Below are 72089 nucleotides of genomic sequence, written 5' to 3' on the forward strand. Positions count from 1 at the left end.
GTGGCTTATCATCTTGCTGGTTACTTGAGTGTTTCGTATTCGTCTCCTCCGTGGGTTATTAGTACACTTTAGACCTTACGTGGTACGAGTGCTTCAAAGAAGTTAGTAGCATGCACACCAAATGGCGAATGGAGCCTGAGCATTAATGATAATAGCCAGTCACTGTCCGAAATAATTTATTTGGGATACATGTTTTGGGTCTGTGATTTCTGGCTGTTAAAGATAATGACACCTATTACTATTACTTGGCCCATTCCGAGCTATGGCCATAACATATATAATGGAAAAATGCTACCAAGTAGGGAAGGTCGTAAGTTGGAATGCTGGAAGCAGAAATATCACGAGATAGGATTATCCCTACATACGTTTTGCCATTTCTGCTCATCAAAACCTTTATTCCATCAGATCCTAATCAGAACCGTGAGATACACTTAATTTTTTTTTATTCCAAGTTTCTTATCAATTTTCGTATATTTTTGATTCTTCAAAATCCTTTTCATTATGCGACAAATCGGAATGTGCTTACCAACTATTCGTTGTTTATTGGATGCATACGAATTACGAATGAATGTTTGTCTTTATAATTTAGAGTTTATTATTTGTGCCTGCTGTTCTTGTGGATAATTTACTGATCATTAATGAGCAGAATGTACTGGAATTGCATGAAAGTTTTTTTTTTTTTAAAAAAAAACAAATATGTTGTAACTGATGGGCAAATATTTACTTTATACGTACAACTAATTGAATTTACAATCACACTATTTTATTTTCCCTTGCTTTATACGTCGGCGGGGCTAACAACGACAAAGGAAGCCTTATGTACAGTCATTTTGACCATTTTCTTGAGCACTCAAATGTTCAAGAAACAAATCACATTATTAGTGTTTCAAACAACCGCTCTAGATTAGAGTGCTTCCCAAACTTCTGGATGTGAAGGCCCCCTTTGGAAAAATTAAAATATTTCACGGCCCCCCTCGAAAAAAAATTGTAATATAGATATATATTATTATAATATTTATTGTATTTATATTCAATACAAAACATACAGCGAATATTGCAAATATCAAATACAAATATTATATTTTTAGCATCTTACATGCACATTTAACATGGCACATTATCTCATATTTTTATATAAATAGATATATTGTTATTGTACATTTCATCCAACACATTGTCCATGTGTTGGATGTGTTGAAACACATCCAACACATTAAATTGCTACACAAAAAGTCAATATCAGGTGAAATATTTGAAACTGCAAATCTTAGATTTCTGCTTTGAAATGAAACTTATATGAATAAGCATATATTTACTAATATTCATTAAGCGCCGAAATACGCAGGAAGCAAAATTTGTGAACCAATGTGGGATTTTGTCATTAAAATATAAAAATAACAAAATAATAAAAATTAAATACGTTTCTTTTAAGATAAAAAAAATCTACTTAGTCTTAAAACATTTTAAATTTGTTTTCATTATTTCACGGCACCCCTAACAAAGCCTGCGCACCACAGTTTGGGAAGCGCTGCTCTAGAAGATACTTCGACAATTCATTCTAAAGCAAGCAAATGGACCACGCTTATATTTAGTGCATACACAAAGCAAACAGACAGACAAACAAACAGTAAGCCACAGAAGAGGAAGAGACTATTACAATACCTAAGAAACATGCATGAACGTTATAAAAATACATTCCTCGTTTGATTTTGTTTCCCTGTAAATATTAGCCAGGTAATCTTTGTGTCGCGTAACAGTGTAAAGGCGATTAAATATAAATAAAGAGCCAACAGGCTTCATTTCGGCGATATAAACATTAATTACATTAAGGGGATAGTAGATCCCACATTGTTTTAAAACCGAATAAGAAACTCTTATAGTAGTTTTTTTATACTATATTCGGCATGAAACTCTCTGATTCCAATCTTTGAGTTTCTTATTCGGTTTCAAAACAATGTGGGATCTAATATCCCCTTGATTTAATTAATGTAAAGTCGTCTTTGTAGCCAAACCGGTATTCCACTGTGTGCGCGAGTCAGTCGCTGGCAGATTCGGATGTCCATTGAGTCATTCCTTCATTTGTGGCCTTGTACACCATATTTACGGTTCCATAACGTTTAAAAATTATTTCCTATGATATTTGGTACGCTTCCAATGACTTCAATTCCACAACAATATGGTTTCCTCTCGTGTGTAAGTTAGAATGAAATAGGGAGAAATTGGAATGTTACTTTCAGAGCACTTCAAACAGCACATCGAGAATGGCATTCATTCTTGCAATATCGAGTGCTACTCTCGTATACGAGTTTTAAGTCAGCCAAATTCTTTTATTGACAATTTAAATAATGTTCAGATACGAGGGTTCACAAGCGAAACATTGAATTATGAAATGTTGAATTTGAAAACTGGCCACGCATAGCAGAAAGTAAAATTTATAAGATAAAAGAATTAGCTTCATAATTTTTTTCAAAAAAGTAACTGTGAAAATGAGGAGGCTCCGATGCTTTCGTTTGTGAGAATGTCGTTATGATCAATAAGGCAGAAAAAATTTCACGTATCCTTCCTTTCTTCAACAGATATGAAAATAAGAAATATATTTGCTTACTTTCAAAATTTTGCAATTAATGAACATATAAATGTGAATGAATATAATTAAGAAGTATCATTTGTTCCTCTTAACAGTAATTCAAGAAGTACGATGTGATATAAATGAAATAAAATAAGCATTTTCTTGTATATTGATAATAATAGCCTGTAAGCCATATCGTGTATAAGCATCTCTCTTCTTAAAAATGAATGGAGTTGTGTGCCTCTATTCTCACAATATTTATTTATTTATATAGCGAATGCAATTTCAAGACAGCTGCGACATTCCCTAACCACAAGAAACGTTCATGTAACCATCTGCATTTCTATGGCATAATCTTCAGGACGCACAATTATTTATTTTTTTATTTCTATATAGCCTACAATTTCATCACGCGTGCGCATTCATATATTATCTAATCAGTCAGCACTCACCAGCTCGTTATGCAATGTCATGACCAAAGATAGCTTTTATAATTTAAGAGATGGTCGGGTGGGGATGCGCAGCTGTATATAAACGACAGGCTTGCATTAATCAATCTACTTTCATTTTTTTAAGATTAAAAAAATGAGAGGAGTGGCAATGACTACGACTTAGCAGTCTCTGGTCGTCACAAACGTTTTACTCTCCGGGACAGAAAATGCTGTTCCTCAGACTTGAACTCTCTCAGTGAACGTGACTGACTGTGTACAGCTACAGGAGAGTAAGAATTATCGCTCGAGCTAGCAAAACCAGTCGCAATGAAATTAAGTTGAGTAAGATATAATGTAAGGGAGAAATTGAAAATATTCTATTCCGTATTGGATTTCATTGGAAATGCAAAAAAAAAAAAACTTTACAAAGAGTACTTCCAGGTCTTCGTCATTTCTTGAGTTATAAGGAAATGCAAACCATTAACATTCAACTCGGAATGAATTTATCAAATTAAAACTCGCATGTGTGAATATACTCTTATGAATGACATGTGCACGTAAACACAAGAAAGATATTTAATTAACCAAATATTTCACTCTGGAAATAGCAGACCATCTTCAGTGGTATTACAAGAACAGTTTTAAAAAATACAAGCTAGAATACTAATAATAGATCGTTAAAAATAGAACACGCCGCGTGATGTTATATCACTAAGTATGAAACGGAATATTTTGAAGTAGAGACACATCTATATCAAAAATCTGGGAAAGTCTAACCAAGATTACTGATTAATTTTTTTTTTCCCAATCATGTCTCTACTTCAAAATATTCCCTTTTAAAATTAGTGATATAACATCGCGCGAAGTTCTATTTTTAACGATCTACTGTTAGTATTCTAGCTTGTATTTTTTTTTTAAACTGTTCTTGTAATACCACTGAGGATGGTCTGCTATTTCCAGACTGAAATATTTGGTTAATTAAATATCTTTCTTGTGCTTACGTGCATATATCGTTCAATCTTATGTCACAAATATCCTTAAAACAGCGTATACTCTTATTTCTACCTCCATGTTAAAAATGAAGCAAACATCATCAGATCTATTGTGTCGAAAGACTCACTGTGACAAGTTCTAATGTTAAACATGCATTGCTCATCAAACCATGACTTTAAAGTAAGTGCAGTTGCCATACTCAAACAAGCAGGCAATGCACTCTCTCCACACACACACACACACACACACACACACACACACACACACACACACACACACACACACACACACACACACACACACACACACACACACACACACACACACACACACACACACACACACACACACACACACACACACACACACACACACACACAACCTCTTGCTCGCTCATTTGCCACATCCTCATTATGTAGCATCCACGGACGGCTGTTTCTGTACTGTTAAATCCCTTTCTCTTGCAACTGAAAACAAACATTTACTACTTTATGCATCATTCATATTCATTACCTATTTATCAGAATCGAAAAGTAGATTCTACTCAAACTTGCTTCATACAAAATACTTCAAAAACCACCTTAGTAATTCGTCTCTGAATCTCCAAGATAACCTCGTCTCTTCGATAGCCAGATGACCAACTCAATATTCAATAATCATATGCAACCTTATCAAGGCCTTATAGAATTGAACAATCTCTTAAACATCTGCCTTATTATTGCAATGCTGTTTGTGACGTCTTCATAATTTTAGCAATCTCTCCAAGAAAATTTAAGACATCTGTCATCATTCGCACAGATACAAGTGCATATCTGTGAATGTGCAGATACTGCAATTGCAGTGCATCAAGGCGTTGCTAAAAGAAATAAATTAAACTAGCTTCGCAAAGGGACTGACATATTTCCGAATAATATAAATATCTGGCTAGGTACTATATTATATAACGTGACTCTCCTTGTTAGATTCGTCGAATGATCCATATACTGCATTTCATTTTTAATAAAAAAATATTTAAATCATCCAAAAACTAGAAAAATTACTTATTAGCAGCATATTCAAACAATAACGTTTAATATATTTCATATAGGAGTATATATAGACAACTACCTAACATACGAGATCCTCCTACACAATTGCTTCATCTATATAGAAAAATGAAAAGAAATAAAGTGCAATTTTTGCCTGCCCAAATGGCGAGGATTGTTCTAAAATCTTGTCGGGGAATCCCAAGAAATGTTAATGACACCGATTGGCTCTAATAATGTAACAGAAAAGGTCAGCTTCATATTTAAACCTTCAACACGAGTGTCCGCATTTACCTATTAACCATGGAAATTGCATCAAGCACACTCGCAGGAAGAGTAATCCGAGCCTGTCAATTATTCTTTGACTGAAATTTTTTTAGAAATTGTAAATCTCGAATGGCTGCTTGAAATTGATGGAATGAAAACAAGTGTTCAAAGCATTTGTTTTCAATTTGAACTATTTCGCTCAACCAGGGTTGCCAGATTGGCCATTTCATGGCCAAATTTCAAAAATCTGGCTCTTTTTTGGACTCTGGGGCCATGAAATATCTGTTTAGCCATTTATGCAAATATGGCCACTAATTTGGCCATTTTTACAAATATTTCAAATCATATGCATTATTTACTTGGTTTAATATTGTCGTCGCATTGTAAGGCTAGCTGTTGGTATCCCTTTACGCGGCATTTGGTTGGTGGTGACCATAGACTTTGTGTTGCAAGTGTTGTTCTGTTACGTGATATCAGACATTTGGTGCTCTTTGGTGATAGTTCTATCTTATACGCTTTCATACTGGAATATTTTGCATAAACTTTAACCGCATTGTAACAATATGCAAGTAATATGTTCAATTTCGTAAGAATGGTAATTAAGTGATTTTAGTATAATTAATGAATAATTTTTTACTATCGTTTATAAACTTGATCTTTATCTTGCTTATATTTTTGTTATTTTCCCTTTACCAGATTGGTGTTTGCTGTGCCAGATTAGTATTTGTACTACAAATTTTGTCGTACTATTATCTATAATTGGTTTTTTTTTCTTCATTTTCTGAATTGAGATATCTTTTTTTTTTCGAGCCCTTTAAAATGCCTAAGTACAGAAGTGATAATAGAGGTGGAAGAAAATATAAAAAAGAGTGGGAAGTAAAATATTTGTGGCTGAAATCTTCTGATGATGGATAACATGCATATTGGACGTATTGCAAAATTTAATGTGCTGCCAAAACTTTATAACATATGTGTTCACGAAAAATCAAAGAAACACCAATATAAATCTCCCAGTGCATCACAAACAACTCTAGATAAAGTTATCAAATCAGGAAAAACAAGCAGAAATAGAACTTAGCCTTGCAATAGCATGTCATTCCTCAATTCGTGCTGTAGATTATATAGGTGAAGTAGTTAAGAAACATTGCCAAAATAATGTTCTTGGTGGCATTAAACTGCACAGAACCAAATGTATTGCAATTATAGAAAATGTAATTGCTGCTTCATTGAAAGAGCAACTGAAGCATGATTTATAAGGTAGAAAGTATGTATTACTAGTAAATGAATCTACAGATATTGCAATACAAAAGCATTTGTGCATAGTTCTTAGATTTTTTTGGAATGAAACAAATAAAATTCACGCAGCATTCTTGGGTCTTATACCTGTTGTAGGGACAACAGCGGAGGTTTCATATACTCTTAAGAACTGTATTGGGTTTGCTAGTGATGGTATTGCTGCTATGGTTGGAAGTAACAATTCCCTATGGACTAGGATTAGAAATGAAAATCCGAACTGTATTCAAATGAAGTGCATTTGCCACTCTGGCCATTTGTATAAAGCATGCATTTTCAAAGCTGCCATCCAATATTGGATTCGTTTTGATATTCCTTCGTGGTTTTCAAATAGCAATATGAGAAGAGAAGATTTTAAGACTCTTTTTAAAGTGATGAATTCAGCAGTTGCAGATGACCAGGAACGAGATGCGCCCCTTCCATTTATGAAATTGTCCAAGACAAGGTGGTTAGCGAAAGGTAAAGTCGTCAATAATATACTGCTAAATTGGGAAGAATTAATTGCCTACTTCACCTGCTGTGAACAATCTGAAGGTAAGGATACAAGGTATAAGGCATGGTTGATAAAACAGATGTTACAAGATAGGATGAATTATTTTTACTTTGTATTTGCTACTCCCATTGTTAAAGAGTTCGAAAGGCTTAATATTTTGTTCCAGCAAACCTATGCTAATCCTTACGATCTTGCCAAAGAAATGCGCACACACAGAGATAGTCTTTATCAAAGGCTGTACAACGAAAATGGAACATGCAAAATAGTGAAAATGTAGACTTTGGAATTAAATTTGATCAAGAAATTAGGACGTACTTGATCAGCTTTAGCACTTCTCCTAATATGGAACAAGAAAATAATAAAATAAGGTCTGTGAAATTTAGATGCATATATGTGGCCTAATACTTTTCCAAAGTGGCCATTTTTGGCCAAATTTTCTTTAAATTTTGTCCATAAGCTGTTGTGTTCATCTGGCAACCCTGCGCTCAACACTAATTAACTCTATTTTCTGTTGAATCAAGTGAACAAGCGGCTGAGTCAGCTGATATTTTAAAGGTCTGTCATTTTTTAATCCTACTGTTTATTCTAAGCCAAACAGAAAAGGGAAAATTTTGTGATCTGCAATTTTTTTCCACCGAATAAACGATGTTAATGTAGTCGAAGACCAACACAGAAAAAAAAAAAGCCTTGTTCCGTGGAATGAAGAAGAAAACTTCAAACAAGATGGAATCCCTAAGAAAGCTTTAGAATTTTGGCAAGCAGTATCCAAACACAATAATTTTAAAGAACTGTCGAATTATGCCTTATCGTGCCAGCAAGTAACGCAATAGTTGAACGAATTTTTTATGATGTAACATCTATCAAAACTAAACCCAGAAACAGGATGCAAATTAAACTGCTGGATTCAATTGTAAGAATCCGTTCATTCTTATGTGATAAGAACGAACGGTTTATTCTTATCACTCAAATAACGATGTTTATTCTTATCACTTAAATGTACTCCCGAAATGCTACAAATGCACAACCAAAACCCTTTACGTCTCGACTGCAGAAAACGAAGAACAAGGTATTCAATATCTTGAGGAAGTGCTGTCAAATTAACAGCTGAGATTCAATGTAAGTATTTTAAGTTTAATTAAAAGTATTTTTAATGATACATAATCGAATATATAGGCATAATTTATGCACACTCAATTTTTGGTATGTTAATTCACACAATTCAATCATTTTATATCTTTGGCCATATATGTGGCCTAATACTTTTCCAAAGTGGCCATTTTTGGCCAAATTTTCTTTAAATTTTGTCCATAAGCTGTTGTGTTCATCTGGCAACCCTGCGTTCAACACTAATTAACTCTATTTTCTGTATTAAAGCCTGAATTCATCAATAAAAGTGGAGTTAGTGCAGACTTGTTGTTCAAATAAAACGCTTTTCTCCACCAGTAAACACTTTAACGGGTGCCAGTGTTTGCTTCCTTTATGAACAAAGTTGGTTAATAATGAGTCATTGGAGAAGAGTTCTGAGGCTGCGTGTATTTCGCTGCCATTCTCAAGTAACTGCACGTGGAACTGTAAAAGTTAAATTTCATTGGATAGCACTTTCTCTCGTATTTTGCGAACGATTTTGTTGCTACGTTATTTTAGAACATTGATGGGGTTTTTATGGTATGCTTAGACTCGAAATTTATTATTCAACGTACAAAGCAGTGTGCGGAAATGTCTTCGGCTATACATTTAATTCTTATGAGCGTGACTTACTGCCATCATGATATTGCAAAGCTAATTCCCACTAGACGACGGAAAGAGTTTTTCATAATCTCATATTTTCTGCATAGTATCTACGTAACCGTTTTGTTAACCCTGAAAATTTTGAACAGCGTAATTTCTTCTATTAGCAAGGAATCAAGGAAATGTCTGAATCTAGTCATTTATTCTAATCTTTAAATAGATTCTTGTTTGAAAATAAAAGTCAGTTGTTCTGGTTGTTGTTCTAATTCCATCGTGGACGGATATGAATGTTTAGATCTGTCTTGAGGTGGAAATAAATTTCAGCGTCCTGTATAAGACTACCGCTCCACTTAGTGGGAATCAGTAGAGGCTTGAAGAATTTTCTTGTGTTTGGTTTCTATAGAGCAGGGTTTCGGACCATGTAAAAATAAATAACACATATAAGAATATACAAAATAATTAAAAAACAAAACAAGCTTACCCAATGTACTAAAGTACTATATGTTTACAGAAAATCGTACGTGGATGAGAGTCACAAAAAAAATTCATCTAATTCTGTTTTTTTTTCTCCCTACGATGGTTCACTGTATCGTTTTTCCCTTATTTAAGACCTAAACCTACTGATAGCTTTGGAGGTATTTTCGAAGCGTGAACATCACAGAAAACGTCCAAGACCGCATCTCTCTAATTGGATTTCTTAGCAGACTCAAAGTTCCGACTTTGATAATGGTTCCTTGCGAAAACCCACTTACATAAAATGTAACTCGCCCTTCCTTTGGTTTTTTAGTTATTGAAGATTACTACAGAACTAAAGACTCTTTGAAGTTTCGTTATTAAATAAACTCCGACTTACTACCTTAGTAAAAGTATGATGTATGGCCCAGGGTAGCACTTTACTTTGTGAAGTGGTCAAAGTGATACAATCCATCATTCATTTTTAAAACTTTAAGAATCACCTGAAATATGGATGAGAACACAGACGAAGAAGAAGAAATAACAGGTTCATTTCAGTCTCCAGGCCATCGAACACGTTTGTATTCCTTTTACCTTAAACGATTTCACGTAATGCATCAGGATAGTCAAGAGTTATGGGCATGTTAAACTAATTATTTTAGTGCATGAACAACAGAAGAAAGAAATGTGTGAGAAACGCAGAAGTTTTAGAATGGTCAGTAGCTGCACGCTCAAAAATTATGGTGCTAGCTAGACTAAAAATAAATGCAATAAGGTGTAGTTTTTGTACTTTTCCTGTTGGGAATTAGGGCCTTCAAAGCGTTATTGGTATATTTTGTTCTTCAAGATGACTTTTAGAATGGGGGGTGAATGAATAAAATAATGGAAAAAGCGTTTACAAAAATAATAAACTGAGTCTTATCAGACTCATGGAGGAATGATCTCTCTCCCTCTCTCATGAACTTATTAGAAACGGTTCAGGAGCGCTCAGCAAATTCAATTTCATATTAGATATGTTAGAATTGAAATAAAGTCCAATTTTAATCAGCCAGATTCAAATTGGACTTTATTTCGGAGCTCACCTGTTTAAGGAGACTCCTATAGATCCAACGTGAAATATTAATTTTTCACCGCAGCCCAGCATACAGTCGTTAAGATACAATCAGCCTATTCTAATATGTGCCACATACAGACTATTTAAAACTATATGCATTCAACATTTTTTTCGGTTTTGATAATTCCATCGATGACATAAATAGCACAGGCCATCGTGCAGCTTAATTGTATAAAATCCGCTCAATGCATAATTGTCACTGCTTTGCAATTACCATCAAGACCAGTTTCAAACAACGTCAGTCACACTGGGGATCAAATAATTCTTCTGATTTACTAGTAAATGCCGTTTACTAGTGGCATAATCATTTGACATAACGTACGCTCATGAAGTTGCAAATAAAACATAAAAAAATCAAGGTCGTTCAGAGAAATATTGATGTCACAATGTAAATGTCACAAAATTACTTAATTGGACGTTAAGTCATTTCCAGGTTTACGATTAGAATGGTCTTTTGGTCTCTTATGGTTTCAATACAGAGGGTACAACGAGGTAAATTTACTTATTTTTCTACAATTTTTTTTTGTTCTTCTAGAATTCAGTTTTCTTTTGGTTGTACATCCACTTCCTTATCGGGCACTAAAATTCAATTCCAAATTTTAACTGCATGACGTGGTGACGTTTCCTTTATGAGGATTTTTGCTGCTTTTCACAAACAGATAAACTTGGGTCTGCGGCAGAATTTTTTATCCTAATTTTTAGTTCACAAATAATTGTTTTATATGTAGCTCGGTTTCTAAAACTAAATTAGTAAAAATAAAAAATAAGAGAAATCCAATTATCTGAAGTAACAAAGGCAAGGGACCCAAATAAAGCTGTGCAGAAAATTAGTCATAAATTATTTATAATAATGATATTATTTAAGAATAAACAGTACCATCGTCATTACCCAAAATAAAAATCATTAAGAAAATTAATTCCTTTTCGCAAGAGCAAATATATGTTTATTTTATTTTTTTAAATCAAACTTTCGTGATAAACATTTTATCACACACAACACAAAAGGCCTTCACTGAAAAACCTTTCATGTGCCAATTTGGAACTTGTAATGGAAGAAAAAATTTAATTGTAAATCTGCAACTATCGTTAGCTTTAGTTACATTTTCCTGGAACATGGTCAGCCAGCTTACTTTGCAATTAATGTACTCGTTCTTTACCCAGATGGTGTGTATTTTGCCGTCCGGTGCATGACGCCTCAAACCGTTAGAAGAAGACTCCAATAATTTTATTCATTCCCAGAAAAGCTGGTTATTTATATCAAATTAAAGTATCCTCGTCTCTCCCTTTATTCAAATTGCCATAAGCCGATTCGTCTGAATTTGAGGTTGTGATCTTCAGAAATAGTATTCGTCCTTAGGGTTTGGACACCAGCGCATTATGAAGTTTATCTGTTCAGTTACAGACTGGGTATGATTTACATAAACAGTGGTTTACGTGTATTCGCTATGAATGTTTCAACTGAAATCCCTGGATTAATCAATGTATTATTCAAATTATCTGTGTTATTTGAAACTATCTGCAAAGTGTTCCATTGAAATTACTCGCTGTTCGATTTCTTAGAAAGCAAGGGAGTTTAAGCCATGCCAGGTTACTCTAATTAATATCTGCTTGGTTCTCAAAGTTGGAAATTGCGAAATGATGGAGCGCATGTGACAGCATAGCAGCTGGGCGCAGAACAATTAAGTTCTCACGGGTCGGCCTAATAGCAGGCATCGTAAATTGGTTTTGCTCTGCATCAACGTGCTCCCAAACCTAACTTAATTTCACTTTGTGTCCTTTCACACATTCATCCATCTCAGTAATATAAACTTGCTTAAAACTTTTCTAGTTTTATTGATAACATACAGCAATCTGCTACTGAGCAGACGATTTACTGAACATAAAGTTGTTACATTAACAAGCATTAAAATGTAGCAAATATTTTGCTTAAATTTTCTAGATAATTTTATAGGAAATTGCTTTTTTACTGGCTAGTAATTTTTCCTCTAAAGTTTAAATGTGCTGAAGAGTTTTCTCTTAATCTGGTTAGATGTAAAGCGAGATGATTGTGAGCATAAACCTTTCACAAATCCGTTCGGATGATCAACATTTATCCAGAAAATGCTGTCAGCATTCAAAACGAAAGTGAAGGGTGAGAAGCTGCTAAACGGGAAAAATAAAATTGGTAGAAACCAATATGGCTAAAGGCAGTAATAAAATAAAAGAATATAGATCTGGCTTTAAGTAAAAGCAAATTTATTCCTTAACATACTCTCTACAGAATTAAAAAAAAAGAACGTCTTCATACTTCGGACGGTATCGTCAAAGCCCTTTAATTGGAGAGAGCGTGGTTCGGATATTGTCTGAACAAGGAATATTGCCTATGATGGCGAAATACTGGTCTGCAGAAGAAGCATTTTTCTTTCACCTGCAAACTTGGAAACTTTTAGAGGCCATCAAACGCAGTGAGACACAGTTTATTATAAGTATATACAGTGTATATTATGTACGGTTGATTATATTATGTACAGTTGATTATATTATGTAAGGTTGATTATAACCGATCCATCATATCACTGCTTGAGTTAATAATAATATTGACGAAAGTGGCAGTGAATACCAGTTGAGTGTAACACATAATGAAAAAGATAAAAATCTAATAAATGTTGATTGCAATTTGGATAGGGATGAACTGTTTTTTACAGAAACAATTTTTTTCTTCTCCACAATATCAGATCGAAAGATCTACTTTTTCCATTTATTAAGTTATAATTAATTTAATAAATGGAAAATGTAATAAATAATTAATCTGATTCGAATGTAATAAATATTAAGACTTAAAATATTATTAGCAAATTTTCAAAAAAAAAAAAAGCTTCCGAAGTGTTGGGAAACCTAACATATTCGCTATGGGTGGATTGCTTTGATTTGCATGGCAACCAAGGACTAAGGCCAATATAACAGACTTTGTCGACTGTGTTTCATGGCTTGTTAGTCTCTATTACAAGATGACTAACCCTGATCTGTGTATGGGAATAACTGATTTATTTTTTTAAGCTGAAAGTGTTCTTAAAAAGCTCATTGTATCCTGTTGAATGTAAGCCTAGGTGGAGAAAGCAGAGATTTATAGAAAATAAAACGATGAAAAGGCTGCATTTCATACTTTATTTTTCCCTCTTTGGAAAGGAAACACATCTCTTTTCAATTAAAAATAGGATTGTCCGATTTGGATTTGCTTATAAAATTCAACTATGAAACACGTAAGACATACGAAAACAGTTTTTTCCTGCCGCTAAAGATGTGTCAGTTGTTTTTGTAATATCTTGAACACAGACATGGTAAATCCATCGGCACGGTTAACAATAAGGATATTACATTAGCAATATAACAGCGGTTTACTGGCATACTGTGAACTCCTCCAAATGAGTAAATTCCATAATCATGTTCAGAAAACGTGTGCAATCGGCTGTCACAAAATATCTAATAACTAGTCATCAAACATACTATAGACAAATGTTCACTACTCCAATAAACCTACATCCATCACAGCACAGAGAAATACACTAAACGTTACGTCCATGCTGATATGAATTGGAATACACAAATTATAGGTAAAGCAAATGATGTTGACCAAAAGACAACTCCTTCGATACATACAATACTTCAAGTTCAATTATGTGAAACTACCATTTAGCATACAATAACTATATATGCATTCTTTGAGAGTTAAAGAGGTTAATGTAACAGCAAGCCGAAGTAAGTAGGTTAATCTTAGGGGGATCAAAGACGACGCCACCTATTTATACCTCCTTTATTAAACAAACTACAGAATGTTTCCAGTGAAATACACGTTTGAATCAAATATGTCTCTTTTATGCAATTATATTAATGCATTACTTCGGATCAATTCCAATAAACTGATTCTTGCGTATTGAGTTCTTCAAATAATACAGTTAAGCTACGACTTTAGACTTACGGGTTCTAAAATCAAACTTGAAAAACGTTTCAAAGAACTACCTGAGTTAAGAGGCAACAAAATACCATGCAAATTTGAGTTTACTCATAAAAGGCCATACTCATTAATTGAGAAGTCAGTCGGTGGTCACTCAAAAATCTTAACAAAAAAGAGGTCTACTTCAAGTGATAACATCCCTTTACTGTAAAGGAAGTGAAGTTTAACACATCCTATTCAGAGATGAGCAAGCACACTAATTCCGAATATGATTAAGCATTCTCCATCCTTTATATATACATTTAGTATGTTCTTTGCAAATCCGACCTGTAAAGAAATACTTTCATATATTACTAAATTATTTTATATTAATAATTATTTCTTATAATTAGCATTCTAATTTCTAATACCTTAGTTCTAAAAATTACTTTGAGCAACTTTGTAATTAACTGTCACTAATTATTTAGTCAAATTTTATTGCAGTGGAATGATTTCATCAACTATCACTTAAAAATTACTTTTATTTTTTTTAAAATGTCATTCGACTTCCAGCGTTGCAGTTTTTCGTCAGAAACCGCAAAGTTGGTGGTCGAACGTTTAATTAGCCATCACATTTATACACCAAGGGTGTGTAAAACAAAATGTAAGAAAAAGAAATTACTAAAGAAGGAGCCATAAGGCTTCGTTTCCGTGATGTAATATTACATAGAAAAAGTGGATAGTAAAGATCCAACATTTAAAAGCCCGAATGTTTGTAGTGACGTTTGTAAATTTGACCTAAGTGCATCGGCATCGGAGTTGCCTTAACTTGCACTAATTACTGACCATGACGGCTGCCCAAGCATCCAAATGTTCGCCTTTTATTTGTAAATTTCACTGGCCGGACAGCTGTTTCTAATTGGTTGGTTCTCTTCAGAGACCAGGCAGAAACCTTAGCAGAGCATAAACTCTTATTCGGTACTAAATAAATCAAAATGTTATAGAAATTATTTTTCCTAAGTGAACTCTCAGTCGGTGAGTAAAATTAATTACTAAGAAAACAGTCAGCGTTAAGAAATGCTGATAAAAGGCGAACACACAGACGCTTGAGTAGTTGTAGTATTCGTTTACGTACTGCAGGCTAAGGCAACTCCAGTGCTGAGGATTGTAATTCTTGTAAGCCCTCATGTCAACTTTACGAAACTATTAGTTTCTATAAACATTCGGCTTTGAAATAATGTTGGATATGCACTTTTCCTATGTAATGCAAGAAAAGTGTTTAGCTAAAATACCTTGAAATTATTTTAAAACGTTTCTTTAATTAAAGCGTAGTTATTTCATCCATGCCAATTAATATTTCATGGCTTCTTCTGATGGCAGATTTTATAACAATGTGTACATAAATTGATTAACGCTGGGCCCTTCTCATGTTTCAGAACTTGCTGATTTGCTTCTCATATTTCACCCATTTGTCACACCACTTTAAGATTCTCACAGTTCTCTTAATTAACTGAATAAATCTGTCGGGTCAAACGTGCAACAGATAGATTTGGATAAACCAATTAGAGCGAGTTAGAATAGGAATTGAAGGTTTTCTAAGGCAACTTGACTCACTTTTATTCATCGGCTGTGTTGAATCTAAATGTGTGTTCATTCATTTGAAATTCTATTATGTTTATTGTTGAGAAAGACACAGTCTAAATGAATCAGATATTCTGATGAAGTGAGCATTACTAATACAGAGAAAAAAAATTAAGCCAAAATATTCACTAGGAGGAACACAGTAATATAAAACAAAATCTCACACTGAGACACGCGATATTTTGCAAAACTTGGTACAGTGGATGGGAAGAATGTTCGCTGATAAAGAAGAAACAAAGTAAGAAGAGTACCGTTCATGTACATCAATTGAAAAAAAAAGGAGCGATTTTCTTATCTTTACGCATTGTAATATGGTGCTGGTCCCTTGTGGATGACATTTCGCAAGGCTCTCTTACCACGAGGATTCTTTGTGTGCAGATTTAGCTGGCAATGTTCAGAGTGATCAATTTGCTCCTGACTTTAAGGCAATTTCATCTCCATGTTTTGCATTCTTCGTAAGCTCGCTTCTATATAACAAGATCTTAAAGGATTAAAATTCTTTTGTTAAGGAATCGACTTGTTTAAAGTGGAAATATCGCTGCTACGCGATATTTTTACAATTTTTCTAGTGTATTCATCTCGCAAGATGAAATAAAAGAGGAACACAGCTTTAACAAGTTTAGGATTTGATTTTTATAATTTAATTCAAAATATTTATACTTCTAAATCACCGCTTTTTTGTTTACTTTTGAATTTTTTACAAGATTGTAGTGAAGAACATCGCCGTCTCTTGATTATGTTACTGTGTGGATTTAATAAATTGTTTTAAAGTAAGAAGGTTTTGTTCATAAGAAAGAAATGAAGGTATCGGCATATTTCTTTCTTTAAATGACTCCAAATCAGTGTAGGCAGTACGTACTTTAGTAATGGTTTCGATACGAAATATGACAATAGTAGAAATTTATGAAATATTTTTAAAATCTTACCATAAATGTGGAAGAAGACTGAAAAAATAATAAGTTACGCAGTTTGAGATTATATGATTTAAAAAATCATATTATAATCATATTATAATCATAACCAACATTTAAAACAGTAAATGAATCTAAACGCAAAATTTATCAGTTCCTCTTGTTGACATGACGTAGCGATTTTAAGGGCGCATAATTTTAATTTTTTGAAGCAATGCCTGAAAGGTAACATTTATGGCAGGATAACATCATGCTGTAATGTAGTCATGTTTTCTATAATCAGAAGCGAAGTCAAATCATGAACGGACTTCAATTAGTCCGTGACAAAATTCAGTTCGGTGATAAAGGTGTTCTAGCTCTCGTTTGCCTCTTAACGGGATAAAATTCTGGATTTCCCGGTGGAAAATTTTGCAAGTTCAATAAGATGAATACAATGAAAGGGTGGATTAATTGATATTTTTAAAAATATACAGAAAAATATTTGTGGAGACCACTTCATGTGAAAATGCATTCCACTTGCATAAATTTTCAAGTGCGAGCACGCACGCACACACACACACACACACACACACACACACACACACACACACACACACACACACTAAAAAATGCTATTTTTCCCTAGTACATTTTCTGGATAATGTAACTGCAGTATACATTTTCATTTTGCATTTAAATTGCATTCAAGGAAACTCCAAATATTGAGAATTTAAGGATCTTCATTTGCTCAAATGAAGGATCATAACTGATGTTTATAGTTCAACGAATTTCTAGAAACCGATTTGTTCGTTAAGCTTTTCATTATGACAATTTTACACAAGAACAAGTTTCCAGATAATCGTTTCAAATGCCATTACGAACAGTTTTGCGGAGAGTAGCAGTTGAACATTCTCAAATATGCTGACGCATGCATGTCTGTAGTGGAACCTTCATCAGTAATAGATGGCGGCAAGACAGTTTGATGGTGCAAGTTGTCAGGATTATGTTACTTTCATGCCCTTCTCTTTTAAGAAGTGATCATTCCCTACGTCAATATGAATAGCCCACATGGATGGTGAATTTTGCATAGCAGCCAGAATCACTATTGGTATGTTCGATGTGTTTAATGATGAAGAATACAAAAACTTGCCAGTGCAAAAGAAATATTTCAACCATTCTTCGCTATTATAGTCTAATTCCCAAGAATAACCTCCACAGCTGGATGTTCCCGACAGTATCCCATAAACGAGTTTTTTCTTTCTTCATAAGAATTTCTTCTTCTGAAGAAAGATAAAACAAGGAAATTTTATATTCATAGATAGGTTTTATTTCAGTAAAAGCCGACGACCTAGAGTTGTGTATTAACTTGCATATTGACAAAGCCAATCAATAGTTTATACATTTGCGAATATATGTCCCGTATGCGCTCACATTGGAAACACTCACCAATTTATCATTAAATTACCAGGCGCATCATTATTATAATATGATTTTTGCATTCAACCAATGTACATCTCTCTCTCTCTCTCTCTCTCTCTCGCTCGCTCGCTCTCTAGTTAGATTTACAAGGCACAATCCTAAACAGTCAAGATTATTCGCAAGGGACACATAAGATTACAGACAGTGGTCATTGCGGTATTGCTTCATTTTAATTTTGTCTTGTATTGTTACTCTGTCATGTTATGATTTTGGAAACTGATAGAAAATGCAAAGCGTTTGTAAATTTTGTTTTAAACTTTCCAAAAGCTTGAAATACTTTTTTGGATTGTTTAAATATTCTCCCAATACGACCGGAAATGTAGTACGCGCGCGCGCACGCACGCACGCACGCACGCACGCACGCACACACACGCACCCCCCCCCACACACACAGAATTACTAATAGTGGTGCTCGGTTCTCATTTGATAGGCTGCTCAATAGATTTAAGCCAAGAAAAGTATAACTGCTGTCGTGCACCACGTCGTCCTTGCACTAACTATTTCCCACGATGAAATGTTCAAACGGTTCAAAGATCTAGAGATCATAGTAATTGCAGAAAGACATTTTCATGGACAGCTAATTCTGTAAAATTTCTAGTAGAAGTACAAACCAGATCTCGTTATATAAGATCATACGAAGTTTTAAAAAGACTTTCTAAAGTTTTAAAGAGGCCCACCAGATGTAATTATAATTAAATCAAGCATGTATTTCTATTTCAGCCAGTCTGGGAAACTTTTTGTAAATTTCCTTTTTGGTCATCTTGTCAAACGCGAGGTTTTTATAGAAGAGGAAACCGATTTCACTGAATCAATACTTCCTGTATTATTCTATTCCTACTTCTGCTTTCAAATAAACAAACAACCAACTCATGGCCAAAACTGCATTCCGAAAGATTGACAAGAGTTAAAAAGTAAATTTAAGTTGCCTATGATTAAATTAGGTCTTGTGTATATGTTCGTGAGCTAGCCAGAAAACACAATGAATCAACCATAAAGAAAGCTCGAAGACGATGTTGATGAATAAATTCTTCGGTTGTTTTATCTATAATTGAAATCTGATTTGTTTTTTCTTCTTCTCGCTTTTGCTCTTAGATTGGGTTTCAGTCTTCAGACAGGAAATAGAAAATACTTGCTGATTGGCAATAGGAGTACGTTGACACTGCCCATAATTTAAGCAACAGATTAAATCACGAATTATACCATGGAAAACGAGGTTTTGCGATTGAAATTGGCAACGAATGTCCTATTATAATTTATTCTCTACTGACAAGCTAAACTTTGATTGTATAGCTGATTACATTTATTTATTTATTTAATTATGTATTTATGAGACCCGCTTTTGCATCCGCTATAAACTCTAAACTTTGAGTTTTAAGCAGGGCCGGCTCTACCGTGCATTTCCACGGGCGACAAGGTTTTTTGAACGCCAAAACTAGCACAAACTATACGAAAAATAAAGGGAAGGGCGGCAAAATATGCTACTGCACGACGCGGCAATATTCCTAGGGTCGGCCCTGGTTTTAAGTTTAGGATTTCATTGTTTAGGGTTAATCTAAATAACTGGGATTGGTTGGCCAACCTCGCTCAACTGGTTAGAAATACTGGATTTATTAGACAGTCTTTTATGATACCTAAAACATCCAGGCTACTATTTTTCCACCCACAGTAATGCCGAAAATATTTCTAGTTAGGATTTCGTTTTTATGTGGATATGAACTGGACACGTCTATCCAGAAACTGTAAATACAATAAAGCGACAGGTTCATGTAAAATGTCCAGTAGTTTAAAAACAGTAGGAAAGGCGGTAGTAATAAACTAGTTCTCTTAAGCCAGCAGGGTGCCAGAGATCGACGCGCTTAATTCAGGCATGATACACAATTTTATGTAAAGACATTTCACACAGATCAATATAGTTATTCCGGTTTTGTGACCACATGTTTATTAAAGAAAACTGGTTTTAAAAAATAACCAAGTTAAAAAAGAACACCCGACAAGTTTCGTTCGTTGTAAGACTACTTTCTTCAGGAGTAAAAGAACTAACAGTTTAAAGCACAAACTATAAGAATTTACGAAAAAACAAGTTCATTTGTTGGTATTGTGAACATCAAAAAAGTTCGTTAAAAAACCGACTAACAGATCTGTACAACCGTTAATGCGTGTTAGCTGGAGATAATGATATTTGTTGTCGCGTTCTGTGGTTCACGCTCACTCTGTCCAAGGTCTGAAATTGGTAAATTTTTAAAAAACGACGACCAAACTTGATTTAAAATCAAACCTTGGTTTTTGTTGCATTGAGTAGGCATTTTAATCATATTTGCTGCTTCTTTGAATTTTCATGTGAAACAATTCTTATCTATATAGGACATGTTTGTTCTATCCCAGAGTACATCATGACTGGTAGAAGTTGTGTGAAATGCCAATACCGATTTATGTTCTCTCTTATATTTTATGTCGTTTTGATGTTCGTTCATGCGAATTTCTCCCGATCTCCTCGTCTGGCCCACATAGCAGATGCCACACGAATAGTGAATATTATAAACTTCTGGTTTTTTCCATTGGGTAATGTGGAGGTTTTGGAGGATGAAGAGATCTTGATATTTTTTCAAAAGTCACTTTTGTGTTGTATTTGTAGAGAAGTTTGGCTAATTTATCTGTTATATTCTTGTTATACGGAAGGGTGACTGCGTTCTTGAAATTTTGTTTATTTAAGTTTCTTGTAGGTGCTGCATTGACAATTTTCTTAATTAACTTAGTATTGAAACCATTCAGTTGTAGGATCTGTGTTAAGTGTTGTATTTCTTCTTTCCGTTTTTCTTCTGTACTGGGGATGTTGTATGCTTTATCCCTTTATCCCTAAACTAGCCAAACTTCTCTACAAATACAACATAAAAGTGACTTTAAATTAGAACTTCTTAACCACAGAAACCTCAGCAGGAGTACCACACAGATGTCCATTTGAATGCCATATCTTAATTGGTGATTTGTATCCATGTTGTATCAATGGTATTCAAAGCGTTATTTAACTGTCAATGTGACAGTATTTGACATCTATGTAATTATTGATGTCATGTCAACACACGCCAACATAAGATGGTTAAAGACATGCACACATACAGTGTATCTGATCAGAGATAAAAAAAAATTATTTGAAAAAGTTGTTTAAATAAATATTAATTTCGGTGGCATTGCGAGTTTTACGAAAGCCATTTTTATTTCTGAGATGATGAAGAATTCAAATCCCGTGATTTATCGTTGTGCAGATTATGATTGCTATTATATCGGTCAGTCATTTTCCATCAATCTTCTCAGACCACATTTTTGGTTAGCATCATTCATAAAGACAAAACAGCCGCACAAGAAATATCAGTCATCAGAAACTGATTATTTGCTATCTCCATGGAATTATTAGGCGAAGGCTGCCTTCCAATATGAGGCCATAACTTAGTTGATATTGCTATCTAAGATTGCTCCTATTAGACTTGCTTTAGGACTATAATTCTACTACAATATGGACGGATATGAGAATTTTTCTCATTTCAAGACCCATTCAAAATCCATTTGTCTCCTATATTTGTTTCTTCCTGGTTCCACCCTCTTTTTTTTACGATAAACTAACCAAGGCAGATTCCTAAATACATCTTGAAGTTATGAAACTGCAGTGCTAAAAGAAATCAATTATCATTCCTAAACTCCATGCTGAAGCTGCTGGAATATAGAATGATGAGCTAAGAAGATCTCTATGTAATCGAAGCACGTTTACTACAGCTGCTTCCATGCAATATATTGATTTAATTATCTTACTATTTCGTAGACGTCCAATGCAAAAGACGGCGAAGGAAATTATTGAATGAGATCTTCATTTAATTAAAGTTTTTCAATGTTTCGAAATTAGTTTTCTTGTAAAGCTCAGTTTGTTTTTCAAATGTTTACTTCGGGAGCTGAATGTTAGCTCATTAACAGTTGTTCGAAAGTCTGATGACTAGCTTATAAGCCCAATGACATAAGAACCTTACACTATTTTAATATCTGAATACAGAAACTTTCATTCTCTATCTTGAATATCGAGTGCACAATGCTTGCTGTCTTGTTAGAGACATTTGATGCAATATATGCAGATAAATTAAATTAGCACTGCGTTGCGCGAAGTGTTCTTACTGATAACCGAAGTAGCCTAGTAAATTTAATAATGCTAATCCACGGATATCATTTCTCAACATATTTTCCCTTCAAATGATGACATGTTTCTTACTAAAGAGAATGGTGCTGAATCCCAAAGAGAATTACGATAAGAAATACTTAAGATTCATCGAATTAGTATTCACTTAAATTAGGAATGAGAATATTCAAATTTCTTAGTTAAAGGGGAATTTTATTGTTTTCGTAAACTAGTTTTCAGGGTTCCTTTACGTCATTTTATTCTATAGTGGTAAGTAGGCAGTAACAGTTTTGACGGTAACTTTTCGGAATTGGTTGATATCTGGTGTGTAACTACCACTTCATCTCAGAAGGCCGAATGCATCCCCCCCAAAACACACACACACACACACACACACACACACACACACACACACACACACACACACACACACACACACACACACACACACACACACACACACACACACACACACACACACACACACACACACACACACACACACACACACACACACACACACACACACACACACACACAATGTGTCTTAAATAAGAGGCAATGTTGTTTCCTAAAGTTCTAAATGGTATACTGAATGAATTCGTGTGTTTGTATGGTAGATTTTTCTACCACACAGTATTAAAATCTCTCATCTCTCCGAAAATTCAGGGAGATGACTTGAACACCACTGAACCCTGGAATCGATAGAATAGGCTCGCTAGTTGGTAACCACAATCAAACATTTCCACAAGAGACGACGGAAGTACTCCGTATTTTGGTCATACAGAAAATGTAAAAAAAAGCAACAATGTATTAATGCGCCATGCCAATAAGATCAATTTCGAGTGATGATTGCAAATAAGACTACTGATCAGTTGGCTGAGTCGGTTAGGAAGTGTTGGGTGATCTTTACTATCCTTATGATATATCTTTAAAGGATCCAACTACCCCTGGACTGCAACGCCCAGCAGCAGTAATATATACTTCGGAAGGCTCACGTTCAATACTGATTGAGCCTTATAACAATAATCAGTACTATCAGAAGCGTTTTTTCCAATTCTTGTTAAAATAAAGATATTACTCGTTAAGCAAAGATCCTCTAAATTGCGACCTATTTTTATTTAAAAAAACTGATTATGTAAAGAAAGGCGATATTAACATGTGCTTATATAACTATTAAGGCATACATGCATTTGCACATTACCTTCTGGACTATACCTTAGAAACAACTTTCACAGCATGTAAGTGTTGATTTTTAATTCAACTAGTTAAAATTTCGCTTGACTGGTTAGCCGGGATCGCCTTCCCAACTAAAGATCTGGGAGTCAGAATCATGGCATCGGTCTAAATGGTTTGGAATCTTTTTAAAGTGGAAAACGGATTTCGTCGCCTGATGCGAGAAGACCACTCGCTTAGTGGAAATATGAACTGGTTCCGAAAGTTACTTTTGATCTCTGGAGAATGGGTCCTAGCTTATAAAAAATTAGTGAAAGAACTTACTCATCGAATACGAATGTATTACGGGTTTACCAAGTTTTCTTGGTAAATAACCCGTAGTGATATTCACATGAAACAGTTGAGGGACAGTAAAAATGTATACTCCTAACTTTTGGAAATTTCTCTTGTAAATATTACCTATCATCAGTACAAAAATAAGAGTAAAATGTTTTGATTCTCTGCAGTTTTCTTAAAATATGGTGAGATTTCCCGATTCCATCTCTTATGAAGTGACTGCAGGATTTTGTACACGCTCGTAATAGCCAGTTGTTCAATAGTCATAATAGTATTGGTTTTTAATAAAAATTATTAATTCTCTGGATTATATTTATAAAGGATTTCCAAAAACAAGTTATATTTGCATACTGATGAAGAAGCTAATATCAATCATTGAAGCTCAACTTCAGCTTCATAAGAATTTTATCTTTATTTATTTATTTATTTGCACATCATTAAAAGTCTAACCTTCTTATAAATCAGTGTTACCACTTGACGAGTAAATCACTCGATTCCAGTACAAGCTAAATAAGTGACTAAGCCTGTTGAAAGAATAAGCAACAGCACTTACGCGAGGTGCATGTGCTCAATCAATATTGCGAATGTGGTCAAACTCTCATGCAAATACCATCACGCGCTAATATTATTACTGACTTCACCAAGTCAACACAATAAACACTGGATACTGATATTTATGATTATAATAGTAGAAGAGAATTTAATATTATTGAGTCAACTACTCTTGCGTGAAAATAAAATTAAAATGTCGCTTAAGAATTAATAATAATTAAAGAAAACTATCGATGCATCAGTCAGAGTGACAAAGCGAATTGCTAATTGAAAGTAACCTAATCAAGAATCAATTGATTTATCGTAAACAATGCCTCCGAAAAATAAATCAGTCCATTTATTTATCACTTAAGATAAATAATGCTGGATACTTTTGTTTGATCCTACAAAAAAACCTGGAAAGAGATAAACGTTCTCAGAGAAATAACACTCTGTGGACAAGATTAATCACCCTTCCATAACACCAACTTGGAGTTATACAAATTCAAAGCACATGGTCGCGAGAAGGCTTTTAACCTCATGTTAAAGAACAAGTGAAAAGGCACGTAAACATAAAATAAACATTATAAGCGTAGTACCATAATATATTTAAGATGTCTGTAATACATATCAAGAAACTGTGGAAAGGGTGCAAAGAAGAGTTACAAAGATTATATCTGGATTACGGGATTTAGATTATGAGGACAGATTGCGAGTATGTGGATTGCAGACTCGGGTTAACAGGAGAAAGAGGGGTGATAAGCGTAGGGTGTTGGTCATAAACATGTGACATGAAGGTTTAAAAGCTAATTGATCAACAGCGCAATTCGTATTACACACTAATGTATAAAATGTGAAGTTCTCTATTGACGAACTTCAAGACCCTGATTAAAATAAACACGTCTGCATTCCCATGCTTCAGCTAAATATTTTATATTCACCAGAATGTTTTAATTCAAACTGGCATTTTAGATTCCGTGTATGATTTATCGAATTTAATTAAGCTGGAGAAAAAACAACGTCGGACTACATTCGCATATAAAGGGGGAAAATTCATAGTAGATTACATTAGCTTATCAAAGAGTTGCCTCTAATATCTCATACGTTTCATATGTTGTATGTGTCAACTTTTATTTTCTTTCAGGTACACTTAATTAGTTATTTCATATGAGCCTATTAAACGGAGTGAAAATTAGCAGATACTTTGCGTCATGTATCACTAAGTATATGACTAGAATTGCATCCCTCTACAGCTCTTGGTTCGTGAACACAGTCGGAGAGGATAACATAAGTCTAAGGTAAGATAAGTTACTTCAAGAAAGTGAGTAAAAATGTACAGGGTGGCCATAAATTAATTTTCCCTCTTTGAAGGTATCTGTAGCTAAACTAATACACAGAATGAGACCACATTTTATATTGAGATCTTCGAAGGCATGGGGAGATGAATTCCGCGAAAAAAAAATTTAGTACCAAAAGTCGCCGATATGGGAAATTTTGGCGCTGGCGGAGCCGAAAGCCGTCAAATATTTGCAGTAAACGCGTGTAAAAAGGATTATGCAAATTTTACTGTACGTACGTGACAGCAGAGCCACCAATTCCGCTTAAAAAAGGATTGGGAACCTTCAGGCAGTTATTCGAATGACTGACGAATTGTGCTCAATATGCGTCCTACCTTGCCTCAGCGCGCGTGACTTGTTAAGTTGCTTTACCTTAAACAGTGCAATGCCGTAGCGGCCCTTCGGGAATTTATAAGGCTTCATAACCTGCGTATAGGTCCTATGTCAGCTGTGGCACTGAGAGCTATGATTAAGAAGTTTGAAGAAACTGGATCAGTAGGAGTTAGACCTGGCAGAGGACGGAAAGCAGTGCAAGAAGAGACAGTAACAGACATTACTACTACTGCGGTGTTCGACGATATAGGGACAAGTAATGGTCCAAGCGCTCGTGTCATAGCTCGCAAACTTGATATAGCTTATGGTACAGTCTGAAAAATCTATCGGAAAATGCTTCACTTATAAGTTCAGTCGTGTGCAAGCACTAACTAACTACCGCAGATTATGATGAGCGCATGACTTTTGCGCTAACGTTTCTTGCTCAAATGGAGGTCGACAATGACTGGCCTTGGAGAATATTGTGGGATGATGAGGCTCATTTTTATCTGAATGGGTCGGTCAACACTCTCAACTGCAGAATTTGGGAATATCAACATCCCCAAGCGATCCAGCAAGTACCACTGCATTCTCCAAAAGCAACCGTGTGGTGTGGCTTCACAGTCGATTTCATAATAGGAAGATACTTTTTTGAGCGTATTACCCTTATAGGTCCTGTAACCTGCTCCATTACTGGAGAGATTTATATACGAATGCTGGAAAATTTTGTCATTCTTGCATTGCAGCAAAGGCAATTTGGACTCCATAATTTTTATGCACGATTGAGCACTGCCACACATTGAACGTTCAGTACAGCGTCTTTTACGCCAGCATTTCAGTAATGAGAGGGTTATCAGTCAGTTCTTTCCAACGGCATGGCCGCTTCGATCCCCGGACATCATTCCATGTGACTTTTGGTTGTGGGGGTATTTGAAATCCGTTGTGTATGTTGGTGGCGTTTCCTTGCATGTCTTGAAAGAGAACATAAAACGTGCTGTTGTGAACATCCAATCCGACTCCTTGCCCAGCTGTACAGCATGTCGCACACCGGATGCAATTTGTTGTACATAAGAAAGGTCAGCACATTAAAAATCGTGTATGTGGTCCAGGTGATTCTAATGAATAAAACATTATTTCCTGTGAGTTCAATCACTACATTAATTTCTGTCTCTCTCACAAGTTGTTGTTTTAGTTTAATAATTATTATTCTTATCACTGTAACGTGTTACATATACAGCTGGAATGAGTGACGCGGCTGTCGCTTACAACGTCGAAATGTTATTATTCCATTTTATTTGCCTTTAATGTAACTATCCGCTTGTTTACGGCTCCACCAGCGCCAAAATTTCCCCTGTCGGACACTTTTGGTACTAAATGTTTTTTCCCGGAAATCATCTCCCCATGCCTTCAAAAGTCTCAATATAAAATTTGGTCTCATTCCGTTTATTGGTTTTAGCTACAGATGCCTCCTAAAGAGGAGAGTTATTTTAGGGCCATCCTGTACATCATTCCCCTCTTCAGCTGCACTGTTATTTCTAGATAGGCTTCGTAATTTTTTTTCCATCTCATTCTTAAGAACAGACTAACCCCCCCCCCCTTTTTTATTAATTAGTCTGACAATGTGGGAGGCGAGATTTGTAGTCTACATTGCCATTATTTATTTTAGCTGGTGTTTTAATGACAATAAATATTTAACACTTTCATTGCCAAGCTGAAAATTGGAATTTCGTGGGGTGGCCAAATTTTTTTAAATTTTTTTTATCTAGTTAACGACGTCCACGCGATAACGCGTGATCGGCCGTCTGGTGAGAACTCTCATCGCGCGATATCGCATGATTGGCAATGAATGTGTTAAAGGATAATGAGTGTACCTGCCATTGTTCTCCTAACTACCATAAATTATTCTGCGTTGATTTATATAAGCTCAAATTAAAGTAAATGCGACTAATTTCGGCTTTACAAAGACTAAATTATCTGAAGCAGGTGCAGTTACCAAACAACAAATAACCAGATGAAGAAATTTGAGATGACTGACCTTGCACGATCACTGCATTGAAGCTTGTAATGAATAAGACTATTCTCATATCTACAACAATTTAGAATACATGTGGATCTACAACCACAAGTGGTTAGAACATTCCAACCAGAAATATGAGAGAGAGAGAGAGAGAGAGAGAATAACGAATCCCTGTCTCCGAATGCGAAGGGAATAATCACAGTTACGGTATGCAGTATAGTCCTTGATGATGAAATGAAATGTAATTAGTGGTCGCCTTTCTTAGCTATAGGCTCATTTTCATCTGATTTACAACCTATGCTACATATACTACTTAAATAAAATAATGAGTAAGGCAGCTGAAACAGATAGAAGAGAATTGTAGAAATTCCATCCGAAATAGAAGACGTTCCGGAATTCCGAATGGGAATGTTATTTCAGAAATTTTCTGGAACTAATTGCTCAAATAAGGTATGAAAATATTTACCGAGCTCATCAAATGGTAAAGGATAAGAAGCGAAGAGGATTTTCTCATTCCATTCCATTATCTTCTTCTTCTTCTTTAGTGTTCTGCAATTGAGCAGGTTCTTCTTTTAGGAGCAAAAACTTTCTTCCACTCTCTTCTGTGCTGAACCTTCTCTTTCAAGGTTATGTACCTGTCTCCATTCAGCATGTCATCTAGAATTGTTTTCCTTACTCTTCCTCTGGATCTTTTCCCATCTATTTTTCCTTCGATGGCATCTCTGATGATTCCATTCCCTCTCAGAATATGTCCGATCCAGTTTCCTTTGCTTCTTTTTATCCTCCTTAACAGACTTCTTTCTTCTTCTACTCTTTTTAAGACCTCCTCATTAGTTGTTTTTTTTTTCTATCCATTTGATTTTTTCCATCCTTTTCAAAAAATCCACATCTCAAAGCTTTCCAAAATCTCTATTTTTTCAATGTCCATGGTTCAGCAGTATAGAGAGCAACACTCCACACATAACGTTTTATCAGTCTTTTCTTTAGGTTTCTATCCATTTTACTTCAGAATAAATTCCATTTTCTATTAAAGGCATCTCCTCCCATCACTATTCTTGCTTTTATGTCACTTTTGCATCTTCCATCACTGCTAACAATACTTCCCAGATATTTAAATGTCTTTACTTGATTCAATTTTCCCCTATTTATATCCATATTTGCCTCTTTCCTTGCTATTTCCTTCATCTTTGTTTTTCTGATGTTAATTTTCATCGCATAATTGATACAGGATTCCAGTAACTTTCAACAGATGCTGTAGTCCTGTTTCAGTGTTTGATAGTAATGCCTTGTGATTTGCGTATCTTATTGCAAATATCTATCTACCTCCAATCTTTATTCCTTCTTCCGAATTCTCCAGTGCTTCTTTTAGCATTGCTTCGGAATACATGTTGAACAAAATTGGTGACAGAGAACAGCCTTGTCTTACTCCTCTTCCAGTGATACCTGGTTCTGTTGTAACATATATGTCTCTCACTATGGCAGTTTGTCTCATATATAGTGAGATACTTCGCTTTCTGTCTTTCCAATCTATACAAATCTTTTCCATTACTTCCACCATCTTATCCCATTTTGCATAGTCAAAAGCTTTCTCAAGATCTATATAACAGATCTTAACGTCTTTATTCACTTCTAGACTTCTTTCATTTACTATTCGTAACGGTCCAATCGCATCTCTTGTTCCCCTACCCTTCCTACTATTCCATTATATCTAATTGCAAAACAATTGGAATTAGAACTGCAGAGAAGTTGAGGATAGTTCAAGGGAAGGTTGGTGCAAAATCAGATGACTACAGAGCACGACTGCCTTTGGAAGTCTTGAAAATGGAAGTTTCCTTCATTTCGTGGCATTTTCAAATCGATAGCGATTTATCTGTTGCTAGATAGATTCAACGTAGTAACGTGTCCGCTCTTCAACCAGACAGACTGTGGATCCAAATACGAACTACTGGAATGGATATTGGTGAATGTGTTTATATGAAAGATGAATTTTTATGTCGGAAGGCGTGAGACCACCTTTTGCTTACTGGCGAAGTGAAGTGGCTCGAAAAAATTTATCTTTAGAATATCTTAACTCATAGCCACGGTACTAATGTATTCATCAGATTCACAACCTATCGTCGATGGGATTATCATAAAAATGTATCAAATTTCGTTTATTTCTTCAAAATGTATATTATAAGCAAATGCCCTGGGGTGTACGGGATTCTGAGATATTCGCAGATGGTCATTTATTTATAATGTAAAGAAATGGGACAGATGCGTGGAATTAATAGAAGAGCAGCATTCGGCGCACCTAAATTACATTTTTTTTTAAATGCAAGTATAAATTGTTGAGTCAAAATAATAAAAATATCGGAGTTATTTAAAAGTGCGCCAATAAACTGACCGCTTCCTATTGAAGCATGGAATAGGAAGCGGTCAATAAACTGACCGCTTCCTATTCCATGCTACAATATTCTTATAAATGGTTTTTACTTTGCCAGAAAAGCTTCCCTCTTCATTTAATATTTAAGAATGGAAAAAACATCAATTCGCTCTTACAACACCTCAGCATTTGTCTTTTTGTAGTAAGAATATTACAGAAAATTTAAAGCAAAATTTCCATGAATTTATTCTTCATTATTAGCAAAATATCTGCTTTCTCTCTTTTAAAATGAATGTACTCTAGACAACGCATTGTGCAGAAATACAAGCCAAGAATCGAACACTTTTTAAGGAACTACAGGTTTTACAGAGGATGCAAAGAAAATGCAACGTTTTTTTTTTTTTTAATTGATCTAAAGACGCCACCTTCTGGCGACATTTCGATGGTGACGAATTTCACAAAATTAAATGAATAAATAGTGGTAATCTAAGATTTCGCAGATGATTGCACACGTAGGAAGACCATTAAACGTATAACTACAATTTTATTAAACAATAAAATCTAAAATTATCGTCATCACTTTAACGACGTTTCCTTATCACTAACACAAATTTATTAGACACCATTCCGTCATTACTGTCAGAGATTGTGGGCAGAATTAAATAAAGCAGTTAATTGATGAATTAGCGGACACCTTTGCTGACATTCTGAATGTAGTCAGAAGAAAAGACCTTTAATCGAAATTTAATAACACGTAATAAGACCATCACGTGAAAGAATGCGAAATCTGTCAGATCATTATCAGCAATTCTCATCAGAATGTTTTGGAAAAGTGCCAAAAATGGAACAGGCATTGTTTAAACACAATTATTGGAGCGATATCAAAATGGAAATAAAAACACATTTTTAACTATTAAATTATACCGATCTGTTTTCAAGAAAGCATCAGATACATTTATCAAAATGAATTAAATGAATGGGCCAAAATAAGATTACGTGAGCTTTTTCATCATCAAGTTTAGTGCAGAGCGCAATACATTTTATTTAAAACGCATATTAGAGCTAAGAGATCGTTGTAAAAATATATATCCGGATGCCCTTGCTTTTAAAGCTCACTGTTATGAAAACAATTATAGTAATTAGTTTACAATATAATATATTCAGACTAATCATAATCATAAAATAACAAATTGGTTAGGAGAAATTGTTTTATGAAAATCAGTTTCATAATCTGGAAATAATTTCAGGGAATTTTCTTTCAACATTAATTCTTTAATGAAACGAGTAAGGTTATGAAGATTATGTCTCCCCGTTAATAAGGGTATATTGGTTGCTTATTTCTGAATGAAAAATAGGCAAAATAGGATGCGAGATTTGAACCCGCAACCTGTACTCTATAATAATGTCAAATAGACCACTGTTGTATTTGACTAACAAAAGATTGTTAACGATTCATTTTCCGAGTAACCATAAATAGGCATAGTATGAAGCTTACTCTGAAGTATCTCAAACAAGTACATACACGTTTTATAATTCTCTAAATCGTTTTTTTTTTTTTTTTTTTTTTTTTTTAATAAAGTCTAAATATTAAAGTATTTACACAAATTTAGTGTTCAGCGTTCGCTTCTGAACTGGTTGGGTTTGGTGTGATTTATGTACAACTAAGAATTCAGTCCAAATCTGCACCGCTAAGAGTCCGAAAATAATCCGGTGTGAAAACAAGTAATCAAATATTTAATAACAGTTTTTTCACAATATCAATATTTTATTAACAAACTGGTGTTACTTGCTGGAATATTTCGAACAATATAAAACGATCAATAATTTTATTTTAAGGCATTGTCAGAGATTTAGAGTTACGTCTTAAAAATATCGAATCCTTTATGTATTGAACTCTGGAAGAATCACCTGACGCTTCGCAACCACACGAAATCCATCTAAAATCAATCTTGCATGCGTTTTCAATTTCGCGGGAAGTCACTGAGGGCCAAAACACTTTTCTTTTTTGGGCTTCTACAAATAGCAGAAGTGTCAGTCAACGCGTTATCTTGAGAGACTCACACGCTACAAATCAACTTTCTTTCATCCCGTTGACGGCTGTGTTAAATGTAATAAATAACGATGGAGGAAATTCCACACAAGTAAACGAACATCGAACTCCTTAGAGTTGAGCTCTAGGAACCTTTGTACTCAAAGAGTTTTTACCATTCACTTATTTACTTGTAAAATCACCATCCCAGCACTGTTTTGGTGTCCAAGAATTGGGATCTATCCATACGGTTTTTGACACGTTTATTTGGGATTACTAATGAACTGAAGATGAGTTAACAAGATTCTTGTTAAGAGTTCATGCACTGACATATCCAGCAGACTAACTGAATTATAAAAACAGTAATTAGATTTTTCTGTGAAGTATATTTTTCCATACCTGGTCATTGAACTGAATATATTAAAAGAGTAGTAGAAAATCAATGTACATTAACTAATTATATCGCCAGATACATTATCTAATTCGATGCATCTGGAGAGTATCTCTAGATGGGTAAACGTTATCATATATTCGTAGTCATACGTCTCCCATCTCTTGATACACAGCAAGACGTCGACTTTTTATGGGAAATAGTCACGAAATGCATTGGATGTTTAAGATCTCCACCGATTATCAAAGGGAGAAAAAGGATGATAATGATTAACTTGCATAGGTATACTTATGATTTTCCTCGACACAATGGTTTGTGGCGGTAGCATTGCTACCATACTAGTGGATTTTAGAGAACAAGGCGTTTCTTCTCCAATAGTATTCTACGTCTGTAAATTAGTATTCATGTGGTCATTTTGCCTATTTAAGGAATTAAAATCTTAGAAAGATAGTGATACCAGGACAGGCAAATGCGTAATCCTTGAAGGGAAGAAAATCCTAGCTGCAGGGAAAAAACCCTTAGCATTCGTATGCGTCCTGCTAGCTCACCTTTCGTTTATAAGGCTTGATTTTGTTTCCTCGCGTCATAGACTGCATGTGAACCCAGATCATTCCAACCAATTGACTCCTTCGAATCCAACTGGGAAAACGGAGGCTATACCTGCACATACGGAAATCCAAAAGGATTTAAGTATTACTCTGTTCATCGTCTAATATTGTATTTTAATATACTCCAGACGATGTTGATAATTAGAACTAGATTAATTAGGTTAATTAGAGATGCTCTAGTGATGTGCTAAATATATGATAAAGGATTTAGGTAAGTGATAGAGAAGTCAGTTTATCCGCTTCACATAAGATTTACGCATACAGGAGAGAGAATAAGCTTGAATTGCTGGAATGTTCCATCCAGATGTTCACTGGGCATCTACAGATGCCGTATGGTCACTCCAATGCTCGGCGATATGTCACACCAGGCCTTGCCATGTAGTCCTGTCGTTTGCTTTACTGGCGGCCTCAAATCTCTGAAGATCAGTCACTCCACACACACACACACACACACACACACCATCCATCCATCTCATTGATGGATGGCTGGTGTTTGTGTAGAAAGGAAGGACCCCTTCGTCTTTTTCCAGGAACTTTACCTTCAATTATTGTTCTGAGAAGTTCCTCTTCCATACTTTCAATATGTACAAAATATTTTAATTTTCTTCTGTAAATATCCATAAGGAGCCTTAAAGTTCTAATGGTCTTTGCTAACACCCATTCATTTGTACACCTTTCAGTATATGATATTCTCAACAGCCTTCTGTAACACCACATCTCAAAAGCAATTATCCATTTCTTATCTGATTTCTTTAGGTTCCAAGTCTCACTTCTATAAGTCGCTGTTGGAAAAACAACTGCATCCAAAATCTTCAACTTTGTTCCCATTGAGACAGATCCATCCTTCCAGATTTTAGACAGGTCTCTGACTTTTTTTTAGCCATTCCTAAACTTCTTCTAACGTCTTCTGAACAGCAATTCTTCAAAATAATAAGGGATTATAGAAACTCAAACGTGCTGATTTCCTCAATTCTTTCTCCATTAAAGTACACTTGTTTCTCAAGAGCTTTTCTGATTGTATATCCTTTGAGAACCATAATCTTTGCCTTACTAGGATTGAGTTGAAGCCCTCTGTTATTACTAATCTTGTTAACGTTGTCAAGAATTAGTTCTAGTTCTTCCATGTCATTACAAAGGAGTACTGTATCATCAGCATACCTCAGATTACTGATCAATCTACCTCCTATCCAAATTCATGACCTGAACTCAACCAATGCTTCACGCATGATGTTCTCCGCATATATAGCAAACGAGTGAGGAGAAAGTAAACATCCTTGCCTAACTCCTTTTCCAACTTGAAGCCAGTCATTCAATCTAATACCTATTCTTATCGTGGCTTCTTGCTGCCTGTACAAGTTTGCTATCAACCTGATAGTGTGTTGACGAAAACCCATTCTTTTCATTACTTCCCACAGTTTCACATGCTAACATAGTCAAAAGCTTTAGAGTAGTCTAAGAAACACATTACCAGAGGGAGTCTGAATCCTTTATATTTTTCTGTCTAAGGCAACATATCTGATCTCTAGTGCCCTTACCTTTCCTAAAACCTGCTTGTTTCTCGGGCATCTCTGCCTCAACTTTGTCCTCAATCCTATTTAGCATGATCTTCGATAACATTTTGCTTGCATGAGATATTAAACTAATATATCTATAGTTCTTGCACGCCTTCATATCTCCTTTCTTATGTAGTGGTATGAAAACTGACTTCTTCCAGTCTCTGGGCCATGATCCTGTCTCCCATATCCTTGTAATCAATCTATGAAACACTGTTATCTCTCCATCCCCTGTGGCCTTAATTAACTCTGCTGGGATTTCATCTGCACCTGGTGCCTTATTGCTGTTAAGCTGCTTAACTGCTCTTTCAACTTCATGCCTAAGTGGAGGAGGTTCCAAATCAAAATTTTCCTGGTGAGAGGACTCCACATTTTCTTTGTCTACTGTACTGTTCAGTTCCTCACAATATCCTTTCCATATGTTTTTGATTTCCAACTCTTCTGTTGGAAATCAATCCTGGAATGTTTGCAATTATTATAATGAGAATATGAATATTTTCTCCCCTTCCTTTCACACAGATTAGAAAAGGATTTTAGACTATACCACTGTAAGTAATAAAGTATAAAGGATTGTACATTCTTATGAATACTATAAGAATACATCTCAGTATAGATCTGATGGTCCAGAAATAACTTAAATTTCCATACTGGTTTCCACCAAATACTGTATTTTTTTTTCTAACTCACACTATTCTTAAATCAGTTGAATACCGACAAACAAATTAAGTCATCTGCTGTTTTCGTGTGCACTAATGACTATAGTTCAGATCACTTTTCAATCATGAAACCGTTCATCAAAACTATAAACATCTCTGAAAAGCTACGTGCATTCCTAATAATGAATAATCTGGAATCTATCCACAATAAAAGGATCTGCTTTGATCATTTGTAATGCCAAAAAGGAAAGATACGTGGTCCACACTAAGCTACAGGAGGCAATTTTGGGATCAAAGGGTCCAGTTTCTCATTAAATTCTAATCTTACATCTCCACATTGTTTATTATTCTGTGAGCAAGTCAGTTTTACCGAGTTTTACTATGAAATCCGAACAAGAATTGTACAAACTTAGAGTTGGAAAACCAGAATAGTATTTCTAATGCGACTTGAAAATTGTACAGAATGAAATAAAGTAAAATAAGAAAGAGTCAAACTCGACTAAAACAAACGTTCTCCGTTCACCGTCAGATTGGAAGAAGGCAGTAATTCAATAGCTTCCCTGCTTATTTCCGAATGAAGGAATTTCTATCATGTGATTTGAAGAACGCGTGAAAAAAGCATTGCATCAGTAATTTTGAACTAATTCTGGACATTTTCCGTGCCACCAGAAATGCTCATACGATGGAATCATATTAACCCGAAGGCAGATGTAGTTCTAAGTGCAGTTTATTTGCTTACTATCTTTATAGTAGCTTTTAGATCTACAAATATTTTGGTGTTAGTTTAAGTGTTTATGAAATAGTCTGAATATTTGGCACCGTAACCAGGCGATATTTTCTTTCATTTTTCAAATCTTAGTAAAACCGCGATACGAGCATTGATGGACAGATGCTCTCTTCTTAAAGGACATAGAAGTCAGTCTGATTAGCCGATTATGTGGCTTACTCACTCTCCAATCAACAGGTTACGGGTTCGAATTACACCGTGGCCATCTTGTAATTGTGTTTACGTCGGAGATGAAATTGATTGATGAATTTGAATTTTCACAGATGTGAAAGTATTGATCCACTTATTGGAGGCTTGAATGGCTTGAAAAAGTTCCATGTTTGGTCTCTCAAGCAGGGTCTCCGGGGTCTGTAAAAATAAATCAAAATGCAAAAAAATATGAAATGGATAAAAACAAACAAATCCTTTGCACATCACGATATAAAATAATGAACTATACTTTTGCAAATGCCCTTTAGTGGGTGAGAACTACATGTCATAACAGCAGAGCACTTCATAGCCCCACCAATATTCCGTACAGAATATTCAATTTTATTTTTCAAATTAAATAAAGATAGTATTTAAGAATTTCTTTTAAATCAACTTTGATGTTTTCATCTTGATGATAAATGCCGCACACTTCAGGAAGCATTTAATCTGTTTTCGTTGCCATTGTGGAGCCGTTTATAAAATAAAAATATATGGCAATATAATGAACATAAAGGTGATGATGATTAGTTAATAATTCAGTAAAACAATGATGCTGCCATCATTCATTTAAACTCGCGTGACCAGATCACTTTCGCTAATGGCTTGCACTTGTCTAGAGAAAATGGGCATTTTTCATGCGTGGGAAGCAATAAATTTCCTAATCAGGCCAGAATTGTGGAGTTTCTATAAATAGTTTAGCAGCATAAACGTGCTTCAGTATTTATAGATACTTTCCGACTCAAGTTTACCAATGAGCAGTTGACGACCAATTTCTGCGAGCAGTGATATCAGATTTTTCCTTCACTTCACTTGTTTGAATAAAGATTATCAGAGCTGTTTCTTTTTTTTATTATTATTTTACTCTAAGAGGAGGAGGAGGATGATCGCAATCACATCAAATTGCCAAATGATCTCTAGAACAGATACATTTTCTCACAACTCGTGTGCATAAGTTCACAGTCTCCCTCTTCTAAACTATTGAAAATTACCAAGGCGTGAACTGCCTGAATAATAGCATTTCTTTTCAGCATTTTCGAAACTTTCTTTAATTCCCGATAGTGTCATTTATATTAAGAACGCCTCACTTAACTTTCACTTCGCCATCTCAACTTATTATCTTCCGTTTATGCTTCATTTGCTTCTGACTGTGAACAGCGCGAGACCCTTCAACCATCCATTAAATATGAAGAAAAAATGATTAAAAACACTCGAGATTAACATTAGGCGGATGCCTGATACTAAATAGGAAAACTTTACCAACTTATATGTGCTTTCCAAATTGCACTGTTACAGCAATTTACAATCCTTCCCGATAGAGCTTCTTTATCACCTGCATCTGAATTTGACCCTTCTCGAAGGTGGCAAGAAGAAATTGCATGGAAAGGACTTGTTAGTCAACACTTATACCGTAAGTGTAGGGGATATACTGATTACCCCCTCCCCCATCTGAAATTTCTCGACTTGCATGTCAGAAATGTCTTCGTTGCTATCATAGGTTGAAAAATATCTTCTAAGTACACTGCATTACGATGTTAATAAGAAATCAACCATTCTCGGTATATTTCTGAGATGTTTATTCCTTTAAAGATTACACATAAGCATGATAAAAATACAAAATGCAATTCGATCATATCATAAACATACGAATTGAAAAGAAATAGGAATAAATAAATAAATAAATAAACAAATAAATAAATAAATAAACAAATAAATAAACAAATAAACAAATAAATAAATAAATAAATAAAAAATATTTAGGTTGTACTATTTAGAACGACATGACGAGTTTATTATTTTTAAATGTTACTTTTAACCATGAAAGGTTTCTACTCTGTAGTGCTACTACTGAGGAGAGCTAATGTTTTATTCTGTATAATTCGGTTACGTAATGAGGAAATTCAAACATAGAACTCTTAAGAAATTTAAGCACTCCAAAGTAATAGATGACCTCATGCAATGAAATTTATTCCAATCCTATGAAAATCCGACACCTTTCCCAAAGTGGAATAAAACTCGTACCTTATTGTGTGTGTGTGTGCGAGGGGAGGAGGGGGCAGCAAACCAAATTTTTATTGGTTTGTTGAGAGCAAACGTTCCTATTTCAATTTAAAATCCAAGTTAGGTTCAAAATTACGATTTACTTTTAACACAGGAATGTTATATTTTTTTTTTTTGGTAAGTGACAGTGTGATTTACTATGCTAGTTATTAGAATAATGCATGCAAATTAGTTTTGTGCCAGTTCATTGGGAGCCACATTGAATACATGAATGCAACTGTCGATCAGTTACTTGAAATGTTACTAATTAGCAAATTTTATCTTTATTTACAGATCGCTTAAGTTATCTGGATGAGGAATATTCCTAATTAAAATTTGTACACCTTTCAACGATAAACATCAATGGTAACAATTACTTAACTTTGGTGGCTTTATCATTTTACAGGTGCTGAGACTCACGTAATAAAACTCACGTGACAAATACTCCCGCAATGACAAAAAATTCAACCAACTACTTGTACTTCATTATTCTTGATATTTCCGTAACTTTCAACAAATGGTCGTTTACATTTTACACTTTCTAATAACAAAATCAAATTTCTTCGGGAATAGAAAAGTAGGTGGCTGTCTGCACAGCTATAAGATAAGAGTTTTTCAGAGAGAGAAAGAGAAGAGAATTTTGGTAATTCGGCAAAACAGTGGTTCTCATGTCAACGAATGAGCGCTTCTCTGTTGAAAGAGGTTCCAGCGCTGCCCAAATAAATAATTTCATACATACGTAAAGTAAATTAAAAATACGTAGTCTCACTCTAACGAGTTCGTCCGGTGAGTTGTATATGTGGGTGTCAGGAAGATTGTCAAACGTCAATACACACAACCCCCACATCAGACTAGACATTAGTTAATATTTATAGTAATTGCCATTAATTACAGATTACGTATAATAAATAAATGTTAAATGTCAATTTTCTTATGAGTTGCATGCGTAATCTTCGAAATTATATAATGTCAATGAAAGCTAATTTTTAAGATGTTTTGCTCAATCTGCCTGCTATGTTTAATGACCTGATCGGTATTACGAAACTAACCGCAACCACCGTTGAACATTCTCTTATTCCCACAGCTCAATTACCAGTTTTTATGGTCCTTTTTTATTCCACCATCGTATATTAATCCCACTTCAGCGTGATTTAATTAAAATTTAATCTTTTGCTCCACCGCTTCCATTTATTTTAAATCGCTTCTCATTATAAGTTTAGGATAAACATAAGTGTTTTACAAGTTTTCACGGCTTACTTTCACCTAGTGAAATTAGTTTTAATTCATTAAAAAAAATTAACGACCCCCCACCTTTGTACCCTTTTCATAGATAAAACAGAAATGAAAATGGCTGTGACTACGAAGTACGAAAGTGTATAAGAAATACAAAATTCTGGGCGAATATGATTTGGGAGTACTTTGAAGTCACATAAAGGCGATGCTGGTTTCCCAGAGTGTAAGTGTCGGTGGTTCGTTTCACACAGCTAAACAACTACTTACACTACCATATTACTATGAAATCACTACTGACTGACTGTCATATGAAATTAATGCTGAATCGTCTTGGTTTATAACAGGATATTTTGTTGTATTCTTCAAATAATTCCGCTGATCTGCCTTAATAATATCCATATGTTGTTGAAAGCTAATAAAATTGAAAAATGATGAAGAATGAGTGTTAAGAAAGTGATTATCAATACTAAACCATCCTACACACATTTCCTGATATACAGTTGTTCATCTCGCACGAATTACACACACACACACACACGACGGTGGTCTGAAAATTTCTCGACCTAACAATGAAAAAATGAATTTATAATTTAAAAATTATTTTTATGTTTCAATGTAATCTCCCTTAAGACTAATACATTTATTCCAGCGATGCTCCTCAGCCATTATCCCGTCCCTGTAGTGGGTCTCAGTAAGATCTGCAAAATATCCCTATACAGCTGCAATCATCTCTTGATTCGTAGAAAAACTCTGACCAGCCAGGATGAGTTTTAATTTTGGGAACAGAAGTCACAGGGAGTCAAATCTGGGGAATAGGGTAGATGTTCCAACAATTCGTAGTGGAGATCGCTTAATTCTCCCATTGCCAAAACACCTTCGTGGGAAGGTGCATTGTCCTGGTGAAAGATGCTTTTTTTCTTCTTCACACCGGGTCTTTCTTCCCGAATTTTTTAATCCTGTCTGGTTAAAAGATCGGAATAATATTCACCGGTTATTGTTTAACCTTTTCAAGATAATTCATAAAAATATGCCTTTAGCTTCCCAAAACACCGATGACATGATCTTTCCTGCTGATGGAACCGACTTTTTCTTCTTTGGCGCTGAACAACCGGCTTCTGTCCACTATTTTGACTGCTGTTTGGATTCTGTTGGGTGACGGTGAATTCACGTCCCATCCGTAGTAATAAATCGACGCACAAAATCAGCTCAGTGATTTTCATGCGAGTGCGTGTTTGATCTGCTGGCATGCGAGGCACCAATCTGTCGCCAAGCTTTTTCATATGCATATTTCATGCAACATATATTCAAGACGTTCTTTTGAAATGCCTATAATCTGAGTAATTTCACGCACTTTGACTCGCCGGTCATCCAATACCATATCGTGCACTTCAACAGTGATTTGTGGTGTTGTTACACTTTTTGGACGTCCTTCACGTGGATCATCTTCAAGGCTGGTACGACCACGTTTAAACTCAGCAGCCCATTTCTTAATTGTCGGAAACTTGTCGTTTCCAACAATAAAACCTTCTCCTTCCGACAAAAAAAGTGTCGGATGGAGAAGAGTGCCCATAAAACTTTATGAACTTCGAATGAATTTCCTTTGGCTTTAAAATTTCTTTTGCAAAGAATTTTATAATCGCACGATACTCAATTTTATCTATTTCAAGGGATACACACAGCACTTTTGCTTCAGACAACTGTATAAAACAAACTACTGGATAGAATGACTTGCAATTTCACCCGGATGTTTATGACAGATGTACCAACTTAGAAAAAAAATCTTGCCGATAGTGTTGCCATCTATGTTCGAGGCTGAGAACTTTTCAGACCGCTGTCTTACATCAGATGCAAAGTATCTTTATATCAATGTGTTGAGAAATGATTTTCAAACAGAGCAGACATTCCTCCGACAAAGTGAGTATAAGATTTTTCTCATCATATAAGACTCAACCGCGAGTTCAGCAGAGAAAGGTCATTCTCAGATGAATACGAAGATTTCATCCAAAGCAAAACCATAGAGCGAATATCAAAATTGTACCCTAACTAAAGTCTTCTGAATAATCGAGCAACGAGTGCAATATTGATTCGCATATTTTAATAGGTTAGGGCTTCATCAATCATGTCTGAAGGCCGAATGCAGGGGTGTGAAAATCTATTATATGTCACCGCCTGCGATGCGTTAAAGAAAATAATATTTGTCGTCTTCACTTTCAATAATTTAGTTTTCCTACAGAGGAAATTGCTAGAATTATATATCCATTATTAGCTGATATGGGACACATCTGTTATTAAGGATGACGTTAAGGAGAGGCTCTTCACATTTACAGGATTGTCACGTATAATTCACCTGCCTATTATTTTTAGCAATGCTGGATTTGCTATGTAAATGAAACTAAGTCATTAGTTCGTGGTTTAGGTTGGTTTTCCCCGTTTCAGTCGTTTCTGACCGTAGGTGACTTTGTAGGCATTACCCACAGGATTCCTGGTAAGAATTTTGCAGGTTAGTTCACTACTGGTTTCCCCAACCCCACAATTTTATCCGGGCTCGGGACCGGCATATGGTTGGGACATATTTATGACTGTAATCTGTGTGATTCACTCTCGAGGAATTTAGTTTACCTGAACAAGAAACGCCCAATGCAGTTACCGTTTATTTGACATTTCTATAATGATTTACGCGCACAAATACCATTACAGGCAAAAGCAAATTTAATAAACCGATGGTAATAACATTATTTTCAATTCCTGATTAGTCTAAGAATACTCTTTAATATTCCTACAAGAATTAAGACTACTTCTATTATTCTATTATGAATATTAAAATAGTCATATTTTAATATTCATTAAAATTCGTTCTAGCTTATTTTATGGTGCTAAAATACTATAAAATAAGCTAGAACGTCCATTAACACTACGTAAATTACCCTCGTCTTTCCAATCCCTCAAACAAAACGATTAAAATTTACTAATTAGCGTTTACAAAATTCAGCGAAATCAAATAAATACTAAAAGTAACTGAAAATTAGCGAGTCCCAAAGTTATTGAAGTCGAAGTTCACTTTAGGTAAGATTGTGGCAACAAATTAGTTTCTGAAGAGAGTAGAAGTATTTATCGAAGGAAGAAATTTGGAACGGTTTTTTCGTTCCAAATTTCGTTCCCACATAACTGTGACTATTCTATTCTAAATATTGTAAGTAGTAACTACAGGTGTCACTAACAATTGTAATAATTATAAAAATTATTTATAGTTATTAACTCTGCAAATAAGACTCCACACATTGTGCTATTACAATAGATGAGAATTGCAATGTAACGAACTCCTGATGGTGATAAAATCATCATTTTTCACTATTTAATCACCATCATTTAATCATCAGCTTTAAAATATTGCATGTTTTGTATCCAGAGCACGATTACTTTTCGACGGATGGGATTAACAATTTTTCCTTGATTTAAATTCTGCTTTTACACGATTTTATGTTATTTATAATACTTATCAATACGCAACCCTAATGCTAACCAGACCAAACAAAAGAAGATAAAAGGAGGAATTCATTTTAAAAAATATTGTTTTTTAAGGGATATCATTTTGGACACAACAGCAAACATTTGAGCTGAAAGCTACCCTCGAACTTGTTCTCATGAAAATATAAAACGGATAGCTACATATAATATTGATCTAATCCTCCAATGGAATCTTTTTTTTTATTACCATTTAGATTTAATGTTAAAAGTAAACTGTCGTATATGGTCCATATAAGGAAATCAACATTTATTATAAGCAATGCAGTGGATCAAATTTAAAGCTTTATTTAGGTTTGTGTGTTCATGTTCGAGTAGAGTGGTATAATTTAGAATAGGCAAATGCTTGCTATCTTTCAGAAATGATAGCTGTACTTGGATCAATGCAACAAACATTCTGATAGCAAACGGTCGCTGTTTGCTGTATATAAATTTAGAGGATCAATTCACAACAAAGCATAAGGTTTTCAAAACGGTAGTTGGTCTTCAAACATCCAGAGTTGAACTATGAATGAATTACGTTTCAGAATTTGTTTGGATATATGTTCTTGAAAAGAATATAGAAAGTTAAAGGAAGATGTGGTTACCGATTTACTTGCTATCCGTTTATGAATTTTTGTGTCGCTTTCTAAATTTATATACGCAGAAAATGTATATTTACAAACTTGTGCGATGAAAAGATGCATATAATGCAGAGAATAATAAAATTTAGTATGTTGGCTGGTCAATGAATGATTCCTGATCAAACAGCAGACGTATGTATGAAACCATTACATGATTTGTTGCAATGCGCTTTTTACAATCGATAAGCATTGTCTAGAAAGGAGTGGGGAACCGGAAACCGTTTACTCCACGATAAAGATTTTTTAATCTCAATCAAAAACGAAAAAAATTGCGATAACAAAATTTCTTCGATAATCTCCCTAGAACGTGGGAATAGCTATCTGAAGAAACAAAGGTTATGATTATTACTAGTGGAGTAATCTTATCATGTTTAGAGATTTGAATATTAAAAATTAGAGTTATCTTGAGAACCATCCGGAAGCCTTGTGGTTTTGCAAAGAATAAGTTATCGAAGGACAAAGAAGAGAAAGACACCTTTCTCTCTAAAGGTGGGTAACGTAGAAGTCTGTGATAAGAAAATTGCAGAATTCATGTTAGTGATTGAATCTTCACGGTAGCACAGTTTAGAGTAAACGAGCACACAGTACATTCAGGACATCCAGACGCATAAACAAAGTTCAGCGAAAATTAAAACACAGATAAAAATGCAATTGATTTTCAATTTTAGTGCACGTGGTAGTTTAATTAATTAGTTGTCCAGAAGGTGTTAGCTACAATGTTAAACCTCTTTAGCATAAAGGATTTTGTTGGTTATTTATAGCTGTATGAGTAGTTTTAGAGGTGCCATGCAAAAATTACAACTTGGGACTCGGAATTATTAAAATAAAGGAATTCTTATAAAGAACGGCAATGACTTAATTATTATTTAAGAGTAAGCTAATTCAAATTTGTGTTAATATCGTTTACAATTTGTTTAGCCTAAGTGTCATGTTAGTGAATAACAAATACGCAAAATAATTTCAGGAAAAGATCGCTGCAGTTTCTTGAGAAACGGTGTTGCTTGTAGCATCTTGCAGTGGTTCGTATGTAATATAGAAGCCTGTAGTATTCATAATTTTAATGCGTAAAGATACCGTAATATTTAAAATATAAACGCAGATGGTATAACGGAGAGTCAACAAGGATGATGAGTGTTTTCAATTGGGTGAGTGTAGGGATGAATTAATAGCATGAAAAAACTAAACTCAAAATTTTTCGCAACATTATGCTTATATTATTGATTTATATGAGAGAAGGGGATTCTCTTTGATAGTAGTCAATATCTGATGGATTATTTTTTGCCACACCTCAGGTTTAGTAGATCCGTTAATTTGGGCCACGTACCCAGCTTCCGGCAAGGAATATACTCATGTTTTTACTGCAGCATGTTGAAGTAAAGTGCCAAATAAAGGTTCTACATCCATTGTACATTAGTAATATACGTGGGCTGTTCAATAAGTAATAAGACTAATTTTACAGTGGCGAAACCACTCATCACAATATTAATTTCTGTGGAATAAATAAATGTTGCTGTCTGTATTAACAAAAGAGGTTGATAGATGGCGTATACGGGCTGATGTGCCAGACTGTCACATGACTAAACGCAAGCTTGTTTCGGAGCGACTAATCTTCGAAATGGAAGCGTCCTTGGAAAAGCGTTATGCGATTAAATTTTATGTGCGTTTGCAAAAATCCGTATCGGACACTTTTAACATGATACGCGAAGCTTTCCACGATGAAGCAATGTAGAGGGCAAGTGTTTTTCGCTGGCATAAAACTTTTAAGGAAGGAAGGCAAAATGTGTAAGATCTTGAACCTGAGGGAAGACTTTCAACGTCCATCACAGAGACAGTGATCAACACAGCAGCGATTATCATCAAGCACGTCAAAAGGAAGCGTCCATTGCTGAAGAATGGCTTCTTATTGCACCACGATAATGCAAGGCCACATATTGCTGGTTGTGTAGTGGGCGTTTTGCAGAAGAACAACTCAGATATCCTATCACACCCTCCATACAGTCCTGATCTCGCACCTTGCGATTTCTGGCTGTTTTCTCAGCTCAAGAAACCACTAAAAGGCCGCCATTTCGAAAGCAACAAAGCATGTGTAAAAGCTGCGGAGAGGCAGTTTTGAAAGCACTTTCAAAAAACGGACTTTCACATGTGTTTAAGAAGTGTACGCAACGTTGGGACAAATGCATCGCGTCTCACGGTAGTTGCTTCGAAAAAAACCATGTAAATTATGACGATTAAAGGTAATCTGTTTTCTGTATAAATATAGTCTTATTACTTATCGAACAGCTTACGTAGATGGAACTAAATTTTAAAGTTACAGGAAAGCACGTTCATTGTTTGTCGTTATGCTGTGTCCACAAACGTTTACATGTCATTAAAAAAAGTAGCAACAAGATTGAACTTACTGTGTGTTGGTTCAAGAATGGATAAGATGTCCATTCGACCATCGGCAAAAACCACGTGCTCCATTTAAACTATTAAGCAATTTTACCATCCATTAATCATCCTCGTGTGTTTAGGTTTATATTCGTGAAAGGCGTAGTTCTGTGATATTTTGTTTGGATGGGAAGACAATGTTGGAAAAATTGTAGTTGAATTTAGCCAAAGTAAGGATTCTCATTAAGCCACGAAATGTGGTTACAAGGCTCAACTGTTTCTTCAGTTCTGTGGAGGGGATTAAATGGCTACTCATAAGTGATATTTCTTAAGAAATGTCACAATAAGAAATCTGTTCTCCTAACCAGTTTTGTGTTAAACACATAATAAAGTAATGAAATATTCCGCATTTTTTCCACATATTTAGAGGGAGAGGCAGTATACCACATTAGAAAGCAAATGGACATGTTTTCAGAGCTTGTAGCCAACTTTGGGGGTAAAACACACCTTCCCAACTTCGTAAGAAACTGGATAATCCATCCTCTCTTGAAAAACCCCTACCAAAGGTTCTTCTTCTTAAGGAAACCCCTCTTTCCAACTGAAGGGTAAACTGCGTTACCGAGGCAACAAGGCAATTTTTTTTTCTCTTTTGTTCCAAACAAGTGGGAAATTTAAGTCGGATTGGTTGATCTTTTTTTTACAATTCTGAAATGTTTACGCTTTTATTTTCATTCTGAATCCATATGGAAATTAAAGAGAATTTCTCTGTCTCTTTCTCTCCCCCCCCCTGTTTTCTTTGCCTAGTAAAATTACCGACAACAAAAATCCATGTGTTATCAGAAATCGGCAAATGGCCCTGAGAATGGAATTTAAGAAAGGCTGTTTGCTTTTCGCAGAATAAAGATTGCCAGAATTTTTTTTCTCTTGAAATTTCACAGAACAATTTCTTATTATTAAAAGGGTTCCGTTACATGTACTTTCAATGGCATAATAATAATATGCCAGCAAGTTCACGTGATTTAATTAAGCCCTCATGACTTAATTGGGCTCCCCTCGGAGGTTGTTAAAGGAACGCTCTCCTTCGCAGATATTCTCGGCAGGATGAAGCGAGAAGTTCTTCGTCACGTTAAAATACCCAGAGGGACGATTATTTATTAATTATCGGTTGTTTCTCTTTCGCTCCACATTAACACTCTCGTAATTCCATCGCTAAACACAGCCGATCTCGAAAAATAAGCATAAAGAGCGAAATTATTATGCCACAATCATCTGAAGATGGCCTCATATTGGTTAGTGGCACATCGTTTGCGGCTCCAAATGATCCCCCTAAATATACCCCCAACTAAAATATTAAATATGAACACTTTACACAAACGATAAGAATAATTTCTCTGGCTGCCTTTTCATCTCGGTTAAGAACACAAATGAGCTGCTTACCCAACAGAACAGGGGATGTAATTTACTGCTGGTTTCTTTTAATGATAGCGAGATTTGTTAATTAACGCATACTCAAATACTGTTTTCTTTGCTTCCTCGTACAGCGATGAAGAAAAAGCGATGAAATAGTCTGCAGTGTAATCAACTTTGAAGGCAGACTTTACGAGTCTGTTTTACAAGAGCAATTTGGTCTCGTACGTCTCTCGTGCATTTGGTGTGGGTTATTTAAATAACGTCAAGAGATTAAGATGTTGCTAAATTTATTGAACTTGGAGAAAAATTAAGCTGTTTATCAATAACACCCCTTATGTACCACGTGATGCATCAAAGAGCAAGGTAAGAGTAATCAATCACAGACTAACTACGCACAAGCCATCGGTTTTGGGTATGTTTAGCTTGGTATGATACGGAAGTAAGGGATTCGTCTGCAAGTCATCATATTCAACTCTTGCATTCATTAAAATACGAACGTATATATACGTCATAGATCACAGGGATTGCATAGCTTTTCTCCAAGCTGTTTTGCAGGTTGGAGTTTCTACTAACCATGAAAGAGGTTTTACACAAGTTTTTTGGGGTTTTTTTTCTCTCTCTCTCTCTCTCTCTCTCTCTCTCTCTCTCTCTCTCTCTTTCTTAAAGAATGCTATAAAGCATTTCCCATTCCACATGATTTGTTTTGCAATGATAGTTTAAAAATTTTAGAATTCTGGGAAATAGTAACCACCAACTGTCATATAAATTTCTTTTGATTAACATTTTTAATTTTATCATTATGCAAATATTATATACTTTTCATACATTTACTTTTTACCTTTAAAGGCAATATAACGAGTGTTTTAAGCTCCAACGTATTCCTATTAAATGCGCATTATTTTTAACGCTTTCCAATCAGTCAGGTTGTCCTCTATTAGGAATACTCTGTTAATCTTTTTGAACACTGTTTTTGTTCTATTTCCGCTTCATGTAATTGTGTTTTTTTTTTCTTCCTGTTCTCTCTCGTGAACTCATCCGAAAATGCGTTTTTATATTACAAACTTTCCCTATATATAATTTTGGTGAATTATGTTAACATAAATAACGATGTTCATGTAATACTATCAGAAATTATTAGGTATCATTATGTGTAATTTCAGACAGACGAAATATCGTCAATCATCACTCCAAGAAACTGCCAATAGATCCACAACCTCTCCTATATTGGAGAGGTTGTTGATCTATTGCTTGAGAAACATCAGATACAAATCTCATTCACTATATGGTAACTCTACTCTAAAATATAAACATGGAACTTATAAACCCCTATAAAACTTCAATAAGAAGAATGGTAGTCTTTCCCAGACCAGGAAATTTATCTCCCACTTAAAGATATTCACAAACATTCTTACCTTCATTAGGATTCAAACTCATAGATTTTTGGACGGATGGATGGCGATAAATTCATTTGTAATAATAAGCAATGAATTGCAGTACACTTCGTACAATTAAGGCAAATGCTCTTTGGACCAGCTTTTCTCTGAATAATACAGTTTCTGAATATTACAGCTTCTTTAACTGAATGATTGGTGCTAACCCAGAATCAGGAATTTTTTCAGCACCGATAAATTTTATCAAAGTTTCTAATATAACATGTATTTCCTTACGAGCATTTGAGAAGGGTATCAACCTTCTCTTTGGATCATTATTCATTCCGTTACATGTTACTGTAGTTTAAGTAGCCGAATAAGAAAAGAAAACCCAAGGTGGAAATCCTGCACAACAAAAGAAACAATTTTGCTTTGTATCCCCACATGCGCGATTTTTCAACTTCCAGACGGTTCTGCTTCTTGGCGAAATATTTTACGCTTCATTTCCGTCTCATAAGAAAAAAAGTATTCCCTTGGCAATAATGAAATGAAAAAAAGACCAGAAAAACATTTGATTCGCGATTAGGGACTGCTTCGCAAAATCGGTGAGCTCTTTTAATTTTCTGCCACTGTTTAAGTAGTGAATTGACATAAATATTCACCACTAACAGGATTTGCGGTTTCCTGTTTTCCCAACTAACTCTCAGAGGAGTTCTTTACGGTTCATCTCCGACTCCCACTAACGTTTTATCCGGGATCTTTAAATACACGCTCTCTCCACCATCTCCATTCACCGAAATCTACTTTTATTCAAAATGAGCTAGTTTAAAAGCATTTATTAATATTGTTAAAGGCAACAGATTTCCCGTAACTTAGGTTCAAATACTTAATCGCTGACAACAGCGACAGTCTCGTGCCACTTCCAACACTAACTTATAATGCGAAGAGACGACAAAAACCCCATTGTGCTGTCTGCCTACACCATCTGCCAGGGGAAGAGAGGAAGACCAGTAAACTAATTACAGCGATGTAATATGGACGAAAAATTGTTTAACATTCTGCAGTATCTTTGGTAAGAAATTAATCCATTATACGGGGATATTCATGCAGAATTAGTGCATTTTGTTTTGAGTTTTCTGCAGAAACTTCAATAGATGCATTTTGTATATTTTTTTTATTCTGTTATATACATTAGCTACTTACTTCGATTGTGAATAGGTTCGTGAAGTCAATGATGCGTGTGAATAACAGAAGTATTCGTTGTTAAAAATCCGATGCATTATACACGTGAAATTATTTCTGGATATTCTTTTACCAGATAGAGATTGAAGTAGATATCTGTAATTCAAATATTATTTACTAAAGGATTTTGGTCCTTATGCGTGAGACGCTTGAAGCAATTTTTCCAGTTTACACAATTCCTGAATGTGGTCAAACAACTCACGTGTGACACTGCGAGCAATACATTTCATGTTTAGGATTATTATGATCAGCGGAATGGAGGACAACGAATAATAAAGTTCAGAGGAAAATGTAATTAATAATAATTAATTAAAAATTAACAAAGTCAAAATTTAATTAACTTCTCAAATTGTCAGCAGAAGCACAACTTCATGAAACAAATTTCCTTCGACCAAGTACCAGAGACTAAAGCAAATATTGCACGGACATCGTCTCAACAAAATATCTTTCTCATGATATTTTTATACACGTAGTATTCTATATTTCTGAAAGCTTTCTACAATATAATCTATTGATTTTTTTTTAATTTTTGTAATATTCATGAAACATAAGAACGCAATGTAAAATGAAATCTTTCGCGATAACCATAAGAATCCTCAATAGACATAAGTGATTCTTCTTGTCCACCATAACTTGATTACATCTGTTAGTGCTTTGGCTGAATTATAATTTTTCTAGGACGAAAAAGTATGGCTCTTTTGTGCGAGAACGAAAAATACACTTTAATTCAAATCTTTATAAAATCCCTGACTAGATGGGAAAGTATGTTTTTCAGTTGTTTACTACCATTCATGAAATATTCCTTATCAAACTACCATTCATTTTCTAATTTGCACACGAACTTTACATTAACATTCAGTTACAAGTTTCCAGTCAGACGTGAAGCGAACCTACCAAATGAGTTTCTTCTGAAATGCTCGGGATTTTCCTCAGCAAGACTGTCATAATGGATAGCGATTAAACTGGTGCGGTAGACACAATAGAAAACCGCAAAACTATTCAAAATTGCGCGTTTAAGGAGGCAATTATATTTGTCTCAGTGAGTCAATGATGGATTCGTATAGGTCAACGATGTTCTCATTTAAATAAGTAGTCTAGTTTCCATCTGTAATAAAACACAACAATTAGAATGAATTGTTGGATATATTGTAATTTTAAACTAAAATATCAAATTGTTTTCAATAAAGAGAGGGCGCAAACAGTGTAAGAATTGAATGTTTGAAATTGCAAAAACAGCGAGAAATTGATTAATAAAACAACACAAGTTTTGAGTGTTAGCGTATTTCAGATTATTTACTTTGAATAACTATTTCCTTATTTTATCCTTGATATTAATGTTCGACCGTGTCCGAATGCGGTAGCAAACTATTTCTGTGTTATCTATGCTTTGTTTGCGCTTTCTCTCCACGCAGTCGCACGCCAAGAATGAGTTTGTATTTTAGATGCAAAGGATTGCAAAATGCATTCAGGCTATCTATGCATCGGGTCCTAAAGTGCGAGTCAGAGAGGAAGAAATGAATTTTTCAGAGTTGAAAGCACAGCAGTTTTTATTTATTTATTTTTTTTTTTTCAATTGCATAGTTCAGTTCATCTGACTGGGCGGCCTCGGCTAGAGATATTGCATTGGATTATTTCATGCCGTAATATTTAGTGCATCGCATGCGATGATTCTTCCATTCGGATTGCTACAAACTTGCAAATGAAACACATCCATCTTTTTGACATGCATAAACTTAAAGTATGAGATTCTTTCTTTGCTGGACAACATTACTTCCGAATTAATTAAACGAAATAGTTATAATTTGGTGGAAGTGTGGACAACCAAAATAACCGTGTCCACTGTTTTCGATCACAGATTAAAAACACTTATAAATATTGACATACATTAAGATATTTCCCTCTTTAAAAAGATGACCTCCCAAAAATGTTAAAAACCCCATGAGAGAGCAACAAGCGCCAAGTGAAAATGTGCGCATTGTTTGGTGAAATGGTTAGAATATTTCCAAGACATTTCTATTTTATCGGTGGCTTTAACAGGCCACTTAAGCGCCCACACACTTCCAGGTATCCTTGGATTTCCTAACCGTAACACGAGGATAAGGCGGTTAGCCATGCCTCTAAATATTCTTGTCTGTAAATTGCGTGTGTTCACTGTCAGTTTGCCTGTTTTGAGGGACGAAATCCCCCCAATATGAGACAGGCTAACTCACGTTGAGTCGAAAGAGACCAGATAAAGTTCCTCACGTCACTTGACGGGAATCGAACTCAGGTCTTTCTTGGCCAAAACGCTACGTCAATACTGACTGAGCTACAGAAGTTCTTCCAAGACATTTCAATTCACATTAATTTTGATATGTTATGTTGACCTTCACTTTTAATTGAAGTTATTCTTCTGTGGGGAGATAAACCACTGTTGTTTTTTTATAAAAAACGTATAAGACGATAGATGTCATGTTGTTTATTTTTTCGGTGTTACCGTGACATGGTTCCCTGACTCTTGAAATATGAAATATAATATAAACTTCCTCTATAAGAAAAAAAATCCCTTTCTCAGCAAAAGGTAGATCACGATGAAAAAGAAATCGTCTGGATTTTCGCTCTTACCAAATACAGATTCCAGATCAAGTGAACTGGAGCAATGAACAAAATCACAAGAAGCAAAATCTTCCAAAGTGCCAATTTGATCAATACGTTTATTACTAAACTCATACTGAAGATTTTTATGAGAGGTGTTTGCTTAATAATTGTCATCTTCAAGCAGGAGTACGTTCACTTTGCTACATCTCAGTGTATCATAAAATTTCAAGAACAGTTAACAAAACGCAAATTTGCATAAAGTTCTGTTACCGCAAATACCAAAGTACACTTTTTTTCTCTTTTATTTGTCATTTGAAAACAATCACATAGATATATAAAATTGAGTTTAATGCTCTGTTATTTTTATGTATTTGTTAAACCTAGGTTATATGTAAAACACTTGTGCAAAATACAGTATCGATTTTTTTTTTCTTTCATGATTTGATTTGGATAGCTGAGGATGCCAATGTGTTGGTTGCGGAATGGATGGCAAAAACCTATCGTTAAACGCGTTCAAGTTTGGAGGCATAAAATGGATTGCTGTAGCTTGTAGAATGAATAAAGTGAAGCAACGGAATAGGTTCCAATTCCCTAAAGGCCTGAAAACCTAGACGGGTATCCGAACGATATACGACTAATAATGATAACAAGAAATATTTACTGCATTTTCAAACGTCTAGCAAAGTCGGCCATGATGTGATTGCAACTGAAGGGACCGCTAATGCCCAGAGGGTTAAGTAGCTCCTAAAAATTTCATATCGTGTTTTAACAACGATTATGGTTATTATCTTCTTACTGACGAAATAATTCCGCATGTTCTGAGCAGATGAATTTTCAGAATTCTTTGTGTAAATGTATTAGAGAAAAATTAAATAGAAATTCTTCAGGTTGTATTTCTATGCATGAAATGGGGAAAGGCCTTGATATTTATTTACAGTATCCACCTCTATAATATAAGCTCTATTAAACTAGGGCGGATGAGATTATAACCAAAATTAACTGTCACCCAAACGGATCACTTTGATAGTCCCAAATATCGCCTGGCGGAACCGGATAATAATGACTTAATGCTAAGTTCGGTCGATGGGCGGTGAAATACAACTGTGGGAAAAAAAAAAAAAAACGGACAACATAAGATGCTGCTTCTCTTTGCGCGAATGGATGCTTACCATGCTTGCGGCATTTAAGTGACAGAATGCTGTCTTGTAATACATGAACTAGAAACTACCCCTCTTCTTTTGAACCTTTCCTGCTTATCCCTCCCTCTCCTTTTGTTGCAACGGCAAGTAATCAAATTTATCTTGGTTTTATCGCACTTACGAGAATGAAGTTAATAGTCCATTACCCTGTTCAGCTAAAAACACACATTAATATCAATAACCGCCAAGTTTATATCCCAAGGTCCATTTATGTAGAGACTTAATACAGTTTTCTTATTTCACATACCTGAGTTGATGCTTTTAGTTGTTACCCTTTTCATTCTCCAGGGGGAAAAATCTCAAGAAAATTTTATGTACTGCATCAAGATAAAATTCATCCAATTTAATTTCCTGATAAACACGCTTTAATGTCACAGATGTAGTTTATAAAATACTTCATGCATGAATTCATTTTTTCTTCTTCTTAGAAGCTAACATTGAAGTGGCATCAGCATGTCAGGTATGATTTGCCGTTTTATGGATGAAGCAGATTTAAGTGCGTTGTACTATCTTCGATTTATCGTCAATACTCATTTAATACGATAAACCAGGATACTGTGGCCTCTTCAATTATTCCTATTACACCGAATCGGTTTTACCTGAATACTATCCCAAAGCAGGGGATTCACTATGTAATATTGTCAGCCATCCAATATACCATAAATAGTAGGGGTAGCACTAGTGACCAAATAGGGGTAGGGTAAAGTGGGGGGAGCGATGTCAGTGTCATGGGTGTGTGTGTTGTTATCAGATGTAGATACGTGACGTAATTTGTTAATTGTAAATAAGTGACGTTATTGTTTTGAATGGAAAAGGAAGATATATTAGTGGATAAGGATTCTTTAGGTGGGACATTTTAGGTGGGACACTTTAAACCAAATAGGGGTAGGGTCAATGGGGGAAGCGACGTTACTGTCATGGATGTATGTTGTTGTGAGATGTAGATAAGTGAATGGTTTGCATACAGGATTGTGGGTGATGTTTAGAGATAAGATAGAGTATGGAATGTTTGGAATTTCGCTGGGCCCCAATCTGTCAGTGACATCTTGTTGTGTGTTTGGTTCGTGAGCGGCCTTGTGGGTGATAGTTAGAGATAAGGAATCGTAACGTTATGAGTTTGGAATTTTCTGGGGAGCATATGCTCAGTGACATCATGTAGTGTGTTTTTTCGCGTATGGTGTTGTGGGTGTTGGTCAGAGATAATATATCTTGGAATTTCCCAGGTTGACACACATCCATCATTGATGTGACATTTGTCTTTGGTTGTCTATAATTGGCAGTACGAATTTTCCAATATATGTTTGGGGTACTTCATTACCGTTATTAGGTATGGGGATTTTAGTTTAGAGTGAAGTGCTGGCGGCAGCATTTAGACATTTTCTGAATAACTAATTATAGGCTATCACTGCTATTCCCCTCAAACACATATACATACGTTTTTCTTGTCAATAGATGAGTATGAGAATTCTTAGTTTAGAATCAAGAGATTGCGGCAGCATTTAGAACCTTTCTGAATAAATAATTACAAACTATCATTGGTGTCCTCTCAAACACACACACACGTTTTCTTGTCAATAGGTATGAAAAAGTTTAGTTTAGAGTCAAGAGAGATGGTGGCAGCATTTAGACATTTTCTGAATAATTAATTATACACTATCATTGCTGTCCCCTCAAACACACACTTTTTTCTCATATACATAAATCATCCGAATATTTTGATTTGTCTAAAATATTAAGATCTTAATCTTCATTACCTTTTTTAATTATTGTTATCTTTATTACAAAAGATTTTCGGTATTGGAATTTTTAGTTTAGAATAGGTTTAGTCTAGAATGGCGTTAGAGATAAAAATGAGTTCTGAATGAAAACCAAACGGCATTTTTAAAAAATGAATAAATAAATAAACGGAGATTTTAATAGATTACAAGAACTTTTTTATGTAGTCTAGAAAATTTCTAATGATAATTTAGATTAACTTACATTCTCTCCATAATGGCTCTTCTGAATGCCGATAGATATTCCAAAATATATCCACAGCACAACACACACAAAACACAAGGGTTGAAAGGACGAAATTTCTGTAAATAACCCGAAAAGCTAGTTGATATTTGTTCCCGTAGATTTTTTTCTGTTTGGTACTCTTCATTAATTTCATTCGCACTGGGATCATGCTATGTTTTTTCCCCATGGTGGTGAGCGTAAACTCAATGTGTCTTTTTTATGACGAATATCCTCCAGCGACTTGTAAGTTGTTATGCTTCTATATTTTATTTTTTCAAATTGAATCTTTGTTTTTCTCTATTTTACTTTCAAATTCAGTTTTTCTACATATTCTAACCAAAATAACTAAAGAAAATAAATAAATAAATAAAATATGTGTGAATTTATTTTCCCCCACTGTAGATTTTTCATTTGTGTTATCTTAAAAATGTGTCCCATTTCCAGTCTCAATTTTGTTGTGCCTAGGTGAGAAATCGTGTGTTTGGGTTGGAACTCTTTGTTAGCATTTTCTTATATTTCAAATGAATATTAGCTCTTTAGTATACTTTGTTAATTTCTATGTTACTTTTTATTTGACTTATATTCTTTACAATATTGTATTTCTGAATCTAACATACAGAAATTAAATAAAGTGAAAAAGACCCTATTTTTTGTTTCTTACTCTTGTGATTTAACATTTGGGCTGATGTTCAAAGGGTATGATTTTCCACAGGTGCATGCGTGAGATTTACGTGATTTCTCCATGTGATATTTCAAAATAAGAGGACATTTACAGGAGAGGCACCAAATTAACATCAAATATGGGCAAATGCAAAGAATGAAAGGTGTAAACTCCCTTGTGTGACATATTTCCATTAGGCTCATTTGAGTGTTGTCCTCTCAGTCTGGCATTTATTTCACAGTAGGGATATTTATATATATATATTAACACATTTATTATATTAGGTATTTTTTCCAACACAATTCAATAATTATTTATTCTTATTTCAACTGAATATTAGGTATGGTACTATAATTTTCAGCTTAATTTCAAAGATTATACTTCAGAATCCCGTGTTTTTGTCACTGCTATTCTATTCTGTTAATTTCACAATGTAGTGTGATAATTTGTACTAAGATTTGCACTTGTATTTTTTTCGAACTGATTGATTGTTTTTCTCTATTATACTAGTAAAATACAGTTTAACTATTCTAACCAGAATAAGTGAGCAAAATAAATAAATAAATAAATAAATAAATAAATTGTGTGTGAATTCACTGTGACTTCAAATATATATATATGGTCTTACTTAAATTTGTATAACACATCAACGACATCCAATTTGTTCATTTAAATTTACACACTTTATTTGAGTGAAATATTATTTACAAATTGCATTTACTGAATCTAAAATACAGAAAATAAATAGAATGAAAAATACACTCTATTTTTGTTCCTTAATCTTCTTATTGTTAAATTTGTGCTGTTGTTCAAAGGAATGATTTCCCATGGTTGTCGAATTGCCATCACGTGGTTTTCGACAATGTGACACACACATTGAAAGCTTATTCATTTGTGATCGAGGGAATTTGTTACTGTAGTAAAATTAAAGTTTACATTTCTATTTTTTTTAAACCAATACATATAGTTTTGAACACTGTTATAGGCATAGAATCTTTCGTTATGTTTCCAAAATCCTTTAAAAGTACATGGAATTTTTTCTCGTTAAGCGCAACCCAGATCACTTAAATCAACAACAGGTCTGCCTATAAAAAACGCTAAAGTTTTTGATTTTTCTCTTCCTTTGGGGACCAATATTTGCATGCTGATTCTACCATCGCATCTCTTAGTTTGTCCAGAGATGGTGAACCAATTTCCCAGTTCAGCCGATGAATATATTTATTAACCAAGAGTTTGTTTTTTTAACTCTTTCAGGTAATTCTTTTCAACTTCAAGGTGATTTTGTCAATGCATGTCTTAAAATAATTCCATCAGAAATACAAATTTCTTTAGGAAATAAATTTGAAGTCTTATTCAAAAGAAATTGAACATCAATAAAATAATACCAGTGAGAACTGAAACTTCGTATTTTTCACCCACTGTATATTTTTCATATTCGTTTTCTTTCATTCTTCTTACATTACTTCATTTGGCACCACAAATAAATAGTTATTTATTATTATTTCTGTGATTATTATTACAAAATTCCAAACAATTAGAACTTTATGCAAAGAAACGTTCAAAGAATTTTGTGGCTCACCCATTATTTTTACTTTACTGGACACAAAACACCACAACATAATACAATAGCTGCAGTGGGTGAACGTTTGTCTTAAGTCTAAAATCACTCAACTCGATAGTTTTTCCTTATATACCCTGACCATTCCTTTAAAAATGAAAGTTTTGTGCAGATGACTGTCGGACACGTTTTCGCATGTTGGTGGATATGCTGTTGATGTGTTTTTATCTTACATTGTGTGGGGAAAGTCAAAATTTATATTTGTTTCATGTGGAGAGTAAAAACCTTTTTTCTATATCAAACTTTTTTAAGATTTTAAGTCACGTTTTTATCAAGTTAAATTATCTGTTGACTCTCTGTAAAATCATGAAATTCTAACAATTTGGGTTTTTGATATGTGAACAAAATGTTTACAGATAACTCAAAGAATAGGTAGCATTAGGCAATTTTCAAAAATAATTACTTACAGGATATTAGTTTTCCCTACTATTTTCCCCCATTCCTGGCATTAATTTCACAGTAGTGATTTTTTTACAATAATTAAACAGAATTACATTAAGGTATAAAGTTATGGATTCATATATCGAATTCTAAACAGAATAACTGTGTAAAAATTTCACTGTGGGAAAAAACTGCCAGAACAAATATCTCTGTTCATTTAGGTTTACAAATGCATATTTTATTTTGCTGATATATTATTATTTAAGGAGAAAAAAATTCGAAAAAAAATGTAATTACCTAAAATATTTCACAATATTTAGTTTAAACTGTTAACATTTTACAAAACTTTCAATAAATAAAATGTTCGTTACTCACTGTTTCTTGGTTACATTACATCAAAATAGGTCATGCAAAAGAGTCTTAAAAACAGTTCCATACATTTGATATTGCATCAGTCTGGAAATGACACCATGCCTCACTAAACTTTCTGTGTATTCTATTGTCACCAGATATACACAAGCAGTTTTTGTATAATGCTCATAAATATCCCAAAATAAAGAATCTTTATCGAATTGAATAAAATCTCAAAAGTCTAATTTTACCAAGAATTTAGATGATTAGCGATAATTTCCCCCCTGATATGAATAGTTGGTAATTCAGTTTCCAAAAATAGTTAATGATTATCAATGTCGTACATTTTTGGTGAGAATCTCTCAGCTTCTTCACAACTAATAGAGAAAACTTTACATCCGCCAGCTCCTGTATCATCGAGCATTAATTTCCCATCTTGGCATTTCAGAATATAACACTCACCGAGGTCCATTTCGTAGTCAACTCTTCTTTGCAAGTAGCCGAGGATATCAGACCACTTCCTGCATAACTTTTCCCAAGTGGTCCTGGATAAATACATCACAATGTATGTCTTCTAAATTATTAAACGGTTTCCATCCTTTTATAGCTATGTGAAAAGTTTTCTTTCGTGCTATTTTCCTGAAGAAAGAAACTTTCAAAGACTTTTGTGGTTCACTCATTCTTTTACTTTACTGGACACAAAACACCACAACACAATATGATAGCTGCACTGGATGAACAAATTGCAGTAACTGAAATTCACTCAACTCGATTTTTTTTCCTTATAGTACTGTTTATTGTGACCGTTTCTTCAAAAATGTAACTTTCTCGCAAATGACTCAAGGAAATGTTTTCGCATGCTGTTGTGTATAATGTTCATGTGATTTTTATCTTACATTGTGACATCATAGGGCAAACCTTATCTCTGTGGCTCGATTGGTATTCTATATTATTTATCCTTATTATGTTGAGTATGTTTAATATCAAACAACGTTTTTGATGTTAGACCATGTGACTAGTTCTGTCACTCATATGTCCGAAATTGTTGGGATAGAAAAAAACAAACAAACATTATATTGTAGATGGTGAGAGAGTACTCAAGAGGTTGAGAGTGGTATTCCCTACAATGCTTTCCCCTCACGCCTACCCCGTCTCCTCCAGAAGATGTTCACTCAGCCAAGGGAGGTGAAAACCTCCCCATTTGCAGATATCTTTTAGTGATGTCACCTCAAACTGATAACCAGGGAGATGAGTGAGCTAGCTATGTGCAGATGTCCGAAATTGTTGGTATGGAAAAAAAAGCATTAGGTTGTGGAGATGAAAGGGTAGTCGAGAGGTTGACAGTGGTCATCCCCGCACTGCTCCCCCACCCCTTCTCCACCAGAAGTTGTTTGCTCATCCAAGGGGAGATGAGCGAACTCACCGTTTCCGGATGTTGAGGGGACCAATGATAGTTTGTAATTATTTATTCAGAAAAGGTCTAAATGCTGCCGCCATCTTTTGATTCTAAACTAAGAGTTCTCATACTCATCTATTGACAAGAAAAGTGTATGTGTATGTGCTTGAGGGGAACAGCAGTGATAGCCTATAATTAATTATTCAGAAAATGTCTAAATGCTGCCGCCTGCACTTCACTCTAAACTAAAATTCCCATACCTAATAACAGGAACGAAATACCCCAAACCTATATTGGGAAATTCGTACCGTCAATTATAGACAACCAAAGACAAAAAATGACATCAATGACGGATGTATGTCACCCTGGGAAATTTCAAGATATTTTATGTCTAATCATTAAACACAACACCACACGCGAAAAAAACACACTACATGATGTCACTGAGACATATGTTCCCCAGAAAATTTCAAACTCATAACGTTACGATTCCTTATCTCTAACCATCACCCACAAGGCCGCTCACGAACCAAACACACAACACGATGTCACTGACAGATTGGTTGCCTCAGCGAAATTCCAAACATTCCATACGCTATCTTATCTCTAAACACACCCACAATTCTATACGCAAACGATTCACTTATCTACATCTCACAACAACACACATCCACGACAGTGATGTCGCTTCCCCCATTCACCCTACCCCTGTTTGGTTTAAAGTGTTCCACCAATCACGACACGAATCCTTATCCACTAATATATCTTCCTTTTCCATTCAAAACAATAACGTCACTTATTTACAACTAACAAATTACGTCACTTATCTACATCTGATAACAACACACACCCGTGACGTCGCTCCCCCTAATTACCCTACCCCTATTTGATTCATAGTGTCCCACCAATCACGACACGATTCCTTATCCTATTTGATCTGGTTCAATCTGACCGACCAATGAAGGCACGGTTCTTAACTCATTCCCCCCAACATTTACCTTATCCCTGTTTGGTTCCAATGTCCAAACAGTGACGTCATCACTATTGAATGCTTGGAATTTCACGGGGAACTGCTGATAGTGACGGCATTTTCCCGCCGTCACCCCCCCCCCACCATTTACCCTACCCCTAATTGGCCACTGGTGCCAACCCCTACTACTACCGTAAGATAAATCAGTTATTACCTAATGAATACTGCCTTCATATGTGTATGTGTATATATAAAAAGGATGATTAATTTTTCAAATATTTACAGGGATTCGAAGGTTAGGATTGTAGGTTAGTGCTAAAGCGCGAATTTGTTTTACCAGCAGGATTAAAATTATCAATAGATGAGATCTTAATCATGCACTATTATCTTTTCTTAATGCATTTAGAACAATCTAATAAAATCAAGTTGTATATATGAGTTTCATATTTCTACTGGTTTCCCCTCACATGCAGTCTACTTATATGTTACTTTATTGCTCGGTTTTAAGTCATCCTGCACTTTTAACATAATGTTGAAAGCAACCGAATTAAATCGAAATGTAATGATTTAAATGAAGGCGATTACAGAGAAATAACCACGAATATCATAATGTAAAAATAATACAAATTAGACTAAAATACACACTACTTAACTTTGCTATAGAAAAAGGAACAGAACGCCATAGTACAGAACTGTAACATGAACAAAACGATTAAATGCTATTAATGAGAGATTTAAATACAAGAACTGGAAAAACAAAACTTAATATACAGTGTATTCTTTAAGGGAAATAGTAAAATTTCAGTTTTTGGGATATAAAACAATCTTAAAGTAATAAACTCATCCAATAAACGACTTTGCATACTTAACCTGCTCAGCAGTGTTTTAAAGTAACAAGTTATTTAACCACAACACAATTGGAGTGATTAATCTTCTCATCAAGAGCAAGAGATTACGGAAATAATCTTAATTTTCACAATAATTACGAATTGTTCCGATATCTCGCGGTACTAAGACAGAAAAACTGCAAAATTAACACCAAGCTGGCTGTTTATCTTTCCAATAAAAAGAACAAACTCGGGCGAAGACTACTGCATGGTTCAGTCTACAACAAATCCTTCCTTGTAATTTTTCATAACAAGATGTTGCATGTTTCTAAGATTAGGAATTTACACTCTCTTGACTCTGAAACGCTGCTTTTTTTCATCTCTTAATTGAGTTTACAAAATCCGATTAAAAATTGTTTCAAGAAGGGAAAACCTTAACAACAAAAAGCAAAGTACTTAAGCAAATTTTCTGTATGATACTTTCTTTAAAAGATGGTTTAATTAAATCTGCTAAATTGTCGTTCCTCCAAACAATTAAGTTTTATTATGAATAAAACTTCAATGTTGCTTTAACAGATTATCAACTCCTTATACCTAGTTCGCCGCATATTAAAAATGTACTCGGGTGCGAAAAGTTACTGTGAATAGCTTTTCAAGTGACAGTCTATACATCGCTGCATGCTTTGGCCTATTAATTGTACGCCTTTAAATCACTATTTCCAGAAAAATAAATGTGCAACCTCCATTTATTAAGCTCATTAACTATGAGATTCACCTGTGATACATTCTACAAAAACTACATTAATCTCCAACAGTATTCAAAAAACGTTTCGTATATCATGTACTGAGATTTATAGTTCCTAAATTGCCTCATATTATCCACTTAATGAACCAAGAAATTCAAGATGATTGTGGATTTTAAGTTTTACGAAGAAAGGATCCTTGCTATCTCTTTGAAAAACCAGTTATTTTCCCTTCATTAAAAGATATTAGAAATTAGAATAGGAATCAAAGGTATCATATTTGAGCCTGCAATAAGAAGGCTCACTTCGATATTTCTGTTGTTCTCTTTTGATATGAATCATGTGAATAGCACGCAATTTGACTCGACCATGAGAAGCAGTGTTGAATTATATGATGGAATGGTGTAATTAAAAAGTTCTACTCTAGATCATACGCATGCCTCATATAAAGCACCAGAGAAAGGTTTGGATAAATTTGTGCATTTACGTTTGAGTTTACGAGGACTCAAATTAGGCATAGCGGATTGCTCAAAGCGATGCTTTAGAATCATTGATTAGAGGGTTCCCCCCCCCCCCCAGCAATTCAGAGTGCGCTCATTTTTTTGTCTGTGATGAAGGATTTTTCCAGGCCCCTGTTCTGGTAGTTTTCCTCTTTCTTCTGTTTATAAAATGATATTTGCTATTCTTATTGATCCCGAATACCCATCACAGCTGTATTCGTGACAGTACACTCGATCCCTCCGGATTTCACATCTCACAAAGCTGTAAGATTTACGAGGGTAGACGTAAACGCTGGAAATCATCATCTCTTGTTTGCTCTTTGGTGGCAAAACTTCAATGTTTTCCATCTCACATCAAGCCAATGCCAGATCTCAGATTGATACACTTCTAGCCTTTTCTCGAAGGAAAGAAACAAATCACAACCATACTCACCTCGTTTCCGTACAATTTGTTGTCTCTCATGTTACTTCTCATGCTTCACAACTGTGCTAGCCCAATGTACATTAAAACATCCGATCAAGTTTAGAATATCGTCCTCATATTGGGGTGAAGCACAGAAATATCACAGGAATTTTTGATGCTGTTCTATAGGAATTCGGTAATCGCTGGTCCTCACTTTCAGAATCACTCCTCGCAGAGGGGATCAAGAACTATTGCAGACAACTGTCTGTTTGCCTTGTATCTTTTTCAGGTGCATCTACACCCGCTACTCCACTCAAAACAGGAGTCCGCTGTTCCTCTCACTTTACACGATACCTGTTACTATTCGAGCTCGGCTCGTAAGTTACAGGCTGATCAGAATTCATCCACATTTCCCACACTTCTAGCCTACGAAATGTGGAGAATCTCGAAAGCATTTCGAGCCTAATCCTATTTTCATTCCCAAAACAGCCTGTTCTCCAAGGTGTTCTTCTCCAAATCTTCAGCAATTCAAAGTCGTATCAATAAATTCCATACATCCGACTCTTTTCTCCCACAACGCTAAACCAATGTCTCCTGAGTCCTAAGAGAACGAATATAGGTTTACCGATGCGTAAGAATGATACTAAGGCTATATATTTTATCCCTTTTTGGATTATATTTTGATATGGCTGACAGTTACGAAATATGATAAATTGCTAAAGTTTTTTTTCGATTTAAAGTGATCTAAATTGAAAGAAATTATAAAATATACCGGAATTCCAGTTGGGATTATATGTATCACGTTCCTATAGTTTTTAACCCATGAGAGGGTTACTTAACTCTTCAAGATGAAAACTCCAAGATTCAAATCCATCGCTTCTATTACTAGGAAAACTGATGTAGAACATGTTCATATACACTTCCAATGGTGTCATAGTTATCATTTCATGTTCCTGCTTCAATTGTCACATACTTTAGTACGAATATCCTAAAAGATACATGCATAATGATCGCGAGGTGAGCACAAAAGATGTTACTGTTTTGTGTAGTTTTTCGTATACGTTTCTTCTGGCTGCATCCCTCTTGTCAGGAGCTTTCACCTTTCACTGAATTACTTTCCCATTATCAGACTAAACTTGGAACTTGCGGTAAAACAAAAGTAATCTGAAAGTTTAATTTAATGGCAAAATGAGTGTCTCAGCATTAAAGTTTTGGGTGAAAATAAGAGCTTTTTTTTGGTTATTTTTCCTCGAGAAAAGTTTCGAGTGAGTATATAATGGAAGTTCAGTTGCTCTGACTTTAATACTAATGGGAACGCTTTTCTCTTCAAGAGTTTCTCACGCGTGCAGACTGTTGGACAAGCTCCTGAAGAAACTTGGCGTCACGCAACGAAGGCGCAGCGATGTGTGACTAGTACACAGATGGAAACACTGAATCATATCGATGGCATTATAAAAGCGAAAAACCTCCTGTGAAGTTCTGTAAGAATGTCTAAATGGAAAGAGATGCAACAAATGATAAATAAAACAGACAAGTTAAACATATGGTTTAACGATATCATTAGACGTTCTCCTCATCCGGTCACCTTCAAATACTCTTACAACTAAAGTTTACAGGAAACCAACGTTTACAGGTCGTTATATTCTTAAAGAATCAGCCCATCATCCTTGTCACAAAACAGGAATCATAAAATGTCTAATCAGAAGAGCCAAAACTAATTGTTCTACTCGTACTTATAATTTTTTACAGAAAGAACTTTCTACTATCCAACAACACATGATACTGAATGGGTTTTCCGAAAAGAGTACACAACATCTTCTCGATTCTTATAATCCACCACAAAACAACAAAGATTCAATACATCGATTTCCAATTCCATACATCTCCGGGATTTCAGAACCTATCGCAAGAATTCTGAAGAAATATGAGTTAACAGCTACGTATTCACCTATTAACAAATTATCTTCCCATTTTCCTTCTCCTAAAGACAAACGCTCAACTATGTCTCTTCCTCAAGTTTATCAAATTCCCTGCAACTCTGATCTCTCCTTTTTTGGAAAAAAACTGGACGTTCTCTTGAAAAAAGAATCCAAGAACATCAATCCTCCATTCATTACAACAAACCTGAAATATCTGGATTGGCTCAGCACGGGATTGAAATTAACCACAACATCGTTTGGTCAAAAATTCGCCTCTTACATAGATCCTGTTATAAATTTGAACGTTTATTCAAAGAAAGCGTAGAGGCCTTACACCATCGTCCTAACCTGAATCGAAATGACTGGGGAAAAATCTGGGAAAGTCTAATGAGGATAACGCATGAATTCATATTAAATTTATGTTATTTAATATTATTAATTAATATCTTTATTTCAATCATGTCTCTGCTTAAAAATATTCCCTTTAATACTTAGTGATATAACATCACGCGGCTTGTTCTATTTTTAAATGATCTATTGTTAGTATTCCACCTTTTATTTTTTTAAAACTGTTCTTGTAGTGCCGGTGAAGATGGTCTGCTATTTCCTGACCGAAATATTTGGTTAATTAAATATCTTTGTTGTGTTTACGTGCTTATATCATTAAGTTAAACCAATAGCAGTTCTACCTCCTGCAGATTTTAGTCGATCATATAAAAACTTACTTGTATATTCTCATCACAGTGTCTGAGTCGAGTTGAATGCATTAGATCGTAAGTCAACTTAACTTTACAGTTGCTAGAACTGTTGTTAGTACGAAATTCAACCGAGAATTATTCCACAAATCCACAAACAGCCACTTTCAGTAATAATAAAATACCTGATATAAAGTATCTTCTGCTCACTTCATTAAAAAAATGTTGAAAAACCAAACCTGGAAACTAAATGACGTTCAATTTTAATTTACGATCTCATGCTCATGCATCACATACAATGCAATAATTATACCTTATGAAGTTACGTACCAAATAATTACGTGACATGAAAAATTAAAGTAACTGTAATAATCATAAATATGAACGAGGAAGTTATCAGTTATCTTGCATAACTACCCATAACGCGTATATATTTTTCTGGTAACCGGTATGACAATCGCCAATAGTTGCACATTCGTATTTATGCTTGATCTTATATTGTGTTATATCTACAGCATTTGAACGATGTGCTAATGTTAATAAAATTCGACTGAATGTATTCCTTCATCATTTCTCGAATTCAGTTCCAAAACGTTCTGAATCTATCACCCGTAATGAAAATAAACTGCTGAAAATAAAAAACAAAACTTTTCATTGCAAATTTTACTTGACACCAATACGACTGCCCGATGTATTTATTTTATTTGTTTACTTTTTTTCAGGGAAACAATTTTCTCACTAGAGACACTTTAGTGAAATGCGTTTCAAATTGAGATAACCATGTTTAAGTTAAGGGATATTACATCCCATATAGTTTCTTAGCCGAATAAGAAACTCAAAGAGTTTCATGCCGAATATAGTAGAAACTATATATAAAGTTCGGCGATTCCAAGCGTAAGCAAATACCTGGATACTGCAGCACTGATCCCATGCTCATGCTTATGGTAGCAACTCGTGGTAGAAGTGGAGCTTGCTCCACTTCTACCACGAGTTGCCCCAGCTTGCACTACCCTTGGGATCAGTGCTGCAGTATCCAGGTATTTGCTTACGCTTGGAATCGCCGAACTTTATATAGTTTCTACTATATTCGGCATGAAACTCTTTGAGTTTCTTATTCGGCTAAGAAACTATATGGGATGTAATATCCCTTAACTTAAACAAGTTATATGTCACCGAATTGAAGCCTTTGGCTCTTCACATATCTAATGAGATAACCATTTTAGTAGATATACAGATATTTAGGATATTCGGAACAAAAGAATTTTAAAATACCGGTCTTTCACATTACAGTAGTGATAAAACAGGATCACAATTATGTTAAGGAACGCAATCAAGTTGTGTCATTTACTAAGAAGCATTTAGCTCTTCATTAACCTTCTAAAATTAGTCTTGAGACAGTAAACAGCAGACGAACAAACAGAAACCTCAGTTGAGGCCCTCTCATTAAATTCCAAGAAAGGATCTTTTCGGCGATCTATCAAATAATGAGCTCGCATTCTAGTTTTGTGAATTGAATAGAATCAGACTATCTTATTCTTGCTAGCGTACCTTTAGAAAAACCTCTTAATAAAACGTCTGCGCAAAGGAAAAGGGATCTTCAAAGGAGCCGATTCACATCAGACAAGAATTGCTATTACATTCTAGTTTTGTTTTATGAGGTGTCTGCATATTTTTTATGTATAAGATATGATTTCAAAAATACTACGTAAGGTTTCTATGGCAAGAATAGTTTCTGAGTTTAGCAAATGAGTAATAAAATCAACACTAAATACTTTATGTTGTTTATTTTAACATAACGTAATAATGCAATTAGTTCATATTTAAATCCATAATGAAAAGTTCTAAACGTATTTTTTACAATCAAAACAAGCGCTATAAGCTTCAAGAGCTATCCTAGTCGTTTAGAGCAGCCTTTTAAAAATATCCATCCCCAAATTAGGATTTAAACCCACAACTAGTTGATTGCTAGCGGAAATGCTATCTACTCTGCCATCCGGGTGGACAGCATTTATGTTTATAGAATATTTTGCGTAATCTATTTATCATAACATAGCACTGTTATTTATAAGAAAGTGTAGATTAGACGCCTCAAATACAAAAATATAAAACGCGGGAGAAGAACGAGGCACGACTTTGAACATTCGGACACCTCGCCTTTAACAGAAGTTAAATTCTGAATCAGCAGTTGCAAGAAGTGCTCAAAATCGTTCAGCGCCATTTTCATTATTTCTCATTTATATTTTATTTTTACAAAGTCTCTAAGAAATGCGGAAGCAAGGTACTACTACCAGATGAGATCCTTATTTCTTTCTTTTGTTCGATATAAATAACAGCGTCGAAGCAATCGGAGGAGCATAATGGCTTTCCTTTCGGTCGCGCCATTACCGTGAATGTCTGACTTTCACGAGCGCTGCTGAATCATCAAATTAAGCAGATAATGCAGCAAGGTATAAATAAACTAAAGACAGGCTATCAGTCAAGAACTGCAATAATTAATGATAATAAAGGACAGATTATTGTGACAAACAGCTGGCTGAAAGGTGGAGGGGAATATTTCAAACAGCTGCTAAACTGCCAAAATCCCAAAGACATTCCTAGCCAGTATTTACTCTACTTGTGAACCAGAAGTGAAAGAGCAATCATTTAGTGAAGTAGAAACAAGCATTAAAACTCTTAAAAATGATAAAGCTGCAGGATTTGATAAAGTCACATCTGAAGAAATTAAATATGGAGGAAAATAATTAACTAACAAACTGTTCACACTAATTAAACTCATATGGAAAAAGAAAAAACTACCAGAAGACTTGAAAGAATCAATCATAATCCCCATCCATAAAAAAGGCGATAAAAGGAAATGTGAAAACTATGGAGACATCTCACGTTTAAATGCTAGTTTCGAAATCCTGTCTGATATTATCCTAAAAAGAATAATACTATATGCAGAGGAGATTCTTGGAGAATATCAGGCAGGATTCAGAAGAAATCGATCGATCAACCATTGATTACGTTTTTACCTTGAGACAAATTCTAGAGAAAAATTGGGAATACCATAAAGAAAGTCATAATCTTTTCATTGAACTCCAAAAAGCATATGATAGCATATATGGATAAAGTCTATGGAATACCTTAAAAGAATTTGGAACACAAAAAATAAAAAAAATTATCAGATTGATCAAAATGTGTGTATAGGAAAATCAATGAAGAGTACTCGCTAACAACATATTGTCAGAGCCATTCAATGTCTCCACAAGGTTTAAAACAAGGAGATGCAATATCACCTATTCTATTCATCATAGCCTTAGAAAAAGTAATTCGAGAAATAACGAAACGCACTGTGTCATGCCATGCTCTTCATCCTTCCTGGGGTATGGGCAGACGATATTGATATTATAGCAGAAAGTGCAGATGATATAACTGAAATTTTATAAACCTTAAAACATCTTCCGAAAAAAATAGGTCTTAATAGTAATCAAAATAAAACAGAATATTTAAAAGTATCTAGAGATGATCTCAATAAGCCATCGACTATTCATTTTGCTGACATAATGTTGAAAAACTCAATAAAATTTAAATATCTAGGCTCTATAATAACTGAAGATAATAAGATCCAAACAAAAATAAAGATGAGAATCCAAGCAGGTAATAAATCTTATTTCTCACTTCAGCACCTCCTCTCATCTAAAAATCTGTCATATGAATCTAAAACAAATAACTACAGAATGCTAATTAGACCAGCCGTATTATATGGTGCAGAAACATGGAATATAACAAAAGATGATGAAGATCAATTACAATGCTTCGAAAATAAAATCTTCAAAATATGTGGTCCGGTGAAAGATCCTGTGACAGATGAATGGAGAAGGAGAACGAATAAAGAACTATATGAACTTTATAAAAAGCCACTAATAGTAAATGAAATCAGAGCTAGGCGCATGAGATGGTTAGGTCACCTGGAAAGAATGGAGGATAACTGGCTAGTGAGGAGAACCTTTCTACATCACCCAAATAGAAGACATCTTAGAGGAAGGTCCCCACAGAAGATGAACGGATAACATTAGAAATAGACATGAAAGGGTTGAAGCTGCAAAACTGGAAGGAGTTGGCTAAAGATAGGAAAAAATGGAGAACTCTGGTGCTTGCAGCAAAGAACCTTAAGGGTTCGTGAAGCTCAAGAAGAAGAAGAAAATGATGATGATGGTGAAAGTTTTCTTACGTAAAGAGTTTCAATCAAATGATTGTTTGATGCAAGGAGAAGGGCTGTGTCAGGAGCATTTTATTAAACAAAATCTCCTTAGGTGGCGCAAGCCTTGTAGACCTTCGGATTTAGTTAATAATACTACTACTAGATGTGTTTAATTTTAAATTTCGAGATAAAGAAGTGCATGAAAAAGCAATAACAATCCCCATAAGAGCTGAAAGAAATGGCAGAGGAATTCTCTTTATTGTATACTACGAATTCGTAAGTTTAGTTTGAAATTAAAATATTTCCAAGTAAGGTTTATATTGGAATAAAACTCATCAGACATACTTAGTTAATGAGACCTCATTTGTTTTCTGGAATGTATCTCTCAAATGACCATCATCCCTGAACATTTGAGAAGTTTTTGTTCTAATCATTCTCTTTTAAACGATACTTCACAATTATTCTAATCACGAGTACTATACTAGTGTATACTATACGTTAGGGATGTCAAGTAAATGACTTCCTAAATTAATGAATCGATGTCTTTCTTGATACCCATTAATAATTTTGCTCACACTCAGAGCAAGTATGCACTTTTTCGCGCGTTAATGTGTGTGTAAGAAAATTAGCACTATAAATATACTTCAGACACGGAATACCTTTTGTGCTGTATATTATCACCAATTTTGAAGAATCAACAGTTTTTCATTATTACATATGGGCACCTCTATGAAGTACAGGTATTGTATATTACTTGTAATGTTTTGTATCCATTTACCGACAGAGCACTCATCTGCCTCTGGGAATTTATTAAACACCTTCACCACTCTCCAAAAAAAGATTTGTTGCTCCCGCTCTTGCTAACCACACTCGTAATTTTAATGGATGACCCCTGGATTTCTTCTTTATTCACGTAATAAAATGTTTCTTCCACATCAATCCTCCATAGTCACTTTTGCAATACGTCATCTGACCTTCAATTCTCCACCTATCAATAACACCAATTCTCTGGCTTAATTTTCTCGAGTACAGTTTAATTCATATTGCATACAGAGCTGGTAATTTTTTTTTCAATCAAAATTTCATAACCTTAACTTTGCCACTTAAACTGACATCCTTTCTCCTTTGC

This window comes from Typopeltis vanoorti, chromosome 16 (assembly GCF_054136105.1).
Source record: "Typopeltis vanoorti isolate ZY-2024b chromosome 16, IOZ_Tvanoo_1.0, whole genome shotgun sequence".
Classification (NCBI taxonomy): Eukaryota; Metazoa; Arthropoda; class Arachnida; order Uropygi; family Thelyphonidae; genus Typopeltis; species Typopeltis vanoorti.